Source organism: Amborella trichopoda, chromosome 6 (genome assembly GCF_054954075.1).
Source record: "Amborella trichopoda isolate Santa Cruz 75 chromosome 6, AtrichopodaSantaCruz75HAP2 v2.0, whole genome shotgun sequence".
Classification (NCBI taxonomy): domain Eukaryota; kingdom Viridiplantae; phylum Streptophyta; class Magnoliopsida; order Amborellales; family Amborellaceae; genus Amborella; species Amborella trichopoda.
In genome coordinates this window covers 48,572,617-48,625,566 of record NC_142341.1, presented here as the reverse complement: position 1 = coordinate 48,625,566, position 52,950 = coordinate 48,572,617, and the positions used below count along the sequence as shown (strand labels likewise).

Here is a 52,950-nt window from a genome sequence, read left to right as displayed (position 1 = left end):
TACGAAGTTAGAGAATTTTTTTTTTTGGAGCTTTGTGTGTTTTCAGTGACACGCTTACAACTTTTTTTTGGAACTTTGTGTGTATTCAATAACACTCTTACAACTACCCATTTTGATATTTAAAGGACAAGAATGATTATGACCTCCATGTACAAAAGATAAATGAATATTTTGTAGACAATCTCATGTTATACGCAATATATATGGGAAAGATAGGTGCAGCAAATATAGTAAGTCCAAATATAGTTTAGGTATCTATAATTTATTTATATTCTCGTTATCTCTTATTTGTCTATATAAGATAAGTTTGTTTATTCATATAGATTAATGGATATTGAGATTCTCTTCAGAAAAACCTGATACACTAACATGGTATTAGAGCTACATATCATCCTTGCCTTATTTTGTTCCTGCGTGATCGAGTCTGTTAACTCACTTTTGCTCGATCCTACCTATTCTTATCTGTGAGTGGTTCTCTAATTGTTCTTTTAGCCATCTTGACTGTTTTACTGTCTCTTGCGAAAATCTGAAGTTCTGTCCATTCCTTGTTGATCAGCAATTGCTCAAGTCTGCTCTGGTTTATGAAGCTTGCTTACGTGCCATTGCTCGAGTCTATATGTTCTGGCCTTCTGCTCCTAAGGCTTGGCCGCAATCTGTGTTTTAGTTTTGATGGACACAAAAAGCATGAAATTTGATGGTTTTTTTAGTGCCTTTGGTGGTTTTCTGGTTGGTTTGTGAACTTTTAGGCAGTTTTCTGGCAATTTTCATGAGCTTTCTCATGAGCTTTCTGGCCCAGTTAGTACTGGATTCGGCCCGAGTGTTACTTATAGTGTCTGAGATCTCAAGAATGAACTATTAGGGCTTTGTTGGCTCTTTCAACGCACCTTATTCTTTCTGCTATCTATACTGGATCTCTTCGTGCTCTTTCTTCTCTCTCGTATTTGTTACAACTCCCTTCTAATAGATAAAGGCCAATAAGTCAGGGTATTGTTTAAGTATATGTAATTTATTTATATTTTTGTTATCTCTTTTGTCTATATAAGACAAGCTTGTATAATGGACATTGTGAGTCTCTTTGCCTAAAGATTCTAATACTTTATGGGTATTAAATGACTAAAAAAGGTAAAAGAAAATAATTTGAAAATATTTTTTATAGGGGATGAAATAAAGGTATTAAATAAATAAATAAAGTAAAAGAAATATAACTTGAAAATAATTTTTGTAGTTTCCGAAAGAGAAAGAGAGAGCGCATAAAAGCCAATCAATATACTTTTTACCTGTGTTAAAAATGTAGGTAATGGTTTAAGTACCATCGGAGACCGGAGACCAACCACAAGCGGAGCTCAAGTTTTCACCGACTCTTTTCCTAACCACTATCATCACAACTGAATTAGCGTCGACTCTTTTCCTAACCACTATCATCACAACCGAATTAGCATGAGGCATAAAAATTCTAATTCGTATCTCTCATCATCATCCAAGCTTTTGGGGATTGGCTCCATTAACTCTAACATCTCTCATCATCATCATCAGTATCATCAGAGCTTTTTTTCCAACTAACAACTCTTATCATCTTGTTTTTTTCGAGCTATCTTTTGCCACCTATTTAGGGTCCGTCATTCTGCTTTATCAAAGGTCATACCTTAACATCCAAATATTTGGAGTCCTACCCTACACAAATCTTTATTCACTATTCTGTTCTATCAAGGATCATACTCTAGCAAATATTTGGGTCATACTCTACACAAATCTTGATCCACTATTCTGTTCTATTAAGGATCATACTCTAGCATAAGCAGTAGACAGTTTTGGCAAAATTTTACTTTAATTTTGTACCTAACTCACCTCCTTCACCCAATTCACATCTCTCTAACCAAAAAAACCCAAAATCTAAATCCGAAAAAAAAATCCAAAATCTCTCTAACCAAAGGAACCCAAAATCTAAATCCAAACAAAAAATCCAGAATCTAAATCGGAGAGTAACAAGCCAAAAAGCCAAAAACCCCAATTAGCATCACCCAAAACTACAAAAACCAGACCACACTTAGCATCACTAGAACAACAAAATCCAAAACGCCAACTGATACATAAACATCAAATGGATTTACAATTTATCAACAGCTATATGAATTTACAATTTATTTACAACTAAATGAAACATAAACACATCAATATCAATCACATCGATAAATACAAGATACTAAGAACCGATGGAAACTCGACCGAGTCCGATTCTCCACGCAAGATATAGTATTCAATAATTCGGTTACTCTACCGAATCCATACGAGATATAGTGTTCAAAAAATCGGTTACTTGGCTGAGTTAAAATACTCGACCGAGTCCGATCGACCATACAAGATATAGTGTTCAAAAAATTGGTTACTCGGCTGAGTTAAAATCGGTTACTTTGAGTCCGATCGACCATACAAGATATAGTGTTAAAAAATCGGTTAATCGACAGAGTCCATACAAGATATATGGTTAAAAAAATTGGTTACTCGACCGAATCTAAATAACTCAGTCGAGTTCACGTCATGTCATGGTTAAAAAAAAACAAAAAACAAAAGTAAGATTTATATAAAATAAGATACTTCTTGTAACTACCCAATGAACTTACTGGTTAAGTTCGGAAAGCAATCATCCTACTGATTCCTGCGTAACTCAATGGAAACCAATCAGCGTACTGGTTAAGTGGTATAGGAACTCAAGAGAGTTTCCTGCCATGGTAACTCAACAAAATTTTATAACAGAGTTTTCTGCCATAGTAACTCAACTGAAAATGCCTCATTCCATATTAACTCAACAGAGGTTCCTGCCCTACAGCGATTTAAGTGGAACGGTATTTTCATATAACTCAAATAAGCGATTACTTAATCGGCATTTTCATGCGATTAAGTGCAACATCATTTTCATATAACTCAAATAAGCGATTATTTAATCGGCATTTATTTTCATATGACTCAAATAAGCTATTGCGATTGGGCTCATAATGCTCCTAATTTTATCTCATGCCATGATCAACCCCAAAGTACGTCGACCACATCGTTAACGTTTTTAGTGTTTGGTTGTTTACATACTGTACTTGTCCACTATATTTGTTTACATACTTCTAAGAGTATGTAGTACTTTTTACATAAACCCCATAAATCCTTAGCTGATCAACCCCAAAAATCCAAGAAGCCATATCAATTATCCCTTCGCTTTTATAAGGAAGCCATATCAATTATCAGAACAATACTTAGCTGACTAACCCCAAAAATTCAAGAATCCATATCCCAAAAATCCAAGAATCCATATCAATTATCCCTTCGCTTTTACAAGGAAGCCATATCAATTATCAGAACAATACTTAGCCGACTGACCCCAAAAATCCAAGAATCCATATCAATTATCCCTTAGCTTTTATAAGGAAGCCATATCATTTATCAGACCACCCAAAAGTCCCAGAATCCCTTCGCTTTTATAAGGAAGCCATTTCAATTATCTGACCACCCAAAAATCCAAGAATCCATATCAATTATCCCTTCGCTTTTAAAGAAGCCATATCAATTATCAGACCAATACGTAATTCATAGAGCTCATCCTCTTACATACTTCTTTCACACTTTGTTGCTTTAACAAGGAAGCCATATCAAGAAGACTACTCGGTCCTTTTACATTATCAGAACAATCCATAATTCATAGAGCTCATCTTCTTACATACTCAGACCAATGCTCTAATTTATAGAGCTCATTCGTGCCTAATTTATAGACCTTATTCGATGACCAACCCAAAAATCCTTACATGCCTAACCCAAAAAACTCTGGTTATTTCTTCGTTTTGTGAGTAATTGATAGAGCTCATCTATGCTTAATTTATTATTTCTTTTTTTTTTGAGTAATTGATAGAGCTCATCCATGCTTAATTTATAGACCTTACCCAATGACCAACCCAGAAATCGTTATATGCCTAATCGAAAAAACTTGGCGAACCCAAAGTAAGAGTACCGTTTGAAAAGGAAGCCAAACCAAGAGTAGCCCGAGGGTTGAGAAGAACCAAAGAGAGTAACCGACATAGTTTATTGGTTAAGGAAATCAAAGCAAGAGTACTCTTTTTTTTGAGAAAGAAAGGGAAAGCAAGAGTTTTTTTTGAAGGAAGCTAAAGCAAGAGTACCCAATTGAGAAGGAAGATAAAGAGAATAACCAACATAGTTAATTGGTTGTTTACATCTAGCTCATTCCATGACCAACCCCAAAATACTCAAACAATCTTGGTAATTCATTTCATTACCAATCCCAAAAACCTGAATAAGAAAGGTTGAGAATCATTTCATTACTCATCCCAATTATTATTTCTCAAACTAAAAAACCGAAGTCCCTCCCCTACCAAATCAAAATACCCCAATTATTATTTTTCAAATTAAAAAACCCAAAATCCCTCGCCTGCAAAATCAAAATGCCCCAATTCTTATTTTTCAAACTAAAAAACCCAAAAGTCCCTCACCTGCCAAATCAAAATATGGGACATGCTAATGAGCAGCAAAACCTTAGACACACAAAAAGAGTTCATGTTATTTCACTAAATGATTCTTGATATTTTCTTAACCAAACAAATATTGTGTTGCCCCTTTCAACAAATATAATGATGTCATGATGGGTGGTAGTTATCCCAAACATCATTGAGAGTAACACTATTGCTCAAAGTTCGATAATTAAAATCAAACTACCTCAAAAAACCAATAAAATAATTAACTGAACTAATTTTCCAATAAAGTGGTTAAACACCAATGTTTTATTAAAAGTGCTTGAACGCCGTACTTTAGTAATTTGAGCTACTTAAGTTAATTGAGTTAAATAATCTAAATACCTTTATTTTGAGTTTTAAACCTAGACCATGTATTTTTCATTTAAACTATCATTCAAAATTTGGAGCATGGAAAAAATCAGCCATATTTATATCATTTGTCTTAGATGGCTTAAGTAGGGTGAAATTATCAATTGTTTCGAGTTTTCAAAACCTAGAACAAGATTTTAGTCATTTGGATCTGAAATCCGGGGTGAGAATATTTTTCCACAAAAAATTATTTTCTCAAATTTGAGTTCAAAATAGAGATATTGTTTTCTCCCCACGAGCAAAAAAAAATAATTTTCCTCTAAGATTTCCTTAGGGCGCCAAATACCAAAACAAAATTAGTATATTGTTTGCAACTTTCAAACTGCATATTGAAATTGAGTGATTTTTAGACCATTTATAATTGGAAAAGTACATAATGAGATCATATAGTATACGGTGGTCGTAATTAATCTTGACCATTGGATGTAACATTAAGTGGTTGTACTTATTTCATCTTCCAAATTCTAAATTTACAAGAAATTTTTTTGAACTTTATGATACACCTCCGCAAAAGATACGGTCACTCTCTCTAACTTTTCAATGACCTTAGATTCCCTTCCACCCGATACTTCGTAAATTCCTCTCCATCCTCACACTCGAGTTTCTCTCTCAACAATATTAGCCCTAATTCAAGTCCTTGACCATCTCAAAATGCCCATGGCTTTCGTAACCCCAATATAAGTGATTCTACTTTTCAGCCATTGCATTTGCTGCATGCTGATCACACAATAAATTGCATTTGCTGCATGCTGATCACACAATAAACCCAGAGAGAGAAAGTTAAGAGGTGGTTTTTAAAAAAGGAAAGCGTGAATCTTTTGTGGAGAGAAAAATCACAACACCAAAAGAGGGACATGGGAAGAAGAGGGAGATAGAAGTATGTAGAGAGAGACAAACAAGAAAACCCATGAATTAAGGGCAAATTTATTTGAATCTTTTGGTTTTTGCATGATTTTTATAAATTTTAGAGAAAATTTTATCTGTTATATTTTACGTTATTATGGATGTACCAAAAAGTCTATTATTATATGTTTGTCCGTTCTTTACCTTTTAAAACGTAATTTTTTTAAAAAGACAACTTTACTTTTTTTCGGGTGTTCAACATCCGAATTGAACGGTTTTTTTGATGTTCAACATTCGAAAATAGCTCGAAAGTTTAACATTCACATTCTGCAGACACATTTTCGGATGTTTATGTTCAACATCCGAAAATATGCCTGCGAAATTCCATAAGGTTTCTTTCGCATGTACATTTTCGGATGTTATGACTTCGAACGCTAAACTTTCGGCTATTTTTAGGATGTTTGAACATCTGAAAAACCCTTCAATTCAAATGTTGAACACCCGAAAAAGGGTAAAGTCATATTTTTAAAAAAATTGCGTTATGAAAGATAAAAAACTGACAGACATATAATAACGGAAACTATTCGGGACATCCGTAATAATGCAAAATATAACAAATATATGCATAATTTTTCCAAAATTTTATATAGGATAAGTTCAAGAATTCGGAGATCCCTTCATCTATTTCCCTCTGAATTTGCTCAGTTCTTTTGATTCCAAATTTCTTGCTCATGTTGTTCTATCGTCAACCTTCTTAAAAGGACCCCAAAATTTTCGAAGTAGATAGAGAAAATGGGTTCGGTTCTGAGTATGTAGTTAGGGGAAGAGAGTGAAAATGGGGTTAAGAGAATCGGGTTTATGTAGTTACAGGAAGAGAGAGAAAATGCGTTAAGAGAATCGGGTTTATTAAAGAATGTCTTCCTCTGATAAAATCAAACTATCATGTACTCTTCTAGATGGTGGCAAGGTCCGTGAGGTGATTTTCCGGCAACGAGATAAAAGAGAGAAGTTCTGAAGGAAAATGTGAAAATGAATGGGAAGGGTAATGGGCGCCTCTCATTTCCACACCATTCCAAATTAATTGAGGGCGTATGAGGTTGTAACCCAACTTATTTCACTAGGCTGCAGCCTTACAGAAACATTTTTCATCCATTAAATTTCACATGGATGTAAATAATTGTAACCTCTTTGTACCAAAGGTAAATAATTTTATTGTAGTGTATGCAATCTCTTGTAATTTTACTACTAAAACTAATGTAAAAGTGTAGCTTTCTGAGTCTATCACTTCAACAGAGAGAGGAAAATAATTTTACTACTGAAACTAAAGTAGAAGTGTAGCTTTTTGGGTCTATCAATTCAACATAGAGGAAAATAGAGATGCACGTTACTTGCCTCTAATCCCTGTCTCTAATATCAGTATAGGTGTTGATCCAATCACTTTAGTAGGATATAATGATGGTTATAAGAGATTATGCTACAATCCTAACTACATAGGATGCAGTTACAATTCAAGCATAATGCAAGTAGCCGAGCACCTAGGTAGAAATCGTACATATCAAGAAAAAAAATAAAAAAAGCATACAAATTATAGAAATTTGTGGAGTAATTATATAAGAATTATATATATAATGTGGAATTTTTTACAATGATCGGTAAGTTTTTCTTGTTATGTGCCCTGTTCTTGTAATTTTCTCTTCTTTTTATTTTTTCTTAAATGTCAAATTTTCTAAATCTGTCTTTTATATATTTTACAGCTGATTTGGACATTTCATGTTTTTTGGTTTTGTTTCACTTTTTATTTTACTTTGAATAAATTTTTTGTAGTTTTAAAAATATTTGGGGGTTTTCTAGCCTGTACATTACTCGGACTCAACTTACTTAGCTCAGGCCTTGCTAGGGTTGAGTCCAAGACTCGAGCCTAGTTTAAAAAAAAAAAAAAAAAAGCATGACTAACTATGCAACTTACCCCCAACATGACTTTGTCTTTCACTTTTCCCCCCAAAGGACACTTTCTATGCAAATTCCCCCAATCAAAAAAAAGAAGCATAAACTACCCTCCCTTACTTTTACCTTACCCATGCTCTCCTCTATCCCACTAAAATAGGGCTATGGTACTGTGTAAGTGCTGGTGGCAGTGGATCAAGCGCTCCGGCATTGTGTAAGTGTAGCTAGCAGTGGATCAAGCGGTCTGCCACTATGTAAGTGTGGTCCGGCAATGGAACACTCTAGAGTCACAAGGCTCTAGCACTGTGCAAGTGCGGTCCGGCAGTGGAACGCTTTGGAATCACAGTGCTCCGGCACTGTGTAAGTGAGGTCCGACAGTGGAACACTCTAGAGTCACAGGGCTCCGGCACTGTGTAAGTGTGGTTCAGCATTACATGTTTTGAAGTCATAGCACTTCAGCAGTTGCAAATGACGGTTCGACAATAAGACTTCTGAGTCACTGGGCTTCGGTACTTGCAAAGGACGGTCCAACAGTACTCAGTTTCGGTCTGACAATGCAGTGGTGTGCTCCGAAAATGTGCTACTAGGGTCCGAAAGTCAACGTCAAATCTAGCCAAATTGATTTTTATGCAAGAGAAGGGCATTTCCGTCTGAAAAAATGAACTTTTTCCCTTGGGGGGTATTTGTATAAAAAGTTTGTTTTGGAAAAAAAGTGAGAAAAATAGTTGAATTGGGGGTAAGTTGTATAAAAAATGTAATCCTCGGATTGTTTTTTTGGTAATTTTCCCCAAAAGCAATGTGCAGTAGAAATTGTAGACCAAAAATATGTTACAGAATGTTGGAGACGTGGTTCCTTTTTCCTTCATTATTTTACGAAGATTAACAGTGTTTTTTATTTATTATTTCTTAAAGCAATGCCCTTCTCATACTTTGAGTTCTCCCCGTCCCAATCATTTGGGACATGTATCATATTGTTTATGTTACCAAAACCTTCTCTCTTGATCGGCGGGGTACACAACCTTTTTCGCTTTTTACATCTTTTATATATATATATATATATATATATATATAAAAGAAAATGCGTTATATGAACATATGATTCCAACGATCTAGATTGAATGTGGACCAATCTAACGGCTATGACTTCATTTCATGTTTGAATTTTAATTTTTTTACATATTTAAATAACTTGAAATTTTAGACGTCTATTCTTCTGTCTAAATTTTCAAGTTATTTGGATTCATAGAAAAACAATTAAAATTTAAATACGAAATGAAATCGTGACCGTCAAATCGGTTCAGATTCAATTGCGACAGTTGGGCTTATATGCTCATATGAGCTAGTGGGCTAATCTCAGCATTTTTCACACACACACACACGCGCACACACACAAGCACACACACACACACACACATATATATATATATATATATATATATATATATATATATATATATATATATATATATATATATATATATATATATATATATTGAGAAGGTTTTGACTGTGCTTTCAAAAAAATTTGTTATTCTTTTAGCCTCATTTCGTTGTTTTGTATTATGAAAAATTTATGAGATTTTTATACTATGAAACTATTTACCTTTGATACAATGAGATCGGAAATGCACTTAGTCATCATATTTCAAATTGCATAGCTTGGGGTCTGTCATAAAGTTTAATTTGATTTATTTTTTATTTTATTATTATTATTTAACTTTAAACCTCGTCAATGATAACTCAAGTTGAAATATAACAAATAAGAGTGATTGTGATCTCTTTATATAAAAAATATTGATATCTTTATATAGTTTTCTAATAATTATATAAAGGATGAGGTTTGTACAAAGTTGAGGCCCTAAACAATCAAAATAAGGTGCAGCTCTAAAATAGTGTCCAACGATGATTTTTCCACAGCAAAAATCTTTATGATGGCCTAAAAAATTATTTTCATCCCTAATTATAAAATTTAAAGCTTCAAAAGTCGTGTAGATCGAGCAGATATATAAATATTTAAAAATAATAAAAATTGATGACCCAGTTAATACATTATAAGGTGCACTATTTTCCAAACTTGAAATCCATTTTTTCAACAACTATACATCTCGAGGTCAAGATGATAGAATTTAGGGTTTTTTGACATTGAAACTCTTCTTCTAGTGAGTTTTTTAGATCTGTCCTAATTCGATTTTTCAAGGACTCAATCTTATATAAACTTTTTCCTTATATAAAAGCATCTAGTATATAAACTTTATCGAGTTTATACTATAGAACTAGGGGCTTCAATAATCCATGCGAGAAGTTGGAAAACCCTCATGATGCATGATATGAAAAATAAGATTCCGAGCCTTAAAATAGTCGATCTTGTATTGAACTATTCATTCTCAGGTTTTTCAAATATTTATAAATCTAATCAATCTGCAATAGGTTTAAAATTCATAATTAAAGGTGCGACTGGATCATTTTAGGAGTTTTCGCACTAGAATTGCATCAATTAACATTTTTGGGATGTGTCATACTTTTAATGAAAAAAGTTCATATAAAGTTGCAACTTTAAACCGAAAAATCCATCAAAAACGTTGGTTTAATGTTGAAAAACCCTATAATTGATCATCTCGACATTGAGAAATATGAATATGAAAAAAAAAAAAGATTTTGAGTCCTATAAATAGTACATTTTGCAACATATTGTCTAGACTGTCCATTTTCAAGATTTTCATATATTTATAGATCTACTTGATTCTAATCATTTTTAAAGTTTAAAATTTTATAATTAGAGATGAAAATAGATTTTAAAATAATTCTAAAATTTTGTTACGTCAAAATTGCATGCTATGATAAAATTTGAAAGTACGCCTTATTTGGATTGTTTAAGGTTGCAACCTTATAGAAACCACACACAACATTATATAACCGCACCTTTCATAGTATTCTAAGTTATTTGTATTTTGGATTTTTCTCCCTTTAGATTTTTTTTTCTTTTATTTAGATTTTTATTGCTCCAATTATAAGATTTTTGGGATGCATATTATTGGGGAAAGGGCTTTTCCAAACGTATTCGTCATTCAACAATAAACAAAATAATAGTTTAGATTATAATGTAACTCACTAGGAGTTGTTACAATGCTAAAAAACCTTCAATTCGATTATCTCGGCCGGACATGAGAAAAAATAGATTTCAAGTATTGGCAAAAATTCATCATGTAATATATTATCTAGACCGTCCGTTTTCAAGATTTTCAAATGTTCATAGATCTGTTGGATCCACACTATTTTTGAATCTTTAAATTTGACAATCATAAGTGAAAATAAATTTTCAAACCGTCATAAAGATTTCTAATACTGAAACATTTTATTTTGATACTATTTGGGGGTGCACCTTACTTTGATTATTTAGGACCTCGGCCTTATACAAACCACACCCTCTTTCTAGTGGCTTAGATCAGAATGTCCAAACAATGGCTAGTTCGTACTCCACTCCATGTAGCTTTGGTTCTCTGTTGTCTGTGTCTAAAACTAGTTCAACCACATAGGTGAGAGAGGAGGAAGTATTGGAGCTCCTTTATTCCAAGATTCAATTAGAGAAGGAACTTCATCATCATCCGATCTTATTCTAATTATTCGGGGTCAACCACACGAATTATCATCATTATGTTTCGTTATTTTATAGAAAGAACTAGGTCAATAATGTTTTGAAACCTACATTGGGCCTTGAACTTAGCAGTATTATGAGACCAAAAAAAGACCTAAAAGCAAAAAATAAAAATAAAATATTAAAAGTCAGACTAATGAAAAATAAAAATAAATGTCTAAATAAGATGAAAATAGATATAAAACATAAATTTTTTAAAAAATGATTTACAATTGGAGATATTTTAGAAAAATCCAAAAAAAAAAGGAAAAATATGAAAATAGGGCATTCACATAAATCATTGTTAAAAAATCCAAATTAGATGTAAAATACTTATAAATTAATTTAACAATGTAATACAATTTTAATCATTTTTATTTTTATAAAACGCCCTAGGTTTGACTCAAAAACAATATATCCATAAAATGAGTGTAACAGATATGTGGATGTTGAGATGGATAAGTGGTTAACAAATAAGGGATAGAATTTGAAATGAATACATTCAAAAAAACTTAAGTGGGCTGACCATGTGTGGCACAAACCAGTACATCACTTGTTAGGAGGTGCGAGTTGGTTCAAGTGAAAAGCTAAAAAAAAGAAAGGGTAGGCCTAAATAACATGATTGGAAGTAGTAATGAAAGATATCAGGATTTATGGCCTCATTGATGGTATAGTAATTAATAAAGCAGAAAGACTGACCAGGATTCGTGTAGCCGGCCCCAATCATTTGGAAATTTTTTTTGACAATAATGATGTTGACCCTAGATTTCATCCAAATACTCGGCTCGACAAGAGGCTGAGTCCAATTAACTCGGCTTAGTCATTCAAACCCGGTGGAGTTTCTAAACACAGATTTGGATGGATTTTCACGGTGATAAAGTTGATGAATCCCTTTTTCCTCGTGCGATTTGTTTTTTACTACGAGCCAGAGACATGAGAGAAACAATGAAAAGTTGAGAATCAAAGTTTGAAAACAACATAAATTTTCCAAAGAAAAAGTCGCTAGAGAGATAAAAAGATCGAAACTACACCGAACACCTACTGTTGCTTATGTTTTAATGGCGGCTAAGGCTAAGAGACTAAAGATTTAGAGGTGGTTATGGATCTAGTTGTAACTTTTTATGAATCAAGATTGAACGTGGGCACGATACCAGAGGTGCATCGGACCTAGTCCTCTCGTACTAGAGAAATGTTCTCTCAATGCTCTAATGCCTACATTGGATATGGACTGATATGTCTCGCGACATTCTGAACCCAACTCATGTACCATTTTAATGGGAAAACAACCCAACCCTTGTAACATACTACCGCTCCAAATGACATTATGAATCCAGCTCATGTACCGCTTTAATGGGCGAACAACCCAATCCTTGAAACATACTTCCGCCTTAGGTGGCGAATAGCCGACATCAAGGTGCCAAATGTGAACTCTTAGGGAAAGTTTTGCTAAGTTCGATGTTCTCGAGTATAGAGAGAGCGAAGAGTCAAAATGGGAGTAGGCCATAGGTCTAGAGAGCGAAGAAGGAAAGGCCTATATGTGGGTTTTGAGTGAGTACTACTACCAAATAATAGGAGCAAGCACTCTTGTTGAATAGTGAATTTTCACTTAGTTCAGTAAATCAGATCCTATTCACACGAGTACTCGCGTCGTTACACAAGGATGAAAGACTGGTTTGAGTGACGAAGCGTATTTTGACACATGCCTTTACAGTAGAAATATTGTGAAGGAGGGTTAGGGTGAATCCATATACAAGGACTTGGAATAGAGGTATCGATAGCTGCTATATTTAGAAGCTTGCAAACTTGGAATTTGGAGTTGCTAACAAACGCTCGAAACTGTGTAGGGTGTTTGCGGTGTTTTTTATCAAGAAAAACGTGTTTTCGGTGTTCCGAATCGAGAAAAACTATCATAATTGTGTCAATATGCATCACGTTCCTTTTTTTTTGGGCTCATCCCCTTCTTCCGTTTGGTCTTACTCTAGCACATGCAAGGCATCGGTTTGTTGTGTGGACTTCCTATGTATTTCCTATAGAGTAGAACCCAACTCCGTCGAGCCAAAAGGGAGGAGCCACCAAACGCGAATGAGGCAGATTCCATACTTCTTATACTATATGTTATGTACTTCCCCATGTCCAAATTGAATGGAGGGCTAAAATTGTTTCAATCACAATGCCAAACTTGTACATTGTTTTATTTTTAAATATTTTTCACAAAAAATTTATCACCTACTTTTGGGAGATGTATCGTGGTGTTCTTTGCTATATGTTTTCGTCTTGTCTAGTTGTCATGAATCTTTCAATTTGTTTTTTTCTTCTCTCTTTTGTGTTGTTCAACGGTGGGAATCAAACTTGAGATTCAGCGTTGCTAATCGCTCAAGCCTAACCTTGATTCCTATAAACCTAGGGGTGGCAATGGCCCCAGATCCAAACCGGGACCCAAGAAGTAGGGCCGAACTAGGTTCGGGTATAGGTTCAAAAATTGGAACTGGTGGGTTGGATTCGGGTCCAATTCTTGGACAATCCAAGTCCCGTAATAGTTTTTGGATCCCAATATATGAAATATATTTAAACATAATTAAGTATATAAATATTTTAATTTTTTATCCAAGTTTAGGTCGAAGCCCCACACTATATTTTTTTGAGTCCGGGTCCCGGAGACGTTGCCACCCCTAAATTGAACCTTCCAAGAGACAAATGTAGAGAAGCGTCATATCGGGGTGTCAAGGAGTGACAATTTGAGGATTTGGAAAGGACATGATACTCGAATGACATTGGGATAACATGCAAATCTCTTCTCTAAAACGTGGACATCTATCCTCACGTTCAACCAAAATAGTTGCACAACTCTTACACCTCCAATAAAATTCAATTAAACAAACAGCATGGCACCGAATCAATTCATTGGTGTCAAAATTATTTAGGCCAAGTTTAGTGCTGCGGCTGCAATTTAGAATAGAATGGACGGCAAATATGAAGGTGACAAATGTTTCCGAAATGAATTTGTCATAAATGAAATTTATTTCACATTTGAAAATGAGCTGTTTGTTTTAAATGGACGGTATTTACATCTAAATTTGGGGTCAGACGGCATGAGAGCACTCTGGCTTAGTTTGGTATGGTATGATGTTGATTTACCTGTAGATGAAGGGTTTTGTCAAATTATAATCCGTGGGGAAGTAGACTGAGACAAGGCATCTTTCTCATTGACCGCAGGCTACATCGGCTGTGGTTCGCTAAAAATTGAGCAAAATCCAAAGAGACATTTCTTGAAAGAAGTTGTAAAACAAGAGGGAGAGATTTTGAAGAGGAGATTTGGAAAAATAGAAGTTATGCTAGGGTATACAAATAGAAGAAAAATGAGAAACGCTAAAGGTAGGCCTACTTGCAAACTGGACCCACATGCCTAGCATTTGGAGTTGGATTAAGTTTGAGTTTGAATTGGCTAGATGAGGTGGGAATTCTAAGGATAGGGTTGACCTAGGGGTCGCCTCTAGGGTTTGATAGAGTGTAGTTCATGGGGGTTTTGGGCGATTTGTTGCCCATTTGAATTATATTTTATTACTAATAGGACCATTTTAGGGTTTGATGCAATTAGGGGTTGAGTACGGGTTGATGATGCAAGAAGTCTTTTAGGGTATGTTAGGCTAATTAAGCAGGTTTCTAGCATATTTTGGAAGGGTTTTTATGGGATTGGGCTTAATTGGAAGGTTGAGGCTTACTAAAAAGGGCATGGATTTCTGGGTTGTTTTCTAGGGTGTATGGATTATTGGGGTGTGGTTTATCATGGTCTAATAGGGTGGAATGGTATCTGGTGTGGATATGGGTAGAAAAATGGTGTTTAGATTTGGACAAAGGCTGGATTTTAGGTTAAGGAAAAGTTCCTACATATGGGTTTTAGGATTCTGGTTTTTTGGAATTCCCTCTAAAGAGAAATAGTTATCCCAAGAAGGAGCATCAGTTTGGACCAAAAAGGCATATTGAATAATTTATCAAAATATTTACTTTATTGAATTAAAAATGCATGAACATTTTTTGTAATGCCTTCATCTATTTTCGATTAAAGTTATGGTTATTTGTAAAATAGTTTAGTGTGAATTTTTGTTTATAAAATGATTGTGGTTAAAAAAAAAAGGCAAAATGTTAAAAAATATTGGGAAGGTGATTTTGTAGTGGGAAAGTGTTCTATTGAATTATCCCCCTTCATGTATAAAGTGAAAAAGCATTCTAACCCGCTTAACGTGCAATCCAAATACCTTGGGGAGTAGTATAGATTTTGTGCTCAGGAATATAAATTATCTCATAAAGTTTTTGGCTCGTGGCCTGTTCGATTTCATATCTGACAACTTCAGGTGCTTAAATGTGTCAAAAAATATATAATCTTATTATATACATTCTCTTTGGTAATGTCAATGAATTTTATTGTCATTTATGGAATTTTTCAGATAATAAGTCCTGCTTCTGTTAGGTTTTGCCACTAATGCATGATCCGGTAGACCTAAGCACTTTAAAAATGTTAGCAACTATAGTTAATTCCTTAGGCTGCGTTTGGGCAGACCAAAATCCGGAAGTTATTTTTCCCTTCAACCCATTTCGGAGTGAAAAATGACCCACCTCGATCAGTTTCCGTGTTTGGGTGATTTACGTTTGAAGCCCCACTCATGAAAGAAACACAGCCAAAATACCAATGTCTAACACAAATCATTTCTCTTTCATTAATGAATAACTTCATGCCTTTAATAGACTTGTTGGGAGGTCCAAACGACAGCTTAATGGTGTTCCTCTTTTCCTGAATTGGAGCCATTTATTTCAATAATGGGTTTTTTTAATTTTTTTGGATAGGTCAGTGAGGAATGTAAGCCCTATCCATTTTAAAAATAGTTAACGGTTTTCAAATATGTAAGTGGGAATGGAAACCTAAATGGGTAATTGAAGCTTAGATGGTGCTACCACCGTAACCTCAACCCCATTCCCACAATAATAATAGGATTTTGCCTATATAAAACCGGCTTTTCATAGAGGAATGAACTTGTTGAAAGCCCGATGCATGAGAAGATAACTGATTTTTAGGAGTACCAAAGAATAAGATGTCCAGGCATTCATGGAAATACAATCACAGTTTAGTCAAATTTAAACCTTAAATGCGTATCATTGCGGAGAAGTTCTCACAACCTTGGCTCTTGGGGACCTCTCTCTTTAGTGCATGTTGTGGAGACATGAGAAAGGCTGTGGGGTTTACCCAGCTACAATGAATAAGAAAAACAATGTATATCACCTAGATAGACTGAGGCTGTTTGTGCTTGTGTGGTTAGCGGTTGATGTTAGAGATGCTATATTTCAAGTTCGATTCCTAATGCTAAGCTAGCCATAACATAATAGAGGTTGTTTCGTCCTCTCCTCCTTTCATGTACCAAGCTTTAAGAAGATTCGACTCGAAATGTCTTTTAAAACAATATTTCACACGTATTCTAAAACAATATTTCGCGCATCAATGAGTCAGTTGTGGTGCTTCAACCTAGAGGTCGCCATCTTGAATGGCGCAATCACTTCGAGTTGCTTAGAATCAAATTATCCACCATAATGAATTGCCCCGTTTATTATAGTAGTTCAAGCGATTTTGAGTATAATGTATCTTGTAACTATTATTCAATTTTTCAAAATTTTTTTGATAATTTCAACCTCGGGACATATATATAGAAAAAGAAAAGGAGATTTCAAGTCATGAAAGTAGTGCATTGTAACGCATTATCTGGATCGTCCATTTTTAAAATTTTTAATTGTCTATAAATATGCTTGATTTGTAGAGCTTTAATTTTATCTATAAATATGCTTGATTTGTAGAGCTTTAATTTTTATAAGTATGGGTGGCAATAGATTTATTGCCTTTACAAAGCAACAAAGCATTGTTTTGAGGGGTGCCTTACTTCAATAGTATAAAGTTCACACCTTATACAAACAGGTTGAAGCTTTATATAAACTTTTTCCTTTTTAAACCGGCAATTCCCACCTGGCTTTCCCAACTAGAGAATCGGTACTCCGATCTGAGCCGTCAACGATCGAGTGAGCTCCCGAGTCAATTTTCTAAAACATGGCCACGAAAGCTTAACACCACCTGAGTATCTCCTTCGGAGCTTAAAGCTCTCTCTCTCTCTCCTCTCTCCGCCCTCTCTCTCTCTCTCTACAAAAGTTCAGTATCTCCAGTCTCATTTTTTCCCTCTCCTCTCTCCCTCTCTTCTCTTTCTCTCTAAAAGCGTAAAACTTCAAGCCTCTCTCTTTCTCTCTCCTCATTAATCCGGCGGGAAACCTATTTTTACATGCAACATACGCTCCCATACACCGGCATAGGGTTCATCCCCTCTTTCCATTCCCGAATCTCTCTCTCTCTTTCTATCTGACACTATAACAGGCCTGTTTCCCTCTTTTCCATACCCCAAACTCTCTCTCTCTCTCTCTCTCTCTCTCTCTCTCTCTCTATTTCCATGGCGATTGCATAAATCCCTCAATTTCTGATTCCCTATTTCCAGACCCATCTCTCTCTCTCTCTCTCTCTCTCTCTTTCTCTCTCTCTCTCTCTTTTCCATGGCATTGCGCAAGCCCCACAAGCTCATGGAAGAGGAAGAGGAGGCGGACAATGATACCCCAATAAGGTATCTCCCTCTTGATCATCTCTACTCCTCCACATCTCGGTGCATAAACCCTAGTGGCTCTACCATGTCCAAGAAAATTAAAGCCCGGAAACTCCCTGATCCCTCTTCCCCTCTCATTGTCTATCATCGTCGAGACAAAAAGCAGCGGCTTTATCTCTCTAACTCACCCTCCAATGATTCCATGACTGATGATTCGGAATTAGGTTTTCGATCCGAAAACTCTAAGATATGCAGAGAATTGGGGCCTTCTGGTAGAGCTAGGAAGAAGAAAAGCACGGTGAATCAAGAGCTTGCGAGCTTGGGCATTGATTCTAGTGTTATGTTGGATTTTGAGGGGTCGAGGCTTAGAGAGAGTAGGGTTAGAGAAGAGAGAGAAGTCAGTGCTAAACATGGTGGAAGGAGTTCGAAAAGGGGTGGAAGGAGTGGGGCAATGGGTTCTCGAGGTCCAACCAAATCATTAGTGGGCGAGTCTTCTTCTGCAACTAAGAAATGGGTTGAGTAAGTTTCTTGGTGCTTTTACTTTGTATTCTCCAAACATTTCAACTTTTTTAAGGTTTATTGTTTTCGATGGTCGTGCCAAGTTTTTAGGTTTGAATTGTGCAATGTGCATTTGCATGCTTTGGATCACTGATATATTGATGCTAAATTGCTAAGCCGTCTTGCTCTTTGATTGCATTATATGACCATTTTGCTATTATTCTTTGCATCTCTCTCTCACTCTCACTCTCACTCTCACTCTCTCTCTATCTCTATCTATCTGTCTGTCTCTCTATCTCTATCTATCTGTCTGTCTATCTATATATCACCCCTCCATCCTCTTTTAGCTTTGACTGAAGTCTCCTGTTTTGGATTCCCACATGTGATCGAGTTATAATCTTTGATGCATGGATGTTTTCCTTGTCTTCTTTACTTTTTTTTTTGTCCCGTCTCCCTCTCTAAAGATTTTCCTTTTTGATTGAAAACTTTTGAATTGATTCTTTGCCTAGGACAACAACCAAAATTCTCTTCTTCTTTAGCAAGTGTTGTCCACACACATTTGGCTATTCTTCTTCTTATTTGTCTTCTCCTTCTTCTACAGCTCTCCCTCCTACTCTAGCAATTGAGCTAATTGAGTTTCGCTATCTTTTATACGTTTTTTCTTCTATTTCTGTGTGTGTGTCTCTCTCCACCTCTCTCTATATTATTAGTTGCTTTATAGCCTTTGTTGGAATCTCCATGTGAAGCGGTTGTTTCAGCTATCAATTTATGGTTATCAAGAAATTGTGGTTCTCCACAATGTTCTCGTTTTTTGACCTTTTTTTTTTTTTTTGAGTGCAGGTTAAGTTTTGACAATGTCGATCCGGCAGCATTTATTGGCCTCAAATGCAAAGTAAGACGTCTTTTGATATTTTATTTCTTTTCATTTATTAGATCATATTTAACACTGAAGAAATAAATTCCATCTAATTGCAATTAATAAGTTTACTTCTAATCTTTTTGCGGAGTAATTCCTAACAGTGAACTGCATGTAGGTGTTCTGGCCGATGGATGATGCCTGGTATCGTGGTTCTGTTTCTGGGTATAGTCCAGACACAAACCATCATCACGTAAGACTCATGATTTTGACCCATATCCCCTTACATAGTTTCCATTCGAACTGTATTTTTCAAAAAATATATGTTTATTCCTTCTACCATCTTCAAAATGTCAATACTATCAAGATGCGGCTAAAATGTCAAAACTATCAAGATGTAGTTGTGTTTTAATTATTTCTTGGACTTCATGATAGGAATTTCATAAGTTTTGCCCCGCTTTCTCATGATATTCCTTTACTTATTTGCTACTGTTTTTTCCTTCAATATTTCCATTCTTAATTTGGAATCTGGTATTTTTATTACGTGTTGCACTTATAAATGATAATTAAATATGCCCGTGTCTCTATACTTTGTGCTATGGTTTCTTTCATGAGAAATTTTCTTGGCCGAACATGTGCTCTTCACTGCAGATTCACTATGATGATGAGGATGATGAATGCCTGCTTCTTTCAGCTGAGAAAATGAAGTTTTTTATCTCTCGTGAGGAAATGCAGCATTTGAACTTGAAATTTAGAGATCGTAGGACTGATGCGAGAGGTTTGGACTATGATGAGATGTTTGTGTTAGCTGCCGGCTATGATGACCATGAGCTTGATCATGGGGATGTCATATGGGCGAAACTTACAGGTTGGTGAATGGAATATATTTTGGTCGACACTTTGAGCTTGCAACAATAAATCTTATTTGATTAATATGTATCATGAAATATTATTTCTTTTCTTTTTATTGGTATGAATTTGTCTTATATGATACGACAAGTCTGAACCATGCATGCGACATTTATATTGTATAAGTTCTTATCAAATGTGGCTACATAGTCATAAGTAGTGTCCTTACATAGTTTTTTTGGTTTATTTGATTTGTGTAAGAAACATATCTTTTCATTTTCACTACTTTCCACTTCATCTCTTGAGGTAACAGAATCTGAACTAAACGATTTCCAGCTATTCTAAATGTTTGTACCAGGTATATCTGATAGCTACAGTACAAAATATTGAGAAACTAACCCTAGTCATGCTCTGATGATCTTTATCATGAACTTATTGGGCATTACTCTGTGATAGATAAAATGAAAGCATCAATTCCAAGAAGTCTTTTGAAACTAGGGAACCGTCCATGTATGGAAATTGCAAAACAATATAACAATTTTGGTTAACTAGAACTTTTGGGATTGGTTAGTTTGGTGGTGTCTTGCCTTTGAAGATCCTGTTGTTGGGCTCTAATTAAATTAGCCAGGGTATGCATCTTCCACGACGTATGAGCAGAGGAGGAAACCTGCGGTGACTACCAACTTGTACTAGATCAACAATTTAACATGGCATGATCCAGAGTTTCCAGAAAAGGTCAACAAAGAGGTTCCAGATGAATATGCAGTATGGAACTATGGATGATTAAAATGGAATGCTATCTACAGTATCCACTGATTCAAGTTGGAGTCCACAGTGCTGAAGACGATATCTAGTCAGTGCCTTATCAAGAGATATCACCAATCAAATGCCTAAACTCCTTAAAAGGGAAGAGATGCGCATGCAAGAGTTTGCCTTCTTCTGTGATGGTGGCATGAAATGAATGCTGCTTGGAGTGGTCACCAAGTGGAGGTGGTGGTTTAATTTTGGAAAATGGGCTTGAAGGGGGAATCACTGACTTTAGTAAGATATATCACCGGTATATTAATTGTACTGGGATTTTCTGAAGATGATACATGCCAACAGTATAAACTGTCTTACAATGTCATTAATTTGAAAATACTGCAGATTTTTGCAAATCCTGTAATTACTAAGGTACAAACCCATGCCGGTAATATTGGAAATTAAATTAGAAAAATAATACTGGCTGCAGTTATTAATTATTTAAAACTTAAATATTCAATTAAGTTCATACTTAAATAATGCCAGCTAAATAACAACTGATTTTAATGCATATGTGTTACCTAAAACAGCTCAATCTGTCGTCGAGTGGATTTGTCTCTTCCCATTTTCGATGAATATTGATAGCTTACCATAAAAGACTTATTTTGAAATTTAAATTTCAAAGTGAAATGTACCTTCTATAATCTATGTTCATAGTTTGGTTGGGCAATGGTGGTCCTTAATAATCAAATTTTAAAAATTCGTTAGACAAATTTCTTTGGTTACAAATGATAATAATTCTCTGTAATTGTAATTTATGTTTTACTCCGCTAAATTAAGAAATATTTGTTAAAATGAGAAATTTATTTATATTAATGCAAAATACCTGGTAAAAAAGAGCCTATCAATAATAACCTGATAAAATTCCCACTGATAATATCCTAGAACGATATTTTTTACAAGGCCCTAGACACGGGACCAAACGGGATCATGCTCCTATTACCATAAGTAAATTGGAAACTTGCAGGCAATAGCCCGTCAAAGTGGAGCACTAGAAAACCTGTCATATGTACCTAAAATCTAAGACATTCATGGAAAGAGAAAAGGCTGTATCTCCCCATCACCATTCTATGCCTAAAAGTAGCCTAATTAGATCTAAATTACTAGAGCGGCTTCTCCAAAGAATCTCTGTCAATTACTCTTAGCCATTACCCTTCATAGCATCTTGGTTTGTATGCTTTGCCGCCAGAATCGTATGGAATCTACAATTGCTACTTACTACCCTCTCACCAACAAAATCCTCTTGGATGCTTTAGCTTGTCTGCCACCATTGCTAGAACATGGTAAAGAGACATACCGAAATGGAACAGTTGATACAGTTCAGCTTCGTTGAAGTGACTATTTCAGCCAAAGAAAACTGATTCTTCCAAGGCACTAGCTGTCTTTTCTTCTCTTTCTATAACAAGACCCCATAGATATTTATAAATTCTCATTGCAGAAAGGGGAAACCTTGTATACTTCACTGGGGGCCTGTCAACTCCCCTTCGTGCTTCCTTTCCAACACCTCCCAAACCCCCACCCGCCTTTCCTCCCCCAGCCGCCGCTAAACCATTCGCATGATCTTGCACTTCCCATGCTTTTAGGCTTCCCCTGATGACTAATATCTTACTAGATTGAAGTTGACCCTTTGCCCGGAACAACCTCATCAAATATTCTGCCGGGCATCTTAAAGTGGTTTGGTCCATGGTGTCATATTCAATGATTATACTGACTAAGCCTTCATACTGAATTTTTGTGTGGAAACATGTAGAACTGAGGACAAGAATCTGTGCACGTTTGGTACGCACTTTCACATGAAAAAACTCCCCAATGTGATTAGGTATGAAAGTATTTTTACACCAATTAGTTCCAGAGCATTTTTTTCACGTCATTTGGCAGCCAGCTGGTGTGAAAATACTTCCACACCTAATCACATGAGGGAGTTTTTTCATGTGAAAATACTTCCCAAAGTTTTTTCACAGGTACCAAATATGTCAAATGCAAAATCATTAGATTCTAGCACCCAAACGTTAATTTTGTGATTTGATAAAAATACTTCAATTCCACTCATTGTTGGCTCATTGACTATATAAGAATACCAATAATAAAGATGTGTTTTGTTCAAAAATTATGAATGTTAGGGGATAAACTGAAGATTTTGATACGAATCATGAAGTCGAAGAACTTAAGATTTTGATACAAATCATGAAGTCGAAGGACTTGTTTGGTGTTACGTTTTTCTTGGTTTAAGATGTTTCATGGTTTGGTGTTGATGTTCTATGGCACTTTGTTGCTCTATTTGTTCAGGAGTCAGAGCCATGCTTCTCATGGAGTATAGTGATCCAGTGTTGTCTATATATTTGATTGGGTTAAAAATTATTAGTTGCTAAATATGTTCTGCTGCTGATCCATGCATATATGTTAACAGTTTTCTGTAACTGTATTTTCCCAATTTCCAATTGTGATTTGGATGAAGATTGCCTTTTACAGGGTATGCTGTGTGGCCAGCATTTGTTATGGATGAAGTGCATGCTAGTGCTTGTAAAGGCCTGGACCCACCTTCAAAGGGGTCTGTTCCAGTTCAGTTCTTTGGGACTTACGATTATGCAAGGTCTGATTCTTCTTTTAAGATACGTGTACTCCATTCCAAATAAGCTATTTTTCATTTTTGTTTTACAACTAAAAACCTCTGTATCACAAATAATTTTCTGAGAGGAACAATGGAATGCTTTTCTTTGTGTTCTTGTCTTTTATCTCGAAGAGTATTTTGAGTTTAACAGTGTCCAATTCTGACTACCAGGATCAGCATGAAGCATGTTATCTCATTTGTTAAAGGCTTACTTTCTAACTACCATATGAAATGCAATCAAGCACGGTTCCTTCGAGCCTTGGAGGAAGCAAAGAGGTTTGAGGACAAAACTCTTGTTTAGATATACTCCTGTTCATCTTTTATTTACTTCATATTTTATGATCATGGTACTCAAATTTTCCCCTGATGAGTTATATGCTTTGCATTTGCGAACATGACTAATTGGTGCCCTTCTCTGTGCTGTAATGGTTGAGTGTTCTTGAAAAATTTCTTCCTTGACTCCATATTAGAAGAGTGTACTTGAAGTTTGAGGTTTCTGTATTTTAATTTCTTTGCCCGGAACTTCTTATGGACCAAACCATTGAGTAAATATCTATTTTTGGTTCTCCCTTAATTATTCTGGTCAAAAGTTTTGGTTGTTTTAGTCACTGGTTTGCCATTGCTTTACTTCTTCTTTTCTCTTTTTTTGGTCGATGGATTTTTTGTCTCTTTACTAAGAAAACGATACGCAAAAAAACTTTTGATCCTGCTACTGTTTTTTTTCAAAAGGAGTAAATTCTGGTCTTCCTAATGGGATTTTTTGGTGGGGAAAGAAAAGGGGGAGGGTTGGGTTGCGTGGGTATTTGGAAATTCAGCAGGAAAATTGCAAGATGTTTTTCATGCCCTTTGGGTTCATTCATTCAGCTTGTACGGGGGCCCCTCAACTTCTCCCTGGGGTCTACTGAGCTTTAGATTGCTTACGTATTATGGATTCCATTGAGGAGCTTCTTATGGTAGCTGTGACATTTTAGTCTCATTCCATGGAGGCTTAGATTATCTTTTTATGTAATATCTTGTTTTGTATATGAGGTCAAAAGATACAGATCTCTCATCCCAAAATTTGATGAAAATACCTTCAAGTTTTTACTGTTCCCCATTTAGTTATACATGGACAAGGTCTATATACAATGTTGAGAGTTTTTCAGTCAATCTTGTGACGAGGGATATTGGGGATTTGACACATGAAAAGTAAAAAATGGCTAAGCTGAGATAGATTTGTGGAGGAGATTGACCTTTGGTCCCTTCCATATTTTAATTGTAGGGTAGTTGAAAAACTATGCAGAAGAAATAAGTAATAACTGCACCTTGCAAACATTTTGTACTAGGTATTTTGTTAGTATTTTGACTAGTTATCGTCCTGCTTGTTCTTTATCTTTATTTCTTCCCCCTTTTCTCTTCAGGTACCCACCATGCCTAGTGACATGTACATGTAAAATATTAATTTTTTTTGTTGTTCTATAATTCTTGAGATTTCTATTATGGAACATATACCATAGTCCACTGGACTCTGTTATGGTCTAGTCAGGCCATCATGGTCCTATTCTGGTGGGTTCCATTTTCTCTTCATTGTTGTCAGTCATTTTTCTGGACTCTGCAGTGATGACCCCAATGCACCGTATGAGCATACCTCGTCTTTTGTGTTATAGTATGCCTTTTTTTGTCCTTTATTTAATCGTGAATATATTGTATTCATGTTGCTTTTATACCATAGGCAGCTACTGGTGCCAGTTCTTAAACATGCTATTATTTCTAGGTTCCTTGAGGAACAGAAGCTTCCAGATATGATGGCGCAAATGCAGACGGGAATTTTAGTGGATAACCATGATGATTTGAATGCAGAGGAGATGAGCAACTCAGATGAAGGTTCCCCTACAGAAGGAACAAGTACTCAGTGCTTGAACCCTTGTCCATTTGAAATTGGAGATCTTCGTGTATTAAGCCTAGGTAAAGCCTTCAAAACTCATGATAACTGTATCTTTTTTGTGTGCCTAATCCACTTAAAGGCAAATACACCAACCGTGTATGCATGGATACCAATAGTAGCAGTAGATAATTATTTTTTGGATATGTATAATAAAGACATTGGGCCTTCGAAACCACGGGCCATTGGCATCGTCACCATCCAATGAAATGATGAACCATATGATGGAGAGAACAGGATCCATCATTGGTCATTTCCTGTTCTAGTGCACCAAGCTCTGGAACCATCCGCTTTTTTGGAAGGCGATGACTCAATGGATCCTGAGTAACAAAACAATTCTTTAATTTCGGATCATTTGTATTCTTCAGGGAAGATTGTAAAGGGGTCTGAGCACTTTCACAATGAAAGGCATATATGGCCTGAAGGATATACGGCAGTACGGAAGTTTTTATCAACTAAGGGTAAGTTAGCATGGCATGTGTCATCTTATCGTCTTGTGGATTGTTACTCTTTTTCCTCTAATAGTTGTTATCATTACATCCTAGCTTGTGAATATCGTGATATTTCTTTTTTTCCTTCTCATGTGGGAGACGTCAGTTTTTATGAACTTTTTTTGTGTGCTACTGCAGATCCTACTAGGAGCACTGAATATAGGCTGGAAGTTCTGAAAAATCCGCGGTCGAAGGAATTTCCTTTGTTTAGGATCACGCTGGATGATGGAGAACAGGTTCTCTTCCACATCTCTCACTTAAAAGGCTGCATATGCATTGGTGTATGTTATCTAGACATAGTATATAAACCCACACGCATACACAGAAGTGTGTCCGGTGTACATGTTATTCTGTATGTACAATTACATGCATAATTAAGGGAGTGTACTAACTAGTACGTTATGACTGTAGCAGAATCAGTGGTTATCTCTGAATTTTTTGGAATTCTTTACTGCTTTTATGGTATTGAGAGTCTCTCTCTTATAGGCCTTATACTAAGACTTCACTAGGTGTTGTTTTGTTTAGGTTTATATGCAGGCATATAAATACTCTAGTGTACAATTTTTGTATGTTTGTTATAATTTAATTCTAAAATATAGTGGCATTGTTAAATGTTGTGGAACTTGCAATTATTTGCAGATTGCCGGCTCCACTCCAGCTGCATGCTGGAAAAAAATTTACAAGCGCATCAAAATGACAAAGACAAATTTGACTAATGGCTTCCATGCAGAAAAAGGAAAGGTCTTTAAGTCGGGCTCTTTGATGTTTGGCTTCACGAATAAGAGGATTTCCAAACTTATACAGGTCTGCATCTGTGTTTTTTTCCCCAAATTAGATGATAAATGGCGCCAGTTTCTGGTCCTGGTTTGTGCAAACATGGTCTGTGTGTGTGTGCACATATGTGCTTTGTGCATGTGCATGTGTGTGACTCCATGTGTTGTGCATTGTGCGACAGTGTGTGTGTGCATGTGTGCATGCTTGTGTGAAACGTCAGGTCTCCCTCTCCCCCTTTTGCAGATCTGCTTGTGTTTTTTTTTTTTTTGATAATGTGAACCTAAGATCTGCTTGTGTTTTCCTTAACTTAGAAGCAGATTCTTTAAACGACAGTAATTCTAATAAGTTAGTCATTGACTCTCAGTCCAATTGATTACTGTCATTGCCATGTTGAATGAACCACCTTGTGCTTCATTGTAAATACAATCTCATGACATATCAAAAGGGGTAAAAGACCACCTTGTGGGTGTACGCAACATTTTTGTGTTCATGTATTTGGCAGGAATTACCAAATTCCAGATTCTGTTCTAAATTTTCTGGTGGGAAATTGGCTTCTGGAAATCACTGGGATCTACCAACTGGGTACAGGGCTGTTCGTGTTGACTGGAAAGATTTAGATAGGTGCAATGTATGTCACATGGATGAGGTAGGATATCAATGTTTTATAAAAAGTTCATATTTGTTTTGGTAGTTATGGTGGCTACAGATTGTTTCAAAGTTGCTGTCCCTGACCTTTGCTCTGTATGAGATGGATTTGTACTGCTCTTCCCCTGGGGTGTTTATGTGGACCTCATTTACTGAAATCTGCTAGCTTTACCACTCTATGACTTTCACTGAAGTTTAGCATTTTACTTGCACAGGAATATGAAAATAATCTGTTTCTGCAATGTGATAAATGCCGAATGATGGTAAGAATCTTCATTCTTGTCTTCTGAAAATATTTATATTTCCTATGAGAGCTTCATTTGTTTTGGTGATTTGAATTTTATTTATTGAAGCTTAGGCTTCTCCACATTTTTGACGTAGTTGCTATGGATACTCAGGTCCATGCCAGGTGTTATGGTGAATTAGATCTTTTGGATGGAAAGCTTTGGTTATGTAATTTATGTCGACCTGGTGCACCTAAATCTCCTCCACCATGCTGCCTTTGTCCTGTTGTTGGTACACACATACATACTTACATACATGCATGCATACATACATACATACCTACTTACATATATATCAGTGATTTTAAAAACGGATTGGTGACCAGGATTGGGCATCACAAAAACCGATCTGGGTAAGTGAATTGGTGGTCCGGATCACCATTTTAATGTGCGGAAAAAATTGTAAACCGGTGAAAAAATCTGTGCAAAAACAGTGAACCGGCCAAGAACTAGTCTGAATTGGTGAATCGGCATTTTTACTGTAGCAAACGACATTTTTACTGTAGCAAAGGCATTTTACTGTAGCAAAATGACATTTTTACTATAGAAAAATACTGTTTTACTGTAGAAAATCACTGGTTCTCTTCTAGACCTGGATGATTTCCTATATATTGACAAAATGGTCACGGGGTGACCGATTCCCGGGTCGGACCGGGTGATTTCGTGCCGACCCGGCATTATAATATTATTGGGGTACTCTTACAAATAGATTATTTCTTTAATGTAATCAACATTTTTGGACACTTGATACCCTTACCCTACAATGTAATAACTTTTTATCTAGGGGTATTGTAGGTAATTAATCAAGAAAAAAAAGTAGAATTTCTTGATAGAAAGAAAAACATTTAATAATTATAGTGGAGAATGACATCATCCACATGAGTGTGAGATCACCCACATGGAGCATTAATTGTTTTTTAACAACTAATTAAATGCGACTAGTTTTTTATGGAAATATCAAATCTACTGCTCCTAATAAAGAAAATGCCCTTGCTTGAAAAGTATTTTACAAATCATGGATAATGAGCGTAAAAAAATGTTGAGTATATTAAGGAAATACTCCATATGTAGGAGTACCCTAACGAAACGCAATATTAAAAAATCCCCACCTTCTAGGGATTTCCATGTGAGTATTAATCCATGGCCTGTCATGTTTCTAGGAGGTGCAATGAAGCCGACTACTGATGGGCGTTGGGCTCATCTGACCTGTGCTACATGGATACCTGGTTTGTGATGCAAATTATTCCAGAAATTTGATGGTTTTTGAAGGTTTGGGAGTCATCTATTTATTTCATTACTCTTGTACAGAGACATGCCTTTTAGATATCAAAAAAATGGAGCCAATTGATGGAGTGAACAGAATTAGCAAGGTTAGAGTTTTGAATGTTTTTAATACCTTTTCTGTTTAGTACTTGTTTGTATGAGCCATGGATCATTTCCTTTACTGTGGATACATCTATATTAGGTCATTATGCTGCATTCTTAGCATGTCCATGGTTTGTTCATTTTATGGTCTTTTGGGTGTGATTCACTTCAGGATCGTTGGAAGCTATTATGCGGTATATGTGGAGTTGCTTACGGAGCATGCATTCAGGTAGTATTAGGAAGTTTGTGTTCTTATATTGTAGTCTCTTGCATGATATTTGAGCTCTTATTGTTTATGATTTGTGCTTCTGTGGATGTGCGTCCAGATTTTGTGCACATCTGTTTAAGTAAGTACATCTACTATTTGTCTCTTTATTGATGATAGTTAATGTTAATTAATCTATATTGTGGCTACAGTCACTTGTTTTAGTATTATGGAAGCAGAATTGGATTATATATACTAATGCAAAATGGGGGTTCAACAATATAACAGAGAAGTGCTCACCGTTGACGCACAACTTGTTTAATGATAGGGGAAGTCTAGTGGAGTCACTATAGAAAAGTCAGCAAAGAAATTTACAGGATGTCAGCAAAGAAATTTACAGGATATCTTTTTTACTTTTTCCAATTGGTGAAGAAAATTAGGGGGTTAAGAACCTAGGATCCCAAATGAGGGGAGTAGCGGGCTGGTGACCATAGACAGAGCGCTAGACCTCGAGGAGAGTCCACCTCTGTCAGGGATGCTCAAGCTAAATATTGATGGATGTGCCAAAGGAAGTGGGGTGTGATCTGCAATATTGTTGGCATAGTCTTTAAGTCTTGTACTAGCGGCTAGCCTTTTGGGATTCACAGACCCAACCTGAGCAGATTAAGAGGCATTGTTTGCTGCTGTCCAGATCTTGAGGAATTTGTATCCAAACTGCTTTGTGGAATTTTGTTGCGTGTCAGGGAGGCTGATTAGCCAAAGTCTAGTCAACAAGGGGCTCCTCATTTGGGACCCTGAAAATGTGGGAGTTTTTATTTAGGAGCTCTTTGCTTTTGTTTTCTTTTCATTTATCTGAATAAAGCTCTATTAGTTTTAAAGAAAATGAAGTTTTTTAAAAATTTTCTGAGTTGAAGGCTTCTTGCCTGCAGCTGTCTGAACTTTCTCAGTGACTCTGGTAGCCCCCATATCCTTGGTTCTAAAGATATACAAGTCGTTTCTTCCACAATCTTTATATTTATTAAGGATAAGGCCTTTATGATTCTGTTTTGTGCGTACAAATTATAAATGGATGATTCATACTCATATTTTATTGGAGGAAAATGTAGTTTTGCTCATACCTTTTCTCCCCCTCCCCCCCCTTCTCCTCCTCCTGCTCTTTTGATTTGTAAATCAGATGATGTTGTTATATATTTTCTTCAATGCCAGAAGCTTTTTAAATTTTGATTTATCTTTTTAAATTTTGACTTACCCTTCTGCATTTGTTATCCAGTGTTCAAATAGCACCTGCCGCGTAGCTTACCATCCACTTTGTGCACGTGCTGCCGGACTTTGTGTGGAGGTACTCCTTGTTTGTTTCTATGCATCGGCTTTTCATGACTACGTGATATCTTTGTTTCCTTTCATGGTTTTGCATATGGGCATTTGTTTTATGTTACTTTACTGTAATCACCAATGGACTTTGGAAAATCCATTACTGTCCATCTGACTGGATAGTCATGACGTTAATGGACTATGGTTATCCATAGTTTATTGAATTATACTCTACTTTCCGTCAGCATTTTCCTCGGCACTTACGTAACCTTTTTTCACTTGCATCTGTAGCTGGATGAAGAGGATACTCGTTTGCATCTGATGACTCTTGATGAGGATGATGACCAATGTGTTCGTCTCCTATCCTTTTGCAAGAAGCATCGGCAGCCATCTGATGAGCGTCCTCCTGTTGATAAACCCACAGGGAATGATATGCAACTTTGTTCAAATTATACCCCTCCATCCAATCCGTCAGGCTGTGCTCGCAGTGGTATGTTACATAAAGCATGGCCACTTTCTTCATCATATGTGTTTATGGGATCATGATTTGGTCCTTTGTAGTTATATTTGAACGTGATTAAAGAAAGGGGTATGCCACAATCAGATGTTCTTACAGTATATTGTACGTCAAAGGGTGTACACCATCCATTTGTGATGACAAACCATTCAGATATACCGTAATGGTAGTGTTAACCCCCCCATCTGTCATCAGGGATAGACACTTGATGCCCATTAGGAATACTGTATACCATGCTCTATTGTACTTATATGCAGTTCTTTTCCTTGTTCTAATACCGTTGATTTCATATCCACAACATTTCATATAATTGTTTATTGACCACTCCTGCAACTCGCAAGGTGCTTATTCTTAATTTTAGGGAAAGTGTACTATAGCGAGCCATTTCTGGGGCTATAAGCTATAGAAAACCATAATCTGAGGCTATAAATAACCGTAATCTAGACTATAGAATACATAATTTGAGGAATGGAATATAGAAAACCTTAATATGAGGCTACATCTATGTTCCTAGTGGCGCCGTGACAATTAGTCTTTTATCATTCATTAGTGGGAATGGGCAGTGGTTGTGACCCTGTACTATGGTTAACATTTTAAAAAGAAAACTGAGATATGTTGTCCATTATCTATTGAAATTTTATTTTTCCTCAAAAAAAATATCCATTGAAATGTAATCAGTTTCTAAATCAACATATTATAATTCAAAAAGAAAAAAGTCCATTGGAGTCAATATGCTTAATTTTATTTTGAACTTTCACTTGTTAATAAGCTTCATTCTCTGCTACCCAAAGTTATCCGGACCAGACTAGAGGTTGTATACTTGTATTGGTAAGTGGTCTGGTCTGAACTGTATCCTGACCAGTCTGACTGGTCTGAATTAGCGCTGAAACATTTTAAAAACTGGTCTGACCTGCCAGTCTGCTCTGGTCGTTATAGCATTGCTGCTACCAATGACTTTGGCATCTATATGTCTACAAGCTGCATGTTCTGTGGTGTTTGCCCAATGATGTTTTGAATTGTGATTTCTTCATTGTTGGTATATCTTTTAGCTTTTCTTTTTTTGTCTATGGTCATTATCATTTAACTTTAATTGCTTCTATTTTGTCAAGCAGAACCCTTCGATCTAATTAGGAGGAGGGGAAGGAAAGAACCCGAAGCACTTGCAGCTGCTTCTGTGAAACGATTGTATGTGGAGAACAGGCCATACTTAATTAGTGGATACCGCCAAAATGGGTCTATTGGCTATGTACCTTCTCATAATGAACAATTACCAGGGAGTTGCTCTCAAAGTTTTCAACAATTGAAGAAGCCTCAATTGGGGAGCCCTAAGAGTTTTATTTCCATGTCTGATAAATATGAATACATGAGGGCTACCTTCAGAAGGAGATTGGCATTCGGTAAGCCATAAGCACATACTCGTCTGTTTTGTTTCTGCTGCAATTGTTGGTATTGTTTTTATCATATTGGTCACAGATGATTAGTGGTGCAATCATTTCTTAAGTATTCTATTGAAGGGTTTCTATCTGCAAATTTATGACCTTTGACTTTTTTTTGTAATATTTCTTTGTATTTTTACTATGCGTTTAGGCTATGTTGACCATTGGGAGTCTTTTTAGCAACAGAGACCCATTGCAGTTTAGGATGCTATGGTTTTTTTTTTTTTAAGCATCTTTTGCAATTGAGCTGGTGTTGAAAACGCTGCTCTTATACCTGTTTTTATAATATAAATGGAAAGATCTCATGGGATGTTTTCTTCTCTATTGGACTTAACTCTATGGAGTGCTGCTCTGATGTTGTTGACAAATGAAACATCAATCATTCCTAATTTCTCTTCATCGTTTACTTTGGTTCTTGGTTTTATTGGTTTCCTGTGTAATAGTAGAAGTCTCATTTATATTTGAATATTAGTTGATAATTTTCTTGCTCAATTATCAATTGGGAATTTGGGATTTGATCCTACCGAGGGTAGAACCAATTAAAACCCAAAAGAAAAAAAGAAAGGATTTTGCTGAGGATAGGGATTAGCTGGGAGAATGTATAAGGTTAGAGCGTGCACTACGTTCAAAGCAGGCTGAAATTTCTTGCATAAGGTTGCAGTACATTCAGAAGACACGATCTGATAGGGTTGTTAGACTTGTTTGGGGCGAGGCAAGGATTTTCTTAAGACTAGCTGGACTTATCATGAAAGAGTTTTATGTTGCCATTGACCTCTTTCTGCTGTAATACATTAAAAGTTTGAGAGAAGGATCTCATGTTTCTCATATTATTGGAAGGAGAGCAACACATAATGAGAATGAAGACATTTACGATTTTGAAAAATGGAAAATGCTGCAACTTTCAATGTGGATATTCTCGTTCTGATTGTGAGAAAGATAATAGTTAGCATCTTACTTCCCATGACTTTTTGATTCCCATTTGTTGTGTTTTGGTATGTCCGTATGTGCTTTCTTGGTAGTTGGTACCTTGGAGTTTATCTTTATCTATAACATTTCAAAAAATTTTTCTTTATCTATACTTGTCTGTGAATCCAAGAAACATGACTGCAGCCATATTAACAGACACATTCCTAAATTGGAAATGTTGACATTGGCCATTCCGTCAAACGACATTAAATTTCCTCCTATTAATCTGTTTCTTGAGGTTTTTATTGGGATATTTTATGAATTTTGTGTCATAGAGTATATATACTTTCTTGAATAGGTATCATTCATTCATGTTTAGAACAACACATTTATGATTACTTTGGGTTTGTAAAGTCTGGATATTCCGGGCCCCCCTTGCTCCATGGCCTTCTGTTGAATAGCCTTGTTACACAGGGCCCAGACTATCAATCACCTCAAAAGTTGTGGATTATCCATCCCCAATAGGTGTTGAATGTTCTTTTAAGAGGAAGAAATGGTCCACCATCTATCTTTACCATTGTGAGGTTGCCACATACATGTTCTTAGTTTCTAAATCTCTCTGGATTTTTTTGAGCCACCAATTGTCGATCAATAGTACAACAATAGTTCTCGCCCTCCCACTCCAAAGTGCCTCATGTCTAGGGGGCTTGGCACTGTTTCTATCCTATGGTTCTGGTGGTGAGAATGTAGCAAACACATTTTCCAAAGCAAGAACACTCAATAATCTATGACATGGGGCCATATCCACCATTTATCATTGAATGAGCATTAGAGTGAGAGTGTGAGTTATTGGGGCTTCTCATTGCTCATCCTTGTGAATCGGTGGCATGTCATAACACAGAGTATTCTCCCAGGATCATTCGTGCCTCAAGTTGGATCCCAACATGAAGGTTTGAGGTCACAACTTCAAAGGGAGTTGAGGGGCAACGCATGGCGAGCAGGTGGGAGGGGAGCTTTTTGAACCCGCAAGGGAGCGGTCATTCTTTCTCAGGCCCCGCGGAGATGCGCCATGCAGACCAAGCAGAGGCTGTCATCCTTCTCCTGGGCATCTGGCTATTTTTGATTCTTTGGGTTGCCTTATCATTGAAGTGACTCATCAGACATAGTTGCTTGGGAAAAGAGGGATACACCATCTCCCTAGAGATTTGCATCCATTTTTACCATGATACAAGGGGTATGCTTCAAGATTGCAGTATATTTTGTGCATAGAAGGCACAAATTGATCAGTCTAGTGGAATCCTTTGCAAGGGAGGGAAGCATAGTTACTAAGATCTTCGATCTACTCTGTGATCACAGTTTTGCTTTAGGAGTTGGTACACATTCCCATTCTCTTGTGAAAATCTCTTTCTTCTTGGAAACTCGTTACGCTAATTCTGACTCTTCTGGGTCCCATTTTGTGCAAAATGGATCAGATTTTAAATTGTGGGTTTTAAAGAAAGAGAATTTCCTTTTCAGGGCCATATTTGTAAGACAACTTATGCATCAAAAACTTTTAATTTTCTCTAAATTTTGTTGTATTTCTTAAATACTCATTTATTTTGATATTTATTGTGTGGCTGTTTCCATGGAGCTCTCAACTAGAAAGCTTCTGGCAGGCAATGACCCCTGCTTTCGATTCTGCTCCTGTTCCCAAGTGCAATGGAGGCTCATGGTCCGAGCTATTTGTTGTCCCTGTGTAGGGAACACTGGGGGTTTGTACCCGATTTTTGGATTCTTGTAAAGATTTCCTTTAGGACAGATTACTATCTTCTATAAAGGGGGTTGGAGATTTCTCAATCTACATTCCCTTTTTCTCCATTTCTTATTCCTCTTCTCCAACACGCAAATTCTATATCACACAGTTTTGACCTTTGTGAACTATAAAAAGAAACGTGTTTCTGATTACTTGAATATTTTTTATATTAAATGGTTGACTACTTAAATCAAATGTATAATAATTATTGTGCTGTGGGTTCATTTCCTTGCAATATTATTTCCAAATAAATGTGATTTGTAGAGGCTCAATGTATGAAGTAAATTGTTGTTTCATACCATTCTTGGGTTATGTTGTATTCTTTTGCTTACTGTTGTTAATGATTTTACTTTTCCATATGTTTATCCATTTATAGGGAAGTCAGCGATTCATGGATTTGGCATCTTCACAAAACTTGCCCATAGGGCTGGGGACATGGTAAGCTGTCTAATGTTTTTCATCCATTATTGTGTATCAGTTGTTTTGGGATGACATAACAGTTTGAGTTCCATTTGGGTTTCAGGTGATTGAGTATACTGGTGAACTTGTGAGACCAACTATTGCTGATATAAGGGAACACTTGATATACAATTCATTAGTGGTATGGACATACCCTTAATTCCTTCAGTCCTTACTTGTCTTTTAAAATGTGGATCTTTTTTTTTTTTACTAATGTCCTGAAGCAATTCATAAATGGGTGATCGTGAATGATCCTTCACTGCACGTAGAAAGATTTGGCCCTTTATGTACTTTCTGGTAAAAAAGCAAAGATAGAACGTAGATTAACTTGTGTGAAATGTGCATGCGTTAAGTTTTGATAGAATAACTGAAAGCTAGTTAACATGTGTCTCTCTTGATGCTACTTCAGTGTGTCATTCATTGTGATGTTTTGCACTTCACTGTTATAGTCTTTTCCTTTCTGGTATATTTTTTTGAAGTTATTGCACATTTATTAGTCAAAGTGATCCTCTCAAAAATGTGCTCATGATTATTTCAACTTGGTATGATTGTATCTTGTGGATTCCTGATATTTGGATTTTATTGTATGTATAATTTTGCAGGGTGCTGGTACATACATGTTTCGGATTGATGATGAGCGAGTTGTTGATGCTACAAGGGCAGGGAGCATTGCTCATTTAATCAATCACTCTTGCGAGGTAAGTGCACAACATGAAAATTCACTACCAAAAACTTCGTCAATGAGCAGACGGGTTGGTGTTATTTGAGATTAGGCGTGAGGTTCCAGTTAATGAGTAGCCAATAGCTTGTTGTGGTTACTATTTGGTTTTTTGGTATCATATTTGGAGACTTCCAGACATCAGCAATGGATTTGAGTTGGTCTGGCTTCCTAATGTAAATTTCAGTTACCTCTATAGAAACTGCCCCAAATTTGAGATTAGTTTTGGGTTTACAATGATTGATGTTGGTGAAATGGGGCAAATTGGCTCATTGACAGCTTGGACTGAAACTATGGTTTCTTTGGTAGCCCTAGTTACATTTTCTGGAACATCTTGCACCGATTTTAATTGAAGATTGTGTTCCTTGCAATGGTTTATTTGGCCACTTTGGTCTTTAACTTTATTCTCTTATTGTGAATGCACATTTTCTGTTGCAGAATGACGAAATTGTTCTCCTTCATCAGCGATTGGCAATTTAATCACTTTGATTGAGCAATTAAATTGTTGTGTGTTCCCCTTGCATTTCTCGTGATTTATTTGATTATTAAAGGCACATAAAGTTTAGGGAGCACATATATATCACCTTTCATGTTTTTGTCACTCTTATGAATTGTTATGTAATTTTGGTTTCCTTGCTTCTGTTGCTATATGTTTCTTTACTGTCCTATATGTTGGCAGCCAAATTGTTACTCCAGAGTCATAACTGTTAATGGGGATGAGCACATAATTATATTTGCAAAGAGAGATATCAGTCAATGGGAGGAGCTCACCTATGATTACAGGTGTCTTTCGAATTTAAATCTGTTATATATTTGGTGTGCCTTGCATGAAGTTAAGATACTGAACCAAGATGATTTTCTTTGGCTCAATTTTTTTTAATTCACAGATTTCTGGCAATTGATGAGCAACTTGCTTGCTATTGTGGCTTTCCAAGATGTCGTGGGATTGTTAATGACATTGAAGCAGAAGAGCAAATGGCCAAGTTGTGCGTGCCTCGCCGTGAATTGGTTGATTGGAAAGGTGAATAAAAAAAAGGTAATGACTACAGCATATGCTACTTCCCGTTTTTTGTTTTGGTTCCCTGGACTTGGCCTGGAATACATCACACCAATAGTCTTACTTTTATTTTGTTTTGATAATTCCTTGGCTCTATGGGTTTGGTAGTGAATTTTTCTCTTGGTGTAGTACTTTTTACAGCCTACCCCAAATGGTCGGGATAAGGCTCGGATGATGATGGTGGTGATGTGTAGTACTTTTTACTTACAGGCATATGATCTCTTAATGGTATGGACTTCCATAAGGGTGTTTGGTACAGGAGTGGGGAGGGTAATAGGATCAGTGTTTGAGAGGTTGCCGAAACTGATCAAAAGGAAATAATAAGACTGCTACGAAATTCGGTTGTCCGTGGTCTATTGGAACTTGGAAGTGAAAAATTTTCCTTGGTTGGAAGAGTGTTGTTCTCATGCTGCTTGTAACCAAAGCTTAGTTATTTATTTATTTTTCTTTTGAGTAAATGATCTTATGAGACCCTCCCACACCCATGTGTGTAGGACCCCAAAGGATCACCATTAAATTTGGCACAATCTCTAGAAAAGTTATCACATGGGTATGGGACTTGACTTTTCTATAGATCTGTGCCAAATTTAGTGGTGATCCTTTGGGGTCCTACACACATGGGTGTGGGAGGGTCTCACAAGGTCATTTCCCTTTTTTTTTTTTTGATAATCTGTTTCTCATGGGATCATGGTTTTGTATTTTTATGTGTTCCATCAGTTGGCTTGCTACTTGAAAAACCTGATTGTTTTTCTGGCAGATAATACTTCCTTCGCGTCAGGGTTACAGTCTTGTTTCTTATTCCTTTTGAGGCAAGTCACGATCTTGGCACCAAATGATTTTTATATATGAAGCAAGAGATCCATTTTTTACTTGGGAGCATCCAGTCAAGAAAAGTTTGTAAGGGCCATTTCTTCTTATTTGTTGTGCTTTCTCCATTTTTTTCTTGTATTGAGAAACATACTTTGGATAAACATGGCAATTGGAGAATCTACCATGTGCCAATATTCGGAAGGAGGCCTAGCTGAAATTGTGTAAGATGTATAGGTTTTTACTGTCAATGAGAAATCAAACTGCTTCTTATTTCAAATCTGTTTGATTGTGCTGATTTTTTTCAGAAGTTTGATTTCTTCTTCTCAGTCTTAATGAGTTATTATTGAGCCTTCATTCTATAATTCTATGCAAGCTTTTCTGCATGCATGGATGTGTGCTTAAAGATTACATGAACCCTCACATTTGTAAAGGCATGCATATTTACACTTGTCTGGTCTAGGAATTGTTTAAGCTGAACACCATAGATTGGTACTCTGAATTTTCAACTGGTTTTGGCTTTTTCATGTTTATATTTATATTTTTCCAAAGGCTAAGCAAATAAAGCTGTTGCTGTGGCTCAAAACCAATACCCAAGAGTGACTGATTAAAAATATAAAGATCATGAAGAAGAGCCTTTGTTGCATTTGCGTATGCATGTACAATCAATTGATCAAAGTGGAGTTTCAAATTAACATTTGAAAAAGAAATTTCCAAAGATTTTAAACTAAGACAATTCCAAAAATTCGAAACTTTCATATATGTCCAAGACAATACTCAAATACCTAAGCAATTAAGCCCAAGTCCACATTCAAATTTTATAATATAGAGAAGCAGTAAGCAAAATGTGGTTCATCCTCATGTTTAGTCTTCATCTCTGTTCATCAGCTTTGACCCTATTAAACCTCCGTTTGATTCCAAGATATTATCATTAAAGTCACCACCCTCAACATAATGCCCCTCAGTCTCTTCCAAATCGTCCTCATCTTCTATCATCTTCTTCTTCTGTGTACCAGGTGTAATAGGAGATTTAGCGGTCCTCTGGGAGTTAGTAGCTAGTCTCGAACCCTCCTCAACTATATCGCAGGACAGACCCTCACCAAGGACCTTTTCTGTTCTAGGATCAACTGTTTGCTCACTGCCATCATCTATGGCTATTACAGCAAGGGGATCACTCTTGTAATTATCAATAATCACCTCTTTAGCTTTTTAATGCATTGGACGAAGAATAAATAATTGAGTTTCTTTTGCTCAAGCGTATTTTTGTTCTTTTATAAATCCTGCAGGTAATGGATGAGCTAGAAATTTTAGAGAACAAGAATGTAGTCTAAAAGAGCAATAGACTTATAAAAAAAGCATAAGCTCTATCTCTACTGAAAAATTTTGAACTTACAAACTTATGATCATTTTATATAAGTATATTATGAGGTAAAAAATAATAATTTAGTGACTGTTATTAACTTAGTAATATGAAATATTAGTCTTTGCAAAGTACCAATTTACTATCTCAAATGAGCTCCAATTGCGCTCACAACCATATAGCCCCATCTGTCAAGTTCAAAATGTGGATACACTATTTTTTTGGAAGTTGGGCAATTATTCTTATGTAGGCTCCACTGTTGGATTGCAATTGTGTTGTTTAAACTTAAATTCATAATTATAAGCAGTTAACTCTTTCAAAAATAAAAAATAAAAAAAATTATAAGGTATTGGGCTTGGGTCAAGATGGTAGAGGCTAGGTTTCCGTAGCCCAATATCTCAAGGTCCATTCTTATGGTAATTTTGTCAAAAAATAAAATAAAATAAAAATTTATAATTATGAGGTTTTAAGATGTAACTAATGGAAATTGAAGTACAAACCACGCAACAAATGAACTAACTCTTTCAAAAAAAAAAATTAATTATAAGGTTTTAAGTTGTAACTAATGGAAGATATTCATTGGAGCTATCCGTAACTTCCTTCCTCTTAATATCCAAGTTTGCAATTATGAACTCGGGGTCCAAATAGTATCCAGCTTCATATAGGGCTGATGAAGTTGCTGATTCGGCTTTCTAGTTGCAAACTCCCATATTGGGCCATACATGCTCTAATAATCATCCTATGCCTTGACCCTCTCTCTCGTGGCTCCCTGTAGTGCATTATATATGAAGCCCATAACGGGCTTCACTTCTCTATTAACCAAGCACAAAACTTTTACCAAGGGTAGGTACACCTTAAAGGAGTGAACTCACCCACTCTGGAAAATCTTATATAAAAGAATATCACATTCTCTCTTCCCTTGAGTGTGCTTGGCCACTTCTATCTAGATGTATCCTCTGAAGTGAACATAAATTGCAATTGTTTCTCTTATTTATTATGCTCTATTGAGTTAGGGAAGACGTGACGAATCTCGTGACCCCATGCCTCACTATATCCCTCGTCTCAGTGAACATTCTCTTCATGCTAAAGGTATGTGGCTACATTGATGAACACTATCATGGCCTTGGCTTTATCAAGTGTCCCATTTATTTTTGGCATTTTGCCAAAACTGTTCTCAAGCATGAGATCTATATACTATGCTGCTCATGGTGTCCAAAAAATATTAGGCCGCTTTTGGCAAAATAAATCAGTAGGAAGCACATTTGTTGCAGCCATGTCTGTTACGATGTCCTCCCCAACCTCCTTAATACCCTTGTCAACCAAAGAAAATATTTATTGTGCATCATGATCACTATGTTAAAGATACTCGTCTTAAAGGACAATTACCATCAAATTCATTACACGCTTGCTCCTCTTAGCACTCAAAATTTTCATGATTGAAACTTCATATTGCACGCATGCGTCCCTTTGAGTTTCAAGGTGTTCTTTGCGAGTGCTTCTCTTGCTGCAGTGACTATCGAAGCTCATAAAGGGTTGGGTGCTTTGACCCTGGCACATATTGGCGAATTGCCTCTAACATTATATGGGAGCTTATTTATGCGAGCAGCATTGGAAGCAATGCCATCATGATACATCCATATTGGCATATTCGGGCTTGGCCTTCTTTCTTAAACCAATTGTAACTTGCTTCTTCCCTTTCTCCCTATCATGTACTGTAGCCTCAGAGTCCCCTTATTTGATTTTTTTTTTTTTTTTTGGTTGGCTTGCGGTGGGGGGGTGGCATGGCGGCGGAGGAAGAAGGTAGACATCCGTAGGCCCCTTTATAGGAGGTTTTTAAAACCCAATTCTTCTCTTTATTTGGAGAGGAACCCACTTCAGTCTCCCCTTCATCTTACCACCAAACATGTTAACCCTGGCCTGCATCTCTTGCTGCCTTTTGCTTTTATTCTTGCATCCAAGTATTCAATCATCTCCTTCTTAATATCTGCTTGAACATTCTTACATGGCCAACATCCCCCCCTCATAATGTAAGGTGCTTTTCGAATCTATTACTCCCCCAAATACGTTAACCCTGGCCTTCAACTATTTCATGCCTGCATCTCTTGCTGCCTTTTGCTTTTATTCTTGCATCCAAATATTCAATCATCTCCTTCTTAATATCTGCTTGAACATTCTTACATGGCCAACATGCCCCCTCATAATGTAAGGTGCTTTTCGAATCTATTACTCCCCCAATTTGTATCTCGTTCACAATTTTTTTACCACAATTTTTTTTAATCATTTTTTATCCAAGCAAAAACCATATTTCTGACCTGGATCCTTCCTTCTAAAAGAACCAAAAGAAGACATATTGGAAAAATGAAAATCGCAAATACATAGTGATTTGACTGGCCTTTGTTGCCAGACCTTCGATCCTTGATGATTCGGATGAATATCGAGCTTTAAATCACCCGAAAATTTCTCTTGCTATCTCTCTTGGTAGATGGTTCACAATTAGTCCTATCCAAGAGAATTTGATTTGAGAAGAATTCTTGAAGTTCTTGGATTGTTTTAATCTCAAAAAAGTATAGAAAATCTTCAGTTTTTGTTTTTATTGTGTTGAAAGGTTTTGGGGGCTCAGAATGCCCCCCATTTCCCCCCTTGAAAGGGCTAAAAAGAGAACTTTGCCCATGTTCCAAAGGCAATTTCCACCCTCAGTCCATGGGCACGCCTTGCTTAGGCACCTAGGGGCAGGGGGTGCGCCTTAGCATAGATGAGGTGCCTACGCCCCTGCCCCCCCTAGGCGCCAAGGCAGGTCGTTTTGATACACTGCTGAAGTTTAGATGGAATTTGAAAATTGTTTACAAAAATTTGAGGAATGCCAAAGTCCACATGAATTGCTTGTTTCATAGTAAAAACCACATTGTCTAGAGGGATTTTCATTGTTTGAGATCTCACTTCCCAAGCCTCTCAAGGATCATTGTGTAAAAGGTCGACCGATACGGTGTAGCAGATAGCATATGGGTGAATGAAACTATGAGCTTGAGACTGAACGGCTGATGCAACAAAGCCATATTGGCAGAACACATGCATATGAAGTCTAAATACTATGAATTGGAATACATGGGGATTGAAAAAGTTCAAAAGCTTTGATGTATACTTGCTGTCTATGTTGGATGGACATCGATACTTTTTCTAGTTTTTAGCATGAGGATGAGGGTTTCAGATTCTCTTAGACATGGAAAACAAGAGGGAAGCCTTGCTGAGGTCGTAATTGCATGCAGTAAGTGATAGTGAGAGCAGGTTTTGCTACAATCAATAATTGTTAAATCTCAAATATTGATATTAAAATCAATATCATTGAAGCACAGACAAGTAATATTGGATACTCATTTGAGAACAAAAATTTGAAAGGACGAAAAAAGAGTCTGTCAAAATTTACTTATATTTCACTTCATGAAAAAGGATGACAAAGTCAAATGACAGCATACCAGCAAAAGGAAAAATTCACTTTAAGCACGTAATCATTCAATGAAGTGCACAGTGATGATGCAAGTATAAATTTAAAAGAACAAGAAGAAAGTCCTAACAAAATTTGTTTAATAATTCCATCCCATGATAAAACAGAAGTCCGAAGGCAAACGATGGTATACTAGAGAAAAGAAAGAAAAAAGTTCACATGAGTAACTTCCCAAAGGAAGCGTCATACAAACTGCAATTACTGTGGATTGCTAATCAAGAAAAAAGTATTTTTGGTTCCATCTATCAACTGATAATCCTAGCGTCACCCCATAGCAACTTGAGTTAGATGCGTTTATGGTATTTATTCATGGTCTTATATCATGGACATATAAGCAAATCTTTGGGTGATCTGAGGAATGTTCGTGTATATGATACATCCCGACGGAAGGATCCATTTAACAGTTTGGTGTAGTTACAATAATTAGAGGAAATGATAACAGAATTATGATGATTTTTAGGGATAAATGAGTTAAAATGCAATATGTTTTCTATTCAAAGCAAAATTGAGATAGAGGAAGTAACGGCTTGTCACACAAACTGCAGGTGCATTGAGTTAACTCATGTAAAAATTATGTGATGCAAGCACAGAAATGGAATTCCATATGAAAAATAGATATCAGATCCCTCAGGAAAGCACATGATGGTTGAGTGACTCAGGTGCAACTTTGCTTAGAGCTAAATATGGTACATAAATGATAAAATATGAAAAGTAAAATCTCAACTTAGGTTATTGTCCTCCTCAAACATCTTCATTCACGGACATATCCGAGATGTCTAAAATCGTAATGCAGAAGGGCAAGACATTTCATAAAGTCAACAAATTTTGGACACATTTCACAGGCAATGATTTATTTCACAGGCAATGATTTATTCACTTTAGATTCTTTTTTGTACTTATTCAAAGTAATGCATGATGACATTAGATCTCACTTGCAGCAGAGTTGTTCTCATCACCTTTTCAGATCGACGTATATTATTGATTGTAAAATATATAATATTCAAGTGGAAAGAAATAATTGCTATAAAACTGCCTTGCAAGAGGAATTTTCTGCATAACAAAACAGCAATTCATCTTTTTTATCTTGAACCACTTTTTAAGCTGCCGATGCTAAATCTACGGATAATCACATGGTTCATAGCCCCATCCATGTATGGTTTGTATTGGTGCATACAGTAACTGCTATCTTTCATGGACATGGACAAAATTTATGGCAGGTCCATTTGGATAAAATGATACAAGGTTATGGCAAACAGTTGCAATTAAAATTTAAATACAACAATGAGTATTACCAATATGAGAAATTTAAATAAAATAAGCTATTTTCTGAAGATTCCACTTGGAAAGATTCATTATCTACCCCTTCTTTTTTCATTTTTATATATAAATGAAGTGTCAATACAATAAGGAATATTTGTGGTCGACAATATTAGAAGTGATAAACAGTTTGGATCAACCTGCCAACCTAATTGATTGACTCGACTTTGGTCTGGGTCTCAATGCCTGCTTGATCTGGCGGTTCCAGTCTAGCCATGTACAGCGTAGACCTACTACAACACCTGTTAGGACGTACAAGTCGTTTCAAGTAAAAGGCTCTAAAAGGGCGAGGGGAATGCCTAATAAGACATGGATAGAAGTAGTGAGAAAAAGATATGCGGACGTATGGTCTTACTGAGGGTATGACCTTCGATAGAGAAGAATGAAGGAAAATGATGTATGCAACCGACACCAAATAATTGGGATAAGGCTTGGATGAAGATGATGAGGTATAGGTGCACCATAGACCTAACCGGTTCGGGGCTTAGCCCGACCTGACATGACCCGGTATGTTTATATATATTAATAGATATATATATTTTTTATGTATTATAAGATATCCCCAAGTAATTGGAATAAGGCTCAGATGATGATGATGATATATTATAAGATATAAACATGAATTATATAAAATGGTCATTGTATATTTTGACCTAGATCTGACAAGTTGGTTCCAAGTCCCGCTGATCTCGACCCGACTACATCTAGGTCGATCCTAGACCCTGCTGGGTAGGGTCCACATTAGGGTCGATGCAACCTATTTACAGGTTTCTTCAATAACATCATTCAAAGATTCATCATTATAAACTATCAAGTATAGAAGGCAATAAAGGTTTGCTACTTGAAATCATCAAATTGTTATTATCTCTTGATTGCCATCCTAGGGCGTTCGTGTGAACATTTGGTTTCTTGATGGGAATGAGCAACAATCCCTCTTAAGTGCAACAAAGCTGCCTTAATTTTAGTCTATAGTGTATGCGTATTTAGAGCCAATCCCAAATACTTGAAAAAAGGCTCTGATAATGATGAGTGTGTGCCTATCTATCAATGGAATCTTTGTTGTAACATATTCTGGCTGTCATTATTGCATACTTCCACTTGTTCTTTTGGCTAGACTAATCGGGATTTTGGAGAGACTAGCTTCTTTGTATTGTTATTATAAACAAATGCAATGGTTGTAGCGACTAAGTCTTTACATGTTACACAGAATTAGGAGCATAGTTGCTTCTCGTTCTCAAATGAACCAAGAGGCTACATTGGTCTAGCCGCATCAAAACTATAGGATTTGAGGTTTTGCTCAATTACAACATGGCCCCATACTCAGATCAAGAAACCCTGATGTTGCGAAACACTTCCTCAGTAAGTTCAATGAAATGATCGATGCACTGATTCTGTTTTTGGTTGCATTGTTGCTCCATCTCATGCCTAGAGAAATTCTTCTATTCCTCTCCTTAACATTGGCCTTGGCTGAAAAATTTGTAGTGGGCAATTCTATAGTATATTCATTGTTCAAGGAATGAGCCAGGCATTAAAAAATTGTGCCACTGATGGTGGCATTGCCCAAGAAATGTCATATAGATAGAAAATGCTGCTGGTGAATGCTCAAACTTTTATCTACATTCCTCGACAAAGGATGAATCGCTCTTCCAACCAGGTTAGAATGTTGCTTGGTTCATTGTATTCCCCTATATGTTTAATGCCACTTTTGTAGGAAAGCCATAATTGAATCCTCAGGCTGCCAATCTCTGTAGTTCCATGCAGTGGTCTACCTCTTGCATTCCTTTTAGAATGTTTAATGGAACTAAGTGATGGGAAATAAGAGCTAATATGTTTGTAATGCTTAGTACTGATTTTTTTTGGCTTCACAAATGTCTGATGTGAGATGTGACCATTATAGGAAAATATTCGACACTTATACAAGTAAAATTATAACTGCTCTAAATAGTGTTATGAATCGCACTAGACACCAAACCGATTAGTTCGGTCTAGTCAAAATCAGTCTTTGACTGGTTTTTCAAAAATAGAAAGAAAGTTTAAGAAAAAAAATAGATTAAAAATATGGAATATATTACCAAACAATTTGCGTTACTTTGTTTACCAGGTCCAACCAGTCAAATGCTCACACTAGTATAATGGGCCAGAATCAATCAAACATTAGTGTTAAATGGTCTTTTACTAAACCTAGTTATTGTTTTGGATTACACTAGCCAAGGTATTGGTCAGCAGTACGAAATGAAAAAAAGCTGGCCTAACCTGGTTTTGATAAAGTTAAATGCAATATTCAATTACAGACAATTTTGAACTTAGCCATAAATTGTTGACTATTGTTACTTACTGAAAGTTAGAAGTCGAATGACGATCCAATTGTAACATCTCTCATAAAGTTTTGAAGAAAAAACCCGGTGAGACTCGCTTTTCGCCTTTGTCAATATGAACATTTGGATTAATACATTACCTTTTGTCCCATCGAGGACATACAATGATAAGAGGAAAAAAAAGAAAAAGAAGGGAAATAAATAAAGATTAATACATTACCTTTTCCCAGATTAGCTTTGCATTAAATAAGAGCTCTGAGCCCAAAAAAAGCCTCCTTATTCTCTTCACTAAAATGATTAATCTTGCTGATACTTCCTTAATAAGTGTTACTAAGAAACTACAGTTGTGATAAAACCACATACAAATTTACATGCATGCATCACATACTAAACAAGCAGCAACCGTTATTACCTTTGTGCAACAAGAGATAATGCACATGAAAGTGCTCATCAGTTTGGAAATGTTTCTTATGTTTAAATATCGTTTAAATCTCCGTTCTTTATACTTCATATTATACTATTGCAGTGCATTATGCCTTCACTTATCACCCTTAAATTTCTGCAAAAACCCTTGGGTTTTACCTACATTTTGGCGTTTGCATCATAGGCCCCAAGTGACAATTTAGTTTCTCACTTGTACAAAATTGATGCTCGAGGTGAGAAAAATGCATAGAAACTAATTTAACAACAGTAATCCCCACTAAGAAATCAGGATTGATCTTTGGCTTGAGTGTGCGTGAAGCTTGGTCAAGTAGTGTTTGCACGAGGTGAGGAAACATCATTTCCACATAGCAACGATCTGGGGAAGCTGAAGTTTAAGAGAAAGAAGTGCCTAATTAACTGGAATGGAGGATAACAATGATGCTTATAAGAAACTAAAGGAATCATAGGAAACTAATGAAATTTGAGAGAATTTTGGCTTTCCCATTATCACAATACAAAAAACAAGAAAAAAGAAAGAGAGAAGGCGTTAGTGAGCAAGAATAATACTACAGTTCATTGGCTTTATTTTTTTTTTTTTTTTTTTTTGAAGGTTAACAAATTTCATAGATATAAATGAGCATGTCTAATAAGGGATTTTCTACAGGGAGACCATTTATCTTTTGTACGTGAAGGTCTCAATCATTCTCAGTCATTAGGGGATTTTTCTACAGGGTGAGTCACGAAGTCTGAGAAATTTTATTTTTTTGAACTTTGTGTCTAGTCAATGACACTCTTACAACTACCCATTTTGAAATTTAAGGGATAAGAATGATTGTGACCTCCATGTACATAAGATAATTAGTCTCTTTGTATACAATCCCATATAATAGAGATGCACAATATTCAAAAAATGGGACATCTAAGCCCTGGCTTTGGGCTGTGTTTAGACCACCTTGTAAGGCCTGAGGATTGGGCTCGAACAATTTTCAGGCCGAGCTCTGTAGGATATGGTGATATCCAAAATCACATCCGTTAGGAAATCATATACTATTGGCATTAATATTGAAATTGACGAGTATATATGTTTGCTGGGATTCCTATTTTGTATGATGCGAAATCTCTTGTTTTTAGGAAATGAAAGTATGCAAGAAATAAATATATTTCCTAATGGGATAAGGATTTCTATCTTTTGTGGGATTCATAACCTTTTGGAATGTGTGCCTTATTTGGTTCACCTTATGGGAAAGGTAGACTTCCCTCTAGAGAGAGGCAAAGGCCTCTTGCATAGAGAAGGAGGAGCCTTTAGAGAGGGAAATAAGTTTCTAGTGAGAGAAACGGTTTTCTTGTACTTTGTGTGGAGAGAGATGTTTGTTTATTGTAGAGAAACTGTTTTTATGGTGATTTTGGCTAATATCCTCGTTGTAGAGAATGTCGATTTCTCGTTGCTCTTGTATCTCTATTTGGTACATTCGGTAATAGTTGCTAGAACTAAAGAGAATGAAGAATGACATGTGATGTCGGTTGGAGAGTGGTTCCAAGGGTTGTTCAATTGGGTATTAGCGATGGTTAGTAAGATACCTTTTGTATCCTAATATATGATATGTTCTCATCGGTATAATGGAGTTCAGTTAATCATGCCCGTAGATGCAGCCCTATAGGGTGAATTGCGTGAAATTTTGGTATTCTTTTTGCAATATTTCTTTCCTATTATATTTTTTTTGTTTATTGCTGGTTGTATTTTTTCATGCTATTTATTTGCTAAAAATCTACCCATTGGATTTTAGAGCTTCCACGTACAGTAAGTGGTATCATAGCCTAGTTTGGGGTTGTCGGTATGACGGAGAAAATTTCGAATGCAAAATTCATGGGGGTGAAATTTGATAGCAAGAAAAATATTTTTTAACATGAATACCAATAATTTATTTGGAAAAAATGGAAGATTCCATAAAGCTGTCTAATGAATATTTGGCATGGTGAGCAGGTGATTTTGATATCAAAGCTGTTCGATGAATATTGGCATGGTGAGCATGTGATTTTGATATCAAAGTGGAGATTATTGGATATAGTGATATCCAAAATCACCTCCACAATGAAGTCATGTACTATTGTGATTGACATTGATGTTGATATTGATATTGACGAGTTTCCATTTTTATTGGGATTCCTATTTTGTAGGATGTGAAATCTATTGCTTTAGGAAACCAAATTATACAAGAAATAAATATATTTCCTAATAGGATAAATATTTTTATCTTAGGTGGAATTCATAATCTTCTATATTGGAATTAATGATGAAAGAATTTGTGCTCTATTTCGATCAACTTATAGGAAATGTGGACTTTCCTCTAGGGCGAGGCAAGCTCCTGCAAAGAGAAGGAGAAACCCCTGAAGGAGCCTCTAGAGGGAGAAATGAGCTTCTAGTGAGAGAAACGGTTTTCCCATGCCTCTTTTGGAAAGAGAGACTTGATTTTTGTAGGAATCGGTTCACATGGGGGTTCTGGGTGATATCCCCTTTGTAGAGAGAATGTAAGTTGCTTGTTGCTTTCGTATCTCTATCTGGTCTGTTCGATAATAGTTGTTAGAAGTAAAAAGAATGAGAATAATATGTGATATCGGTCGAGAGAGTGGTTTCAAGGGTTGTTTTAGTGAATATTGTCGTTGATTGTAAGATACCTTTTGTATCTCAATATATGATGTATTCTCGTTTGTACAATGGATTTCAATCTGCCATGCGTGTGGTCGTGGCCCTTTGAGATGAACTACATAAAATCTTGGTCTTCTTTTTGCGGTATTTCCTTCCTTCTTATTTTTCTTGTTGCCGGCTGTGTTTTTTTTTGCTCTTTATTTGCCAAAAATCAACTCATTGCATTTTAGAGCTTCCATGCACAACAAGCTCAGCCTAGCTTTGGCCTGAGCCCAAACATTGTGTAATGCACACATACATTTATGTCACCAAAACAAGTCCAAACCTGGCCCAACCGATTAACTTTTGGGCCTAGCTTGGGCCTCAGTGGTATATTTGGCCTGCACCCAGGCCACAAGTATATTTCCTGGCCAGGACCTAGCCTGAGCCTAGCATTTTGGCAGTCCAATATGTTACCTTATGTCTACAAAATTCTCAAGTGAAGTCTTCAACATCCATCCCTTTCTAGTTGATCAGTAATCTCATTTGTCTCCCTCCATTAATGGCGAAAGGAGATATCGTGGTTGTTGATCAACTAGAAAGTTTTCCAATGCTATGCCTGATAGCCTCCTGTAAAGTCTTTCTACTTTCCCAATGTAGGACGTTAAAGGACCCCCCTTCTTCTGTAAGTTCATAATGACTATCGATTTCTTAGTTCAATAAGCAGGGCCATGCTTCAGGTTCATTTGCATCCCAAGTTATCAGTGGAACCGAGAATAGAACATTAGAACCCTCCCTAGATGATCACCTTATACTGCTTTAACACCAGCTGGCCGTGCTTTCCTTTCTGAGCTTCCATCAAAATTCAATTTGATTGCCTTAGGTGAAACCCATTTACCTGAGCAACTTATCTGGTTAGGCCTGCTCGACATTATTCTTGCCACTTGTCTCAAAGTCTGCTACCGAATATCCAAAACCCTTTTCTAGTTGTAACCCATGAGATAATCAAGTTGTTAATCGTATCGTTTACCCATCATGCACCATGGTGCTTGAATTTAAAGATGTGACTAGATTACCCAAAGCACATTCAGCTTACTCATCCTCCATCTTAAGGCTCTGGCCAGAACCTCCAGGGCTTGGACAAGTCCTGATTCTGGGAATGCCTATTCTCCATTGCTCCTTGCTTTGATTTGTTTTTGTAAAATGAGAAAAATGAAACAAAAAGAAGGAACCTCGAAACTGCACTATCCAAAACACTTAAAATTTCTTGGTTTGACATTCTTCTATTGCCATGCAATTTTGATACTCCAAACAAGATAACCCAAGGCATTTAAAATTGTATCCTTTATGTCCAGTCCTATTAAAACTCTTGGAAGCAGTATTAGAGGTTTAGAGTTACAACCTTGTAATGGTTATTGGAGCTTTCTCTTTCATACTGGGGGATTTTGGGGACCAAGGGCCAACACTGATTCATCTGATGAATATTCCAGCATTTTAGGCAGTTCTTGGAATAGAATAGACTTTGTAGATTTATTCCCTGCAACGTTATGGCGAAGGACTTGAACAAGAGGCAGACAATGTGGTGCTCCTCTAGTAGGATAATCTAAGGCTGTTTTGGGATTGGTGGCTTTAAAATGCATGTGGAAGTTATCTTTGTCAGTGTGTAATACATTCGCTCTACTTTTGGCAAGACGTTTATATATGGTGTTGATTTTATACTGTAAAAGTAGGTGCACCTTAACAAAAAAGTTGTTCCGGCTCTGGGAACCCTCACAGTGATCATCTTGACATGTAGATGTATAGATATGAAAAGAAAAGATTTTAAATCCTAAAAGTAAAAATAATGCATCTTGTGTAATACATAATTTGGACCATCCAATTTCAAGATTTTGAAGTGTTTATAGATCTGCTTGATCGATGAGATCTTTAGAGTATTCAAGTTCATAATTAGGGGTGGAAATAGATATCTAGGCTATTGTAGGGGCTTTCGACACTGGAAATGCATTTGCCTGCTAAGTTTAGGTTGAGCCAACCATTGAATCCGGTCAAGGTTTGGATCTATCCACTAGACCTAGAGTAGATTGGGTATGAGTTCCACCCAGATTGGATTGGGTTGGGTCAACAGGTCCGGTCTAGGTCGGGGTTAATTGATCCAACCTGGTGTGTGTGTACACACACACATACACACATATATATATAGGTGCGATTTGTATAACTTAGTGGCATCATGAAAAAGGTGGGCTGCAGCTCCAAAAATGCAATTCCAAGCACTGGAAACCCCTATTAAAAAAAAAAAAAAGAAAAACCCAAAAGCAAACTAAACTATAACTGTATTAATAGTTCAAGAAAGATGAAAAAATATATAAGAGATGAATTTAGTAAGAAATTGTTTTATAGCCGGAAACAATTCAGAAAAATATACCACTTGATAAGAAAAATCTCATAAATATCAAAATTATGTATAAAATACTTATAAATTGATTTCGTATAAATGATGGAATTCAGCAAGACAAGAAAAGACGAGTGTAGCTCAGATGAGTATGTTGCGCTGTATGAATAGTAAGACAAGAAATGATAGTATTCAAAATGAATATATTCAAAGAATTTATGTGGCTTTAATAGGCGATAAAATGAGGAAAAATAAACTTAAGTAGACTAGTCATATGTAGCATAGATCTAATACAACATTAGTTAGGAGGTGCAACTTGGTTCAAGTGGAAGGCTCTAAAAGAACAAAGGGAAAGCCCAAAAGAACATGGATGGAAGTAATAAGATAAGATATGAGGACTTATAGTCATAATGAATGTATGGCCATTGATAGAGCATAATGGTGAAACAAGATTCTATATAGTTGATGACAATGATTTTAAGAAAATATAATTTTGAAATATTTTAATTTTAATTTTTTTATAACCAATTTTGTACTTTGAAACTCGGCTGTTGTCAAAGTGACTCAGACAAGTCTGAGTTGACTTGGACGAGTTTTAAAACCATGATAAGAATTAAGGAATTAGATTTTTCCTACCATATTAGTAAGTGATCAATGCTTGATGGGCTAAAATGAATTGGACATCTAAGGTCTACTTAACTAAATTTGAAAACTAGGAAGACCTAGAATATAAAAAGCTTAAATACTAAATTTCTGCAAATGATAGGATCTCAAGCCATGGATATGGCCGAGGGACCAAGAAAAAAGTT

The 52,950-nt window shown here is 36.2% G+C and overlaps 1 protein-coding gene and 1 long non-coding RNA gene across 4 annotated transcripts in view; both read left to right on the top strand.

Annotated features, from left to right (window-relative positions):
* Positions 1 to 17,201: 17,201 nt before the first annotated feature.
* Positions 17,202 to 38,495, top strand: LOC18441907 (histone-lysine N-methyltransferase ATX2). Of its 3 annotated transcripts, none has more exons than XR_016057026.1 (26): positions 17,203 to 18,434; positions 19,254 to 19,305; positions 19,448 to 19,522; positions 19,921 to 20,137; positions 23,389 to 23,509; positions 23,699 to 23,803; positions 25,281 to 25,471; positions 25,817 to 25,909; positions 26,078 to 26,175; positions 26,579 to 26,743; positions 27,216 to 27,359; positions 27,574 to 27,621; positions 27,757 to 27,874; positions 28,803 to 28,868; positions 28,951 to 29,012; positions 29,180 to 29,236; positions 30,483 to 30,551; positions 30,815 to 31,013; positions 32,153 to 32,437; positions 35,551 to 35,612; positions 35,698 to 35,775; positions 36,236 to 36,331; positions 37,031 to 37,134; positions 37,239 to 37,387; positions 37,619 to 37,823; positions 38,166 to 38,495. XR_016057026.1 is itself a non-coding variant. In XM_088868937.1 (26 exons), exons 1-24 carry the CDS (start codon positions 17,869 to 17,871, stop codon positions 37,378 to 37,380), a joined length of 3,213 nt encoding a protein of 1,070 aa, XP_088725063.1. In that variant the 5' UTR covers positions 17,203 to 17,868; the 3' UTR covers positions 37,381 to 37,387; positions 37,619 to 37,636; positions 38,166 to 38,495. The 3 variants fall into 3 exon arrangements, 2 of the variants coding, with proteins under 2 accessions (XP_006852194.1, XP_088725063.1); XM_088868937.1 differs by having other exon boundaries at positions 37,619 to 37,636; XM_006852132.4 differs by lacking the exon at positions 37,619 to 37,823 and having other exon boundaries at positions 17,202 to 18,434.
* Positions 38,496 to 45,403: 6,908 nt separating this feature from the next.
* The window catches only part of LOC110007908 (uncharacterized), a 10,264-nt gene continuing 2,717 nt past the window's right edge, over positions 45,404 to 52,950 (top strand). The window contains exon 1 of the long non-coding RNA XR_016057025.1: positions 45,404 to 46,045. This is a non-coding gene — a long non-coding RNA (uncharacterized LOC110007908). The remainder of the gene's footprint in view (positions 46,046 to 52,950) is intronic.

What these genes read in the sequence shown, in the direction of transcription:
- LOC18441907 (XM_006852132.4), top strand. Translation starts at nt 17,869, where the DNA reads ATGGCATTGCGCAAGCCCCACAAGCTCATGGAAGAGGAAGAGGAGGCG. An exon ending in GTCAGGCTGTGCTCGCAGTG is followed by an intron (nt 31,014 to 32,152) that starts GTATGTTACATA and finishes TTTGTCAAGCAG; the next exon opens with AACCCTTCGATCTAATTAGG. An exon ending in TGATATACAATTCATTAGTG is followed by an intron (nt 35,776 to 36,235) that starts GTATGGACATAC and finishes ATAATTTTGCAG; the next exon opens with GGTGCTGGTACATACATGTT.